Source organism: Chamaea fasciata, unplaced genomic scaffold, assembly GCF_029207755.1.
Source record: "Chamaea fasciata isolate MVZ Bird 193981 ecotype frontalis unplaced genomic scaffold, bChaFas1.0.hap1 SCAF_2, whole genome shotgun sequence".
Classification (NCBI taxonomy): domain Eukaryota; kingdom Metazoa; phylum Chordata; class Aves; order Passeriformes; family Sylviidae; genus Chamaea; species Chamaea fasciata.
In genome coordinates this window covers 28,616,333-28,688,421 of record NW_027094087.1, presented here as the reverse complement: position 1 = coordinate 28,688,421, position 72,089 = coordinate 28,616,333, and the positions used below count along the sequence as shown (strand labels likewise).

The following is a 72,089-nucleotide window of genomic DNA, read 5'->3' as shown; positions in this document are numbered from 1 at the left end:
GGAGCCGGTTCCACCCGCGCTGAGGGAGAAGGGCGCAGCCTCCGCGCAATCCGACCCGGGCTCCGCCAGGCACGGCAGAAGCAGAGCCCGCGTCCAGCTCTCTCCTGCGCAGGCACCCGAGGAGCTTTGCAAACATCCCCACTGGGTACGACGGGCTGCCGAGAGGGCCGCTTCACACTTTGCGTGGTCTGTAGGGGTCAGCAGCCTGATGCGGGTCGGTATCTTTGGAATGGAAAAGCCAGGCAGCAGCGGCAGTGATTGCCCAGCAAGACAATCATCAGTAGCCAACGTCGCTGATTCAACATGAGCCTGTGTTTTCAGTGGGAGAGTGATGGGCTCAGTGTCTCCCGGGTCCACCACAAAAACACACGCCCCTTACCCTTCCTCCCATTTGATTTTCCTTAGCAAAATAAACTCCTGACCTCCGCACGGGTGGGTATCTCCCGGAGTCAAGCCATTAGGCAGGTGGCTGTGCTCGGTCAGGGAGGGGGAAGCCCGAGGGAGGCAGCTGTCAGCCTGCTGTTTCCGTCCGGCCGATCTTAGCACTGTCCCTGCCATCACCACGGGCCGGTGGCGGCCGTGACCCTGGGGACAGGGATGCCGGTCCAGGCTTCCCCGGGCAAGGAGGGAGCAGACGAGAGAGTGCAGCCCTGGCGGGCTCAGGCAACGGGTCGGGCTGGCTTTGGTAACTCTAGCCTGTGCATCGTATCCCTGAGCTGGGAGCGTTGCAATAGACACGAGGCTCCTGGGTTTATATGGGGCAACTAATTTTTGAGAAACGCTCAAAGAGGGTTGGCCATGCACCAGTGAAAGCAGAGGGCTCTCTGCCTCAGAGAGGCAGACACTTATCTCTTCTCTGTGGTGACCAGTGACAGGACCCGAGGGAACGGCCTGAAGCTGTGTCAGGGTATGTTTAGGTTGGGTATCAGGAAAAGGTTCTTCACCCAGAGGGTGGTTGGGCACCGACTGGAACGGTCTACCCAGGGAAATGATCACACCACCAAGCCTGACAGAGCTCAAGATGCGTTTGGACAACGTTCTCAGGCACACGGTGTGATTCATGGGGCTGCCGTGTGAAGGGCCAGGAATTGGACTTCGGTGATCCTTGCGGGTCCCTTCCAACTCAGTATATTATATGGTTCCATGATTTCCCTCCTGCTCTGACGAAAGGGTCGGGACCATTTGCCAAGCCGTGTCCTGGCCCTCGCCACGGCTCCAGCCGCGGTTTTTAATAGCTCCTGGGCTCCTTGCAACTCGACGTGTGCGCGCCTCTCTCCGCCAGCCCCGGGCAGGCGCATAAAAGGGAGGGTCCCACCGCACGCTCAGTCAGCCCCTTGTGCGCTGGCAGACTTCTCCCTTGTGAACGAGCGGGGATGTAAGATTAGCCCTGAGCATATGTTCCGGCAACCAGGCCCGTCCGGAGAGAAAGCACCGTCCTTCCCCGCCGCCTTATTCCTGCGCTCTCGGCGCTCGCTCGCTCCCGCCTCCCGGGCCTCCCCGCGCGGCCCGATGACCTCATCCCCGGCATGTTTGCCATTACGCTTTGTGTTACCCAATCATTTTTTTAAAAATTAAAAAATATAAATTGCTGCTTTGCGAGATCAAAGTAACGATTTCTGGTGCATCTGGAAACTGGAGAAAAAAATTGGAGCAGCAACAGTTGCACAACTTCAAAGTGTTTTTTAACAATGATTTTTCTTCTTCCTCTCCTCCCCAATCTTTCAAGCATCAGATAAAGACAATGGGCTCCATGGCTGTTTTCCAAAGAAATAACCTGCCTAAAGTGCCGCACAAAATCTCAAGTAGACAGGAAACACCTTACACGGCTTTATTCTCTCGATCAAATGGAAATAGTGGGAGACTCGTCTTTCTACAAGCCCAGATCTCGTCGCTTCTAAATACGGTGCCTGCGGACTGTGTTATAACGTGTAGGTAAACGAGTTTCAGGCGCGGGCTCCACTAAGTCTTTATTCTTTTATAGAGGTTTCTAACAACCCAGCACATGCCCCGTATAACACAGCAGCCGAGTGTAACCCAGTAACTTTCAGGGAAGGAGTAGAGGGCAGCGGCAAGGGAAGATTTCACTAGCAGACACCCTCGGGCTGACAGGGGATGTAGTGGACGGAGAGAAGCAGGTACCGGGAGCGCCAGAGAAATTATTGTTCCGTTTAGTAGTGGGATATGCCTGTCCCAGTACCCCAGTGAGCGTGGATCCCAAGAAGGCAGCAGAGAGGGTGGGAAAACCGCGCTCCCCTCAAATCCCGTTCCCTGCCGGGGTCACTACTTTGGGCTCGGTGACCCTCAGTGCCATCTCTTTAGTGTTCTCAAAGAGAAGCAACAGGATATTTCCCTTCCCCAGCCGGTATCCCTCAAGCCCCTCGGTCCTATGAGTGGGGATGGTGCCCGCAGCAAAATGCTGAGGCCGTAAAGGGCAAGCCCGCAGAGGTGGAGGCTCTAATGGCTTCGACCCTGCGCTCCTGACCCTCTGCCTCCCCCACACTTGTCCCTTTTGCCCCCTTAACTACTTCAGGACTGTGCCTTTGAACTTGGAGCAGAGAAGAAACCCCCTTTGGCAGGGCAGTTTCCTGCGAAAGGGAAAGAGCCGACCTCGACTCTTGGGTGTCAGGAGACGTATCTGGAGTGCCGGGAACAGAAACCTTCGTCAAGTTTTTAAAGTTAACGGACAAGCGTAACAAAGAAAAGAGGGAAAAGGAATCACCCAAAGAGCCGCGGAAGAGGAATCGCAGCTCTTAGTCGTCTGCTCGGAGAAGCAAGAGAAAACAGGCGTCTCCCGTCTGCCAGCTAAAAAGGCTGAGCTGGGTCAGCAGAAGCCAAAAAGCAGAGCACGGCCGGGGTAGGGGCTCTGGGGCTTTAGCTGCAGGTCTGCGGGCGATCCTTTCCCTCGCAGTGCCTGCTGCACCCGCGGTGGAGCTGAGCGAGTCTCAGCTCCGCTTCGTGGCCGCGGCCTCGCCCGCCGCCTCCCCTGCCCGGGGGACCCCGGCGAAGGCCCCACCGGCAGATGTGACACCTCGGGGTCACACCTTCCCCCTCCGCCCTGACACCGGGCATGCGGGTCGGCCTGCGCACTGTAGGCTTTACTGACCCTTTTTTATTGTAGCTGCATCTTCTCTGGTTTTCGCATCGGGTTTTTTACTCTCTCTTTTGATTTTTAAACTCACGGCTCGGGCGGACGCCGTCTAGCCGGTGTTATGCGATTAATTCTCTTTGCGGCTGCAAAGATTTGCAGGCTCCCCATTCCCTCTTTAGGTTTCACGACTGATCCCCGGCGAATTGGTTTCCAGGTCTGCACGGCGCGGCTTAAAAGCGACTCTTCAAAGGCCGCCTTTTCTTTTTAACGTCGGCATTGGAAAACAAATTCAGCGAACACTTTCCCCGAGAGACCATCACAGCGCACAAGCCCCAAAACCTCGCTGGAGAGAAGACACCTCGGCGGTAGCACACGAAGCGTGAAAATCTAGTGTGTCACCAGCCCTCGGGAGCTTTACAGCACCGTCCCTTACGGTTTGCGGCTGTAAACCCCTGAGGAAATACAATAAGAGCTCGATCCCTCCAGTCTTCTCGTACTCTCTATAAATAATCATTGTAAAGAGACATAGAGCAAACTTTTCGGGGTCGGGATCTCCGCAGCTGCAGTTTCCCTCGTACACTGTTTCCCGGCTGAAGAAACGAGCCGAGAGACTCGTCCTTTCGGAGAACACCTTTTCGTCAGCGTCTCGCCATATTCCAAAACATGTGTGTCTAGAAACAGAACTAGGTTTGCGGCATTAACTCTTCTGGTCCTCTAATCCTGACTACAGATTTAGAAATTGCTCATCTCCCGTTTGCAATGGCAGATAAATCACAGAATAGAGGGAAATCCCAGGGGGCAAAACGATTTCAGAAACCAGTTCATGTTTATTTCCGGAGAAAAAGATCCCAAACAACAAACCAACCAACAAAAAACCGGCAACCTATTTCAAATATTCTTAGGAGATCAATGTTACCTCTTTTCACATAATCGGGGTTGACACCTCGTTTACACGCCGGCACAGCTCGAAAGCTGTTTATGGGTGTGTTCGTGTGTATAAATACAAATATATTTTCTTGAGAGAAACCCTCTGAATTCTGAGTACTTTGATTGAGTTTTGGTTTGGGAGCCCTAGGTGCTCAGGAGGGTACTGAGATTTTCCTTGTCTAATTATTCAAATAACGAAGTCGGGGGAGAGGGAGGGTTGAGGGCAAACTCACCCCTAACAAACTGGACAGGACTGGACACATACTTGCCAATCCGACCTGGGTTGCCTCTCCCAGAAAGGTCGACCCCAAAGGAAGATAGGCGGACAGATAGCTGGACAGACTGTCAGGCAGGGACACGAACAGATTTTGCAAGTTAGAAAACGAGCTTGAGTTCAGCCTGGAAAGGGGTTGTACAGCTCTGAGAGTGGAGTTCACTGGGATTTATTTGTTTGGATGGAAGTATACATCGCCTATGCAGCCATTGCTTTGACCGAAACAAAACTGCACCCACACTTCCCTGTCAAGTTCAGAGGAAGAAGCAGAACGCGGAGTAAACTGTTCTTTCTCAGCTGAAGATAAAGATTACGCTCCAGACTAGGCGGTCTGGCAGCTCAGACACAGCAGAAAGAGGGGTCACAACCAGGGGCTCGTACTCACCCCCTCTGCTTTGCCAGCGGGTCCTGTGGACACCAGAGACAACACTTCTAGATGCCTTCAAACAGAAAGCAGGCACGGACACGGCAGCCCAGCGCTTACACACACACACAGAGGACGCTCCCCCACACCCAGACACACTCCCACCCCCCCCCCCCCCACACACACACACGCAGCGTGAGAAGCAGGCGAGCCCCTGGGTGCAGGCTCCAAGCTGGGATAAGTTTTTCGGGAGCGGCGCGGGCAACCCAGGCTCCCCAGCTGCTTTCCCGGGGCCGGGAAAGAGGAGGAGGTTGCAGGGACCCGGAGACGCCAATTTGTGTCGGCCGCAGGGTTCCCAAAAACGCCTCCCCAGGCGGGGAGTCGGCGGCTCCACCAGGGCTCCGAGGAGGCCGTACCTGGGGGTGGCTGCGGGCAGGCTGCCAGACAATTTCCCCCCTCGCTTGCCCTCTGCCTTCACCCCTGCAGGGTACGCGCTGCACACCAGACCCACGCCCACAGCGCTCCCGGCTCTGCACGCATCCTCCCGTGTAAGAGGCTCTGCATGTACCTTCCTTCTATCTTTTTTTTCTACCATTACATATATATGTATATATATGTAAAGGTAGAAAAAAAATTATATATATTTCCCCCCTCACACGTGATCTTAACTCTTATTCTTGATCCGTTTGCCATGGCAATTGATCGCTCCGTGTTATCCTATTTCCAGCAACAGCAACAAAAATGTCTAGGGCATTTTTAGCTCTGTCTTAAGGACAGACTCCTTCGGAATCGGCTTTAACAGTGCATTTGCCTAGACTTAGTTTAATCTCCCTCTGCCCAAACATATCTCCCAAATCATCCTGTACCGTTTCAGTGTATTAGAATGTGCAAGGAGTCAAATGTGTGTAAACACGCCTTTCCCGGCTGAAAGCTGCCCAGCTCGCAAGAATCAGGGGAGAAAAAACTAAACCATATGTGTACAACGCCACACTCTGCATTGCACTATAAGATAAAGAGCTTTGCCGCATAGATTCAATGGAAATCATTAAAAAGAAAGCCAGTGAAGATCATCCGTATTTGGGAGGCAAATGCTTGTTTAGAAAAATTATTTGGGATACAACAACGCCAGGTGAGAGTTTGCGAGGCACTGGCAGAATCGGTGATGTATGAACCTCAGTCGCCTGGAATAAAAGAGGTTGAAAAGATACTCGGCGAGGCTGATCCCTGGGACCTCGGGAGAAGACAGGAGCGGAGACTCCCCGTTAGGGGTGAGCACCATGGGGGCAGGGAGAGGGACCCGCTGCTCCGAGTCGCAGAAGTGATGCGCTACCAGCCCACGGGCTGCAGCAAACGGAGCCTCCGACGAAAACGCGAGGGATCGGCTGGACTCGTCAGGCTTTGCCGAGACAAGAATGAAAATGAGCAGCGGGATTTATCTACGGCAGCCAACGCTGCACCCTTCACGGAACGGTGCCGAACGCGCAAGGCTTCATTTCTCGAAACGTACTAACTCACTCACTAAATGTTTCTATTCTCTTTTCCCTCCTAACGTGGTTTTCGTTATATGGAAATTGCAGCAATTTTCCCCGCGGAGACGCTTGAAAAGAGCGAGCACTGCAGCCCGCCACTGTTGCTTCCCCCGCTTGCCCCACGCACGTTGTCTCCGGGGCACTTCCACGTGAACCTGGAGTTTTGCCTCTAACTAATCCCAAAGTGCTCAAACTGTGGGCAATAATACATGACGGGGTGCTCGGGAACTCACAGGCTTATTATTCCCTGCCTCAGCAAAACACGCTCGCTTTGCCCGTAACAGGATGAAGGCAATCATTGCCTTGCTTTAAGCTCTCCCCGAAAGCCCGTGGATGGGAACAGAGGCGTGTAATTCTGCCCAGCCACAGGCTTGGAGCCCAATGAGGACAGCACATGCGAGAGGCTCCGGACTCGCCCCTCTCGTCCATCACCTCTCTTGCCTCGTCGGGGTTTTGAGACTTGCGGAGGCGAGGGGATGCAGGGCCAAGGAGAGCTTTAACACCGCACTGCAAGTCTGAAAGAGGCTCAAGGTTGGGGTGCACGGCCAGGATCAGACGTGGCTTTCCAAACCCCGCTTTTATTTCGGAGGTAGCCCCAGCAGAGGTAGAGGGGAACGAATAAAGGAAAGAAAGAGGAAAAGGTCGGGTATCGGAGCTCGTAGTGCAACAAAAGACGGAGGGCAGACCTTTTTATCTGCCGGTGCGTTCATTCTGTTCTCTCTCCAGTTAGCAGTATCAGGTGTATTTTGCCCTGTGGCTCCTATTGCCGACTCTTGAAAACAAAATAACAAAAGTTTTCCCGGGCGTCGTTAGCACGCTTCACCCTCTTTCCCCACGTTACGGAGGAGACGGCTCGGGCCAGCCTTCAGCTCGTCTAGTATATTCCACGTTAAGGGAAGTGGGGAGCACTTAACAATTAACTCCCGATGAGTAGATCTGATCGCCCCTGCACAGTCCCCTCACGTATCCTTTTAAACCACTCGGCCACTGAAATCATCCCCAGCTCGCCTGAAGGAAAGCGCTGGGGAATTACCGTTGGGAAAGGGAGGGACCGAGTCAGCTTCCTTTTCCCTGCAGGGCTTCACTACTCCGAAAGTGGAGCAGGGACAGCCTCTGTTTCTGCTCTAAAATGCGCTTGAAGGAAAGAACCCTTCGGGATGCGGAGATGTCAGGATAGCCTTCAGTGCTGGGGCTGCATTCCGTGCAGTAGGCAAGCATCGTTCCAGAGCGAGAGAGAGAGAGGTTAAGGGGCTCAGAAAGGCCCTTGCTGCGCCTCCTGCTCGCTTTTAACCTTTGAGAGGATGCTGTGAGGGCTCAGAGTCCTTCGAGGGGACACAGCCCGGCCCCTGTGCAGAGTCGCGCAGTGTCGCGGCACCGGGCTCATGCGATACTCCCGCGCTAGCCCCGCAATATAGGCTGAGCCGGGTTCCCTTCCCGGGAGGACTGGTTTGAAAGTCTCCTTGAACCCGCGGAGCTCGGAGTCCGCTCCCTCGTCCAGGTCAGGGCAGCGGGACACAGGCAAAAGCAGTTTTCGGCCCCGTGCCATGAGGAAGCAGGGCGTTGTGCGAGGCCGGGGAGCCTGAGGGCGCTGTGCGGGGCCGGGGAGCGCAGTGCACCGGGCCGGGATGGGGAACGCGGACACCGGGCCGGGATGGGGACCGCAGGCACCGGGCCGGGCCCCGGAGCGGGGTTTGATGCGGGTGCGGGCGCCCCCCGGCCCGCCGCTGCCCCCTGGCGCCCGCCGCCGCGCACTGCGGCCCCGCCCGCAGGGACCCCACGGCTCCCCCCGCGCTGGGGAAGCTCCTTCCCGCACACGGAGCCCGAGCCGCGCTCCCCTACAGCCGCTTGACTCCTGCGGCACCTTCCCAGCTCTCTCCACTGGCCGCTAAGTTTCAAGGTGGGGAGGGGGACAGGCCCGCAACAAAAGCAGGCAGGGATGTGCCATGCTCGAGATACCCACCAGCAGTGAGACGGCCAAGAACGGAGGGACCAGTTCCCTAAAAAAAACCCAAATGCCAACCCAAACTGTTTCCTATGCAGGAAATTTAGTAATTATTTTTCCCCCTCCCTGTAGTAGAATTACCTTCCTTTTGATATTAGATCCTTGGAGAGGCCCTTGCTTTCACACTGTAAGCAGGAGACAAAGATTAAGAAACATTTTCAAGTCTTTTGCAGCACAACAGAGTATCAAGGTAGAAATCAACAGCCTACAGGTTTCTTCGAAGCACACAGCTTGGATGCTTTCACTAAATGCATTATTTAGTACTCTATACTGAACTGTCTGCCCTTCAGCACTTTTCACTGTTTACTTACACCACAAGCATCACCAAAAGAGCACTTCAGGAAGAAATACTATAACTCAGTGCCAAGTGAGAGCATCTTGAACTAGAAGGCTCAAAATGCTTGGTAAATATTAGTTTAGCCTCCCAATACATGTGTAATGAAGTCTCCTATGCCTCATTTATAGTGAGGAAACTGAGGCAAAGCATCTCGCTCGAAGTTAAACATCCTGTTCAAATGCAACAAAGAAATAAAAAATAAAACATGTTTTTAGATTTTCTTTGCTTAACTAAAGAGCAAAAGTCATTTTGCAGAGAAAGCAGTAAAGGAACAGAAAACTGCAAGGCAGACAACAAAGGCTCAAATCATATTAAAAACAACACACCAAAATGGCCTTGATGATGCATAATTTGCTGTTTTCTATGAAACTGTAGCAAAACATTCAATGACACCAATATGGAATATTCAATATTCTCTATTTATTAAATTGTCATCTGCAACTACATTACTTTTTTTTTTTTTTTTTTTTTTTTTTTTTTTAACCTAAGAGAGGTAGAACCCCTCCCCAAAACCTTGCAGCATCCATTAAATCTCTCAGGCCACCCAGAGATCTCCCTTGACAAACCACTCATCATCTACCGAAATATCCTCATAAGCCATAAAGACAACATTCACATTCAAGCTAATCCACCTCCTCACAGGCAAGCAGAAAGCAGAGTGAAGCCCTTTGGATCAGAACTTGGTTGGCTTGAAGAAGAAAAAAAGTGGACTTTCTACTCCTGCCAGGGTGTGATGCTGGTAAGCAAAGTGGATTAAAACAGCAGCAAAGCTCATCACTTCAATTTTGTTGTTATGCTACACAAATATTTTGGAACTCTTAAATTTATTTTAACACTATCTCTGTAGGAATTAGGCCCATTAGATACAAGTCATGCAAAAAAGCACATTTCATCTTCAGGGGAGCCAGAACAACCCATATAGAGATAGCAACACATCTGAATTTACAGAATCAGAGAATGGGCCAGGTTGGTAGGGACCAGAGTGGATCAGCTCCTCCAACCTCCTTACTCAAGCAAGGTCCTCCAGAGCCCATGGCACAGGACTGTGTCCAGATGGTTCTGGAATATCTCCAGTGAGAGAGACTCTACAACATCTCTGGGAGATCTGTTCTGGTGCACCTGCACAGTAAAGTTCTTTCTTGTGTTCAGGTGGAATTCCCTGTGCATCAGTTTGTTCATTGCCTCTTGTGCCAGTGCTTGGCACCACCAAGAATGGTGTGACTGGATGCCCGGCTCCATCCTCTTGATGGCCTCCCTGCAGACACTCATAAACACTGATGAGCCCCCTCTCAGACATCTCTTCTCAAGGCTGAACAGGCCCAACTGTCTCAGCCTTTCCTCATAAGAGATTTGAGAACTCCAGAATCCCAGCACATCCTTGGGCCATTTTGGCAATGGTTATTAAACACCAAAATGACACTTTCCCAACAGGTCACACCAACACTACAGAACCTGCAGCACTCATGCAGCGTACACAGTAAATTCATCCACTTCACAGCTTCCTTCTAGGGGGGTTCATGTTGCTGAACTTAAGGTGGGAGTGTCACAGTTTGGAACAGTTGTCTCAATGGTGACAACAATAATCCTCTCCCAAGCAGCAAGGTCCTTCTTCCTCATGTGCCAATGTGCGTGCATAGCAAAGACCCTAGCTCTGAGACAGAAATGAGTTTAGTCATTCACATCCAGTGCTTTTTCCCCCTGAATATCCACATAATTTCAACTTTGGGGGCGTGCAAACAGTTATATCACTATAATAAAGTTAATGAGGACTGTCTAAAAATAATGGATGCTACACTGCCCCTCACAATTTACATTTGGCCTACAACCCTAAGGAGAAAATTTCTTTTTTTCCCCGTTTTTCCTATAGGAACATCTGCCAGACAGGTCATGAAGGAGTAAGTGTGGGCAAAGCAAACCCCAACCCACTCACAGATATTTCTAGGCCTAAATACTCAGGAGGCACTTATTGAAATCTTTATTATTCATTCAGCAAATACCATGAAGAGACTCTTCAAATATATTTGACGAACTGTTTCTAGTCACAATAAAAAAAAACCAGTCTCACAACATTCAACATATAGGTTTTACTTTACTCACAGAGGGATGTGGCTTAGGGGAGGAAGCATGAAGGTAAAGAGGGTGAATGAAGCCAGAAACCACCTACACCAGAAACTCTGGATAATGCCAGAGTAGCCTTGTTTTGATAAGTTTCTTCTTATTTGGCTTAATGATCTCTTTATATAAATCCTGGGGCATCAGAAAAAAACTTTTCCCCAAAGATAGTAGAGAACATACACCCAGTGTTTAAAACCAAAGTTCCATCAATTTTATCAGCATGTGACCATCATTTCACATTGATGGATGACAGTAGTCATGCCAAACTGAAATTGGAGGAATTGCAGTCATAAATACAACAGCACATGGGACAAGTCACACTGTTCATGCATCATCTTCTCTGTGCTTTGCATCCACACGTGAACTGTGAGAATCTGGTTTCAGAATGGTTTAGGACATAAGAGAGATGTGGTACTACCTTGCTCTGCCATAAACTATGATTTCCCACCTGTGAGGGTTAATCCAGTAACCTCTCAAATTAGACTCACACTGTCTTTACATTATTGTACTGAGGAAGCAGATGGCTTACCTTATGCCACTATCACACTCAGCTGTGTGACTGCTCCTGTCAGCTGTATTAGTGAGGCTAAGACCATGCTATCACAGGCTTTATAAGCCAAGCTTTACAAGCATGCTGTGACTTCCAAACATTTCATAACTTCTAAGGATTTTTGTTCTGCAACTCTTGTCTTGACATTTCATCTTGCAGATACAGCAAATGTAGCACATCTGGAACTGATTGAGCCTTCTGTTGTGGCACAGATTTGCTCTATTCCCGTCTCACAGCCATTTGGAATGCTGAGAGCATGACAGCACAACAGACGTTAAGCTCAGTGCTTAACTTTATGTCCACAGGCAGCACGAGAGCACTCCTGTAGGGGATAATCTCATCTTCAGTCATGGTGTTCTGTGACACCAATTCACAGCAGTGGTAGAATATCTTCCCAGGTGTTAAACTGTTTACTTCATCTGTGCAGGAAGTTGGCCTTTGGTTTTATATAAAATAACTGTGACACCAAGGCTGCTGCCTACAAGTGTAATGATTAGTGAATCTTCCATTTCTGTAATAATATGGGACTGTTGCAGGTAAAATAATTTCTTATTGACACAGAATAAATACTTACCTGTCAAATCTTCCACAATATGACCACTAGCACAACCAATAGGATAACAGAAAAGACAGTGAGAATCAGAGTAGAATCTTCTGTGATAACAAAGAGAATTTTTCATTACTTCAGATGTCATGTGGACAGGACTATGTTATAAAAAACTTGGTCAGGAATTCAGTATTTAACAAGTCTTCTTTCACAGCCTAGTGAGTAAAAAGAAAAAAAAAATCCAAACCAAAACACAAAAGCTTTAAGCAGATAAATTAATGTCATATATGACTACAGGTTTGCTGCAGCATTTTTCCCAAAACTGCCTGATGCTAACAGTAAAGTCCCACTAAGTAAGAGACTTTAGAAAAGATGAGAGATGTTTGGGTCCTTCCAAGGCTTTTGACTACACAATACATTGACATTCTTCTTGCAGCTACTGGCAAAGATACCTAGAAAGAATGAACAGATCAAATAATTTAAAAGGAATTTAGACAGTCCAATACAGCAGAAAGAGGGGTTTTGTTTTTCTGTCAAGAACAGACAATATATTTCCTGAACAAAACCCCTTTTTCACTAGACTTTCTACACCAGTCTGCTAGACTATTTCTCTCTGCAGCAGTCCATCAGCCATAAAAAAAACAGGTAGGCAGCATCCAGGAACTCAAATGCACAGATCAAAATGGTGAAAGATCCATCTTTTGTGCTGAATGTGAATCTAACCAAGCTGGACTGCTGAAAGAACACTTTCATCACAGTATTTACTGCTACACTGTTGTCAGGATCATGATGGCCCTAACCAAGGATAAGAAAACATTTGCTTTGATAACCTATGGTTCCCAGAACATTAGATGCAGGTCAGTCCCCAAGGATCCCATTTCACTGTCCTTCCTTAGACTTTCAGCTCACTTTTATGAACTCCCTAGCCTTTAGTGGATGCAGCCATAATCCTGAAAAGGAGCTTTGCTTGAACTGGTTGTAGATAAACATACGCTGAATCAGAACTATGCAGAAAGCCTTCTGGGGAATCTGAGAAGCCAGGTCACGGTGTTTGAAAACTTCAACCACATCTTTACGAGTTACAACTACATTCCAGTATAATGTACAGTATCCATGCACTCCAGCTATTTGAGGCAGGGATGTATGCTGGGGCAGTCCCTGAGTTAATTTAAGGAGCCAACCATCATTTGGAATCTCTGCTGCAGAAAGCATTGTTCCTGAATCTAAAATTCTCAGTAAACTCTATGCTTTAAACTGAAAGCACAGAGCTGAGACTCACTATGTGATGTCATGACTTCCTAGGAAGAACTAGCTAGAAAAATAAATTTCTCTAGTGTATAAATGTCATATATAAATGTTTTCATTAGATTTTTGCAAGTAATTCACTGTGGAGTTGATGTTTTATCTCTAAAGGTAAGTCTTACCAGGAGATGTTATGTCTGATACATACGTAGTGGTTGGGATCTACAATAGGTCAGGTGCACTAACATATAGGAATGGCAAAAGAGGAGATTTTGAGTCTAAGGCACAAATTACCAACACATTCTAAATAAAGAATCACTTTTTCTGTTTCCTTTTCTTCAGTGAGCAACACAGCAAGAGGTAAAGGATACCTCCCCACCTTCTGACTATTTTTACTTCAGTTAGGAAAGGTATATTTGGACCTTTTTCCCAACCCGTCCTGGAAGAACACCTTACAGTGACTTCCACAATACCACAGGGCATGTCTATACCACAGGGCATGTCTATGCCAAACTGCAGCTGGGATAAGGAGTGTGCTCCTGCAGAAACTCCCCACCAACTACACTTCAGCTGACATCACAGAGAAGTCTTAGAGAACATGATTTGGATAAAAACAAACATGAAAATGAGTTTCAGGCGTGCACCTACTTTGTTGCAAACAAACATTAAATGCCTAGCACTAGAGTTAGTGTGAAATAAATAATCAAGAAACACAAAGCATCAAGTCTTCTGCAACAATTTTTCTCCAAACAGCTGTTCTAACTCAACTGCACTACTCAGCAAACGTTGCCACAGAACCCTCTATAGAATGGGTGCTTATAAAACATTCCCAAGAGGAAACAGGGATGTAGAAGAGGAGAGAGCAGCTTGGAATCAACTCACTGCTTCAAGCTCAGCTACATCACCTGAATGCCAAGATGGTTAACTTTGCAGGAAAAAAATGGTCTAAGAAAACTGAAATAGGCACCAGATGCCTGAAAACACCTACATTTCTTGTCTCCTCTCAAGGGATTCTAAAGATCATGGTTAACGGAATCAGGATTGTTTCACTGGGCAAATACATATTGAGAATTCCTCCACAGGAGCAACTAAAATGAAAAGCTAACTCAACAATCAGTAGGTTAATATACTCATTTTACATAAGTTTAACTTTTCTGAAGATGAAAAACCATATATATTTCCTTACTTGAAGTTAATAGGTCAGGCAAATAAGACTTGTTTGGCTGACGGAAAAGGGAAGGGAAAACTCCCAATGTATTATTGAATTCAAAATTAGTGAATTTGATTGAAACACAGTTAAACATGTAATGCCTTAAACCCCCATCCCAAAGAAAAGGTTCATTTGAAGTTTTTTTTCCCTGCTTTACTTACGTGATTTTCTGAAAAGGAATCTAACAGTATTGGAAAGATTGCTCAGAACAGTTTAAGCAACAAACCAAAATTACCTATTGGTGTCAACCCCTCCCATGAATGCTCCTATTTTCCTTCCACTGCAGAGAATGTGTGTTGAATGGCAACTCTATATACGAGGTGATTTGAGTATCAGAAGTGTAAAGAGACCTTGAAACTCCAATGTGTCTTTTGAATATATGCTTCTATCTTTGCTAGTGAAAAAGAGGTATGGGTAGAAACTAGCAACACTAGTATTAAAGATTTTCAGAGTCTTCATGAGGACCGTGTTAGCTCCTCTCAAGGTACATACTGTGGGACCTTTGCAGAAATCAGTCTATATCAAAAAGCACCCCAGCAAACATTTATGCCAACTCAGGAAGCAGCAGTAATTGTGTGCCTTGATTTTTCATCTTGGTGCCCTAACACAGCTATTAAACACTGACAAAAGTTTTGTAAAACTACGTAAATATGTACAGTTATAATGTGTCCTTTCCTTATCCACTATACCTTATTGAAAACCAGGGACAATTTTTGAATATACTTATTCTTTCCAGAGGACATTATCTTAGGCTTGTCTATACTGAGTTTGGTTCAAATCAGTCTGGCTCCATCCACTCTGCTTCTCTAGTCTTGACTAATTTTAGAAAATCTGTCATTATCAAGTTTTTGCATGGCAGTTCTCTTCTTCAGATCCCTAACAAATAAATACAGGTCTCAGCACAGATCTGGAGATGCTCAGTCCTCAGCTTTAAGTTTTGAAAAATTAAATATTTCTTTCTGAATCAACTCACTATAATTAACTAAATTCTGCTTTTTAGAAAAACCCCAAAACAACCAACCAATCAACTGCACTATGTAGCAATCAACTGCCCCCCATGTTTTATTAACTCAGTCATGTAAGACTGCAATCCTTCGTTACAAATGCCACAGGCATAGAGCGGTTATGAGCTGCCAGAGTACAGGATTAACTCAATTTACATCACAGTACAGCAATTTCAAACACAGCACCATGAAGTGTAACGACACAGTTAAATGTGCTGGCACAGGACTAGTAGGGCTTTCGTTACCTTTTAACATGTACTACTACCCCTCTTCAGAACATGGTGTTTCCTTTTGGCAGTTCCCCTTTGCCACACACTTCCCAACAAGTGTCACAATCCAAGTCTGAAGATCTTGGGAGGCCCAAGATCAGGGCAGGCTAACACTGTTCTCCCATCACTACACTTTCTCAAGGCTCAGTGGTGAAGAGTCCATAAAGATCTATTTAACTCTATTCTGGCTCTGACCTTCTGACCTTGGCACAATTTTCTAGAGAAGCAATTTTGTAAACGTTGCAGAAAGTTCTCTGATTCTCAACCCGAGATTTCTTTGATTCAGGATTATGTCTTCTCTTCTATACCTTTTTAAAAGCAATCCTAGACTTGACAATGAACTGAAAACCCTGGAGCTTCCTGCTAAACAGAACAGCAGGTGAAATAGAAGCAGCTGAAGCACGTGTCATTTCTCATTGAAGTACCTAAGACCTGACCTGCAGGATGGCACAAATGGCAGAAGTGAAATTCACTTCACACAAGCTACATAAATACAAAAAAAAAAAAAAAAACAACCCAAAAAAACCCCACACTGAATTTGAAGTCACTATAGGGAGAAAAAGGAAGTTCTCCATCACCCTAAGCATTTATTTTTAAGTCTCTGCTTTTATTCTTGTAATCCAAGAACACGTTCAATCACCATATCAAAGCTGAATAACCCCCCAATAGGATAAATTGTCCATCTGTAACAAGATCACATACACAGCTAAGTATGTTCTTGAGAGGATAACAAATCTTTCTGCTAGCTTCTGATCACCTTGCCTACACTTCAGCTTCCCACAGCAGTCAATGGAAAAATCCAAAAACCCACACAGGCAACCTGATAATCTGTTTTTGCACAATTTCTTTGTGAATTGTGATTTTCTTTGTGAATTGTGATTGCTTCTGTCCTCCCTCTTTGACAATCCAGGCAAGCTTAATGCTGGTCCCACTGGAAATACCTGGCTTCATGCACATTTTTTAATGCAATCACCTTCAGTGTTCTCCTTGGATCTTCCAGGAAAAAAAAAAAGGCTTTTTTCAAAGCAAAATGATTAGTAATTAATAAATGATTTTGTTACAAAGAACAAAATCTCTGTCTCATGATACAAAAGTCCTTGCAACTACTCAGCAGCTTCTATTGAAATCCCACCAGTCTCCTTATTTCTTGATAGACAGGAGCAGCCAGTTCTTTGGCTTTTTCTGCTCCATCCTCTAAAACCTTTATCAGATGGGACTTGTCTTCCTGGAGTTTCTTGATTTCATTCCTGATAGGTGCAAATTTTTGGATAACTGACTCTGCTACCACCATTTTGTAGTGAGCAGTGTCGAGACCAGTGGCTTGGTGCAGCACTTCTTTGATGCTAAGGCCGGTTACGGCAGCGTGAATGGACACCAGATTGGAGACACCGGGGCGAGCGGCGGGGTCGTAGGTCACCTCCGAGGTAAAGTCAGTCACAGCTTTGCGAAATTTCAGCACTATTTCATCAGGGCTGTCTGCTATGTTAACAGTAGCTAACTTCTGTGGGTCTGACTTGGACATCTTCACTGATGGATCTCTGAGGGATTTTATTTTCTTTGTTGTACCTTTAAAAAAAGAAAAGTTATGAGCATAGACAATGGTTTCTTCCGACAATTGCTAAGAACAATGTACAGCTGTATGATGCAGCTGTTTATCCTTGCTCAAAAATGAATTGTGAGCACAATCACGTATGCTCTGTTTAGTCCTTGCACCCTTCCTGTCCTTCTCAGATGCCACCTTTCTTCTCTCATAAACTGAATGAAGCCTGTTCCATCTCTCCCATCCTCACTAAGCAGGAACTTCTGCTGGGTGTACTCCTAACATTTTATGTGGCTTACATGATGATTTCTCCCCCAAATTTCCCCTCCCTTCTATTACTGCACATTACTGAAAGGTTCTGAGCAGTGGAGAAACAGGTTAAGCCCACCAGTAAAAAAAAAAAAAAAAACAAACAAAAAAAAACACTCAAAGAAACCATAGCAGTTAATCTCCTTATTTCAGGAAACTCTTCCACTCAAAACCTCTTGGCAATTCTCCCAAATCTCAGTAAAAACAGTTCTTAAAATTCTCTAACTCAACACTGAGCAGCTCTGCTAGACGTAAAGCACTGTTTAGATAAGAAAAGAGTGGGTATTACACAAACTGCTAAGATAGATGCATGTACATGAAATAGATTAGTAGCATTAGGAGGATATTACAAAGTACTTTGACAGCATCAACCCACACTGTTTCAGTTTTTCACCAAGAAATAGCATTCATGCTACATAAAGTATCACTTATCTACAGAGTACTCACAGCAATTGTTTTTAGACACCTAATACAGCCAACTAAATTACCCGCATACTACTTATAGATGGCCTATGTACTCAGGGAAAGGATAAGGGTTCTTCCAGCATACAATTCAGATTGCCCCAGAAGCTGTTTTGCTCTGAAATCACCTTTTGGAAGAGTCTGTCCCTTTTCTGCAAATTTGAAAGAGTCCAGGTAATTCAATTGTCTACAGCTAGTGAGTCTGAATAAGTCCCTACCTTCTCCATTCATCTAGGATATTTTGTTGTTTTGCATATACCCATGAACTTAGGAAGGAGTGCTTTTTGGGAACAAAATGAAATGTTCTTTTTTTTTCTTTTATTTTTTCAAATGAAGCTTTTTATTTAACGGTAAACAGTCTCATCTGCATCACAGGCTACACTCAGCTCCTCTTTATAGTGCTTAGTACTCAATTAGAAACTGCAGAGTTTGCAACCCCTAATATTCTCAAAACTCCACTCTAGGTCTAACTCCATTTTTGTCACTGAGGCTTGAAAATTGAGGAAGGTTTACTACTGCCTGTCTTTTCTAAGGTGAGAGCTCCTTGCCCTTTTGGGGGCGAAGGTCTCTGCTGTGCATTCCTCTACATTACTTACAACAAAGATGCAACGCTTCATCCTTGCCCAATTCTTCACGTTTCTTAACAAACATGCCATTTGCGCCATCTGACTCCTCCTCACCCCCCGGCCTATGACCTTATTGCTCAAAAATGGCTGAGAAGATTTTCCTTATAAGTCTTCCTGAGTCTAAGATCAAAACCGTAAAGTCTTCAGCTCTGTGACTGACACATATTGAAATATTCAAGCATATATTAAACACCCTTAAAAAATTTGGAGCACTGTACATAGAAACCGATAGGCTGTTCAGCATGCTTAAAGTAAACATCTCCCACTCCGATACAGAAGAATTCTGCTTGCTAGAGGCCTCTTGCCTTGTTGCTTACATGTCTCCTAAAGGAGCAACATGGAATAGAGACCCTACTCTTAAAAAGTCCAGTACTTAAAGAGCAAGGCTGACTGGCAGCAGTAGAGTGCATCTGGCCCCCTGGACTAGAATACCAGATGTCACGTACCTTCCTCAATCATGGATTTCTAAAGCCTTGTATCTATCTTGGGAGTTCATTTTCACAGTCTCTAGTCTCTTGTTGCCAGTTTTTAATTTTCCACTCCCACAATATCAGTTTGCTCCCTTTCCTTGGTCCCTGAAACTATTTCCATAATATTTAAATCCATCCTCAACTTCTAAGTGCAGTTAAGGGAAAAAGAATAACCAAGACCAGCTCACTTAAAATGGCTTTGGGCACAGGAAAGAATTCTCCATACTTCTTGTTGAAATGTTGTGCTATATCTTGGGCTAGTTCCAGGTGCAGGACTTGATCTTCTCCAACAGGAACACGTGTTGACCTTTTAATAAAACACAGATACAGGAAACTCAGCAAAGCTCTCTGGTTCTGCTGAAACGTTACTCAAGACCGTCACAGCTTCTGCCATGAGGGCCAGACTGAACCAAACACTCAGTCCCAGCTAGATAATAGGTGCTGTGGGAACAGCATCCCAAACGATACATATTCGAATATGACTCAGCTTTTTGTGCTGAACTGAAAGCAAAATAGCCCCTTGTGAAGACATACATGGCAAAGATACCTGTAAGAGCAAGTCATTAAACTCAGCTCAAAGAAAGGTTTCTGTAGTATCTCCTGGTGCCTCTTTAGAGATCAAAGAACACGTTATAGTGTGCGAACAAAGTAAGAAAGATCTGCAAGGCACAAAGTGCATGCACCTTGTCATGTCAAGTCACAGGAAAATGTAACTGTTGTTGAGGAGTTAGTACTGAGGCTGTATCAAGGGAAGGAAAGAAGAGAGTGTTTCTTCCTCATCACAATTGTATAAATCATATGGTCCAGTGCTTCTATTGTCACAAGTGTTACTAGAGGATTAGAACTGCTAGATTCAAAGGATAATTTGATCTTCTGTATTGAACTCAATGGCCTGAATACACTTCTGGAGGGAAACACAGTCTGCATCAGAGGACATGAGGAGGTGAAGAATCCATTACTCCCCTGGTGATTCTTTCCCACAGTTAATCATACTTGCTAAAAATGTATGATTCTTTTAGATGAGGCAGACTTGAAATCTTGCCAGCTTTTGATTACTCTCCCATCCCCCAGCAGATTTTTTTTCTAAGGCTTATGGGGTATTCAGCTATGAATACTGGACATGTTCCAAAGTCAGGAAGTTCACTATGCATCTTTTAAGTTCCCAGAAAATTTCAGACCAACACAGTACTCTTTCCTTCCGATTCTGAATTACTGGGCTGACATCCAGGAATCAATTTGTCCACCTTTATTCCCAACCAGTCAGCAAGGCAACCTAAAAACAGTTACAGTAGTCAACAGGAAATCACAGTGCCCTATAACTGAGAGAAAATCAGTTACCATAATCAATATACTTTAAGCAGGTCAAAAGAAATGTTTCCATATGCCAAGATGGCTCCATATTTACAAAGCTTGCCACTAAACAGAAAACATATTATCTCCATAAAAGTCTCTGCATGATACCTTGCCTTTTTCCTTGCTGGCTTTTTAAAAAATATTTGTATTCTGGGGCTACTTTTAGTCCTTTCTGCATGTATTTACCTTCTGCCTTCTTTCCTGTCTCTTTGATATTTGGTTCATCTGAGCTAGTACTGTTCCTTCCCCTGCTCCAGCTCTAAATTCTACTTCATGACTGCTGTTCTCTTCCTGTGTTTCCATTTCTCACCAATTCTTGTTTCTCATATTATTTTGTTTACATTTAAACATTTCTTATTAAAGATATTAAGTCAAATTTCTTCAAAGAGATATTGTTTCTCTTTCACTTCCTCGTTTTGTGCTCTGTGTGGATAGCCTGCTGTTAATACAGATAGCAGCCAACAAACCACTGGCTTTACTAAGGAAAGATGAAACACCTGATCTTTTTAGAGATGGAAGAGACAGACATGGTTGAGCTCAAGCGAAACAATGTGATTTCTGATAAAGCTGTATAAATTTCAGCCTTAAATACTTGACACTCAAATCACTCAAATATTTGACAATCAAATGGGACTCACTTCAAATAAAAACATTATCATATTTAAATTAGTTGTGACTTTTGCTTGCTTCCTGTTATTTTTAGTTAAAATTTAAGTAAATTAGATACCATCTCTTGATCTTCTAACAGTCCTGTTTTCCCTACTATGATCAATTAACATGAAATTTCCCTAGATACATTTTTCTGAATTCAAAACTGGTTAATCTTGATTAGTCTGACCTGACATCCTTATCCTCAGTCCTGTGTCACTTCTCTGTCCCAACCAATACTCACAACTTCCTTCAGAATAGTGCCACAAATTACATATGTCCTGAACATAAAAATAATTCATACATGGTGCACTGTCTTTAACATTTACTTACTGAGACAGTTTAAATCATATTATGAAATACAACCAGTCATGACACTACAAATTGCACTACAAATTCTATCAGCCAGGCTACAGGCTTAGGCATGCTGAGTCCCCAGTTCCTCACTAGGGGCTATTTCCACTGCAGCACACAGTACAACACTGAGAAAACTGATCCAGCCCAGGTACTACAAGCTGCAGTCAATAACTTCCTCTTTTTCACCAGTGTGAACTGGCCTACACAGAATCCCCCACTAATATCGGTATACTCCACACAGACAATTTAAGTACTTCTACAGCACACTGCATAAAATAAAGCATAACTACTTTAAAAAAAGCATATATGTGTGAACATATGCATAATTAAACATCAGTCTGTTATAATTCCCAAAGAATTATTCTCATGTGACCAGCTTTTGCTCTTTACTGCCCTGTCAATAGCTTTTTAACCAGGCTAAATTTCAACCAGCCACTTGAGAGTCTGTCATCCATTTCCAATCTTCTGATCAAATCACACCCAGCTCCCCTGCCCAACAAGTTAGCATGTTGACCTGACAAGAACTCATTCCAATGTAGCTGAACAGACATGGCGCATGGGCTTGCGTTCTGCCTCTTACCTGTATAGCAAAATATCTGCTGCTTGTAGCACAGGGTATGTCAACAAACCAACAGTTCCTTCGCTATTCTGGCTGGCACGCTTCATCTGTTTAGGAAAGAAAAACAGAGAAGAATCACACTATTGACTAATGGTATCAAAGTCTGTGATTTTAAATAATTAGAATTCTGAATAATTGAGTAGTTTATTATGTAGCTCTACAGAAGACAGTGTCATGTAAAATCCACTCCTTATGAATACATTCTGATATACACTTCCATATTACACATGAATCCTACTTTTTAAATAGTGTCTTTAGCAATAAATTTTTGAAACACTTCAAAATGGAGGTATGAATTAATGTCTGTGTTAGAGATCAAGACACAGTGATCACACACAGTCACCAGGACAGCCAGTGACAGCTGGGAGAACTGAGAACTACAGAGGCAGAGTCCAGTGTTGTCTCCATCAGTTCACACAATCCACCTAGTGCATTCAAGTCCTCTACTGCTCCTGATATGGATCAACTAGATCAAGACAGTCAGGCTACAAACACTAATTCTGTTCTAGCACTGGCATATCTATGTTTTCCTTTTAGAAATAGTTAAATATACTAACACCTTTGAAATATGAATTATTTCATTAAGACTGTTCAAATATATTTAGACTTGTCTTACACTCTCCAGCAGATCCTGTACTCTGTCTAATCTCTAAGTTCCTAGGGTTCAGGGAACCTAACTTGCAAAGTCTAGCACCTGTAACACCTATCTGTAGGTCTGAAAAGTCAATCCAGTCAAAGTAGGATTTAAGAGCTTAACTTTAGAACCTCAGGTTTGAAAAGGGTTGCTTTAATCTATGCCATGCATTAACACTGGTTGCTGTATTTCAGTTTTACTGGTTTTATTTAATTAAGAAGGAAAACAGGAAAAAAGAAAACATCTGGAGGTATTTAAGACTGCTCTGAACTCTGCAAGCCAAACTGCTCTTAAGCTGTTGGGTTTTTTTTCTTCTTTTTCAGATACTTCTCTCTCCTTTCTTTTTCTGCTTACTAAATGTCAAAATAAAATACAAGGAAATGCAACGCAAGAACTCTGTTGATGCAGTCACGCTGATGCAACACCAAGATTAAGAAGATGAACATTTTAAACTTGTAAAAGCAAATATTTAAGATACAATATCACTTAGCACATTTTTAATATTTTTAATTTCTATACTCCCCCTTCAAACATATGCCTCTTTTCAACACTTTTCCATGAAATCTACAGAGCAGCCACTCTTTATAGTGGAAAAAGAAAAGCTGTTCATGGAGCTCCTTAATCAGGAAGGCCCAAGATTTCCCCTGCAATATCTTGTATTACTTTTGCATTATTAAATAAGCATTGAAATAACACTGAATGTTCTAGCAAAATCAGTTGAACAACAGTAAACAAACATCTTATTTAGTACAGTTTTTCTGCAAGTCTCTGCCAAAACCAAAATTCTGTAGCTTCCAGCAGGAAAATGTTCACTAAGAGGAACAGACCTGGAAAGGTATGTTTTCCCCCTACCACCACAAGACTACAGAATTGCTTAAACCCAAAGCAAGAATAACCAAGGAATAGTTGGTACTTCATAGATAACAAGTATTTCCAGGGCAACATTTCTACTGAATTCCCATAAATTTCTTTTAAATTTACCGAACTGTCCATACCTTCCACTGGGGCAAACGCAGCAGACGTGGCACATTAGTTAAGCATCCAAGAATCCAGGCAAGTTCTGCATGCTCAGGAACCTGAAAGCAGGAAGTCAGAATCTACTTAAATCTTCTTTTATATGCATATTTTCTCAGAGTCAAGAGAATAAATTGCATCTAAGACCAGAAACCATTTATTTCTGTATATTAATTTTTCAGTAAGGTCAAGGGACAAGTTAATGGAAAGTTTTGGACACTGCCAGGATTGAATGCTCTACATTAAAATAGTATAGCAAGGTTCTTGATCCTATCCACTCGTATTCTAAAAATGAAAGAAAATGCTTTAGCAACAGCAAAGTTGAACACACATGTAAACTCCTTTGCTTGCATACTTGATTCACTCTTTGCAATACTGGCAGGTTTAAATCTTGAAGAGCATACTAACTGTCTCAACGATGTTCAAAGCTTCATGCCTGCAATATGATAAAACAACCCAGACAGAAGGCAGTTAAAAAGTGTCTGGTAACAAGTAAGAATTACGAGGATTATTAATTGCAATTCCTTTGTTGTCACATTTTAAATATAGTAATTTCCTAGCTAGCAGTCATTGGGCTACTTTGGTCACTGATGTGTGAAAGTATCCAATATCCAGACCACAGCTCAGTGGTGAGAAATATTTCAGGTTGATTGTTTCCCTTCTTTCTGCCTTTCCCACAGATTCAGGGTTTTCATTAATTCCCTCATGCTTATTTGACCTGCAATCTTCTGTGCACAAGACAAAGTGCAACAAAATACCGGAGTAAAATGAACTTCATGGAAAACACTAAGCACAGGACTCCTATTTCATCTAGAAGGAATCACCATCTGGTTCAAAGTGGTTTCTCATTTCTTTCTTCCAGTCACGGATGGAGAGGAGATGGTGCTCTGTTGCACTTGTGTTGACAAGAACTCTCTTTAAAAGCTATGCAGTCATTGATTCAACTCTGTCAGATGTTGCTTTCACAGCCAAGAATACACGTGTGTTTCACTGGATCAGTGGATTTGACATTACATCAGTTACCAAAACACCAAGTGATCTACACAGCATTTGTTGGGTTGAATACACAGTTCTGGGTCCTACCAAGTTATGCTCATTTTCCACCTTGAAACACAGAGTCTTTTCCTAAGTAAGACTGAAGTGCTGAATATGCAGAAGAAAAAGTCTGATAAAATGGGGACAAAATACATAAAAGTATACCAAAGGGTAGGGATTTCAGTTGGAGGTTAATGAGTCAGCATTCACCATCCAAATTGCAGTAACTGACTGTATATTGGTGTGTGAATCAGGAGGTTCTAGGCTTAAACCACAAATCATTTGTCAGACTAAATCATGGTTTAAGCTACTGTGTTTTACTTGGCAAGAGGGGCATGAAATTGCTGCGTTCAGTTGGTTATGGTGCATCTGCTCAAATGCTACTCATCTAGCTACAGTATGCCATCAAATTGATTGCATCAATTTGATACAAAAAAAAAAATAAATGGAAGACTTGATGGTGTATATGCCACCAGAAGAATAAAGGCTCAGTCTACTCTTCTTTTCACTGAGCAATGCCCATGGATCACAATCAGGAGAAGCCATTCCCCCAGACAAACTCCATCAGCTTCTTGCTGCAGGTCCATTTAAAACTGCAAGCAAATGTCTTCATTAAACAACCAAAACACAAGAATGTAAGAAATAACACTGTGCTGGATCACAACTAAGGCAATGCAGCCTCGTGCTCTGTTTCCAGGAGTAGCACTTGGGGCAAACACGAGCCTACTGCTTCCTACAGTATCATCCCCTCATCCTTCAGCATCCATAATCATTGCACTAGGGAATATCAGAAGGTATCATCCCTGGCCCAGTCCTGATAATGTATCCAGATTTTCAAGGAATGTGTCTAATCCCTTTTTGAACCAGCTGATACTGCCCACTTCACAACCCCATGGAGCAGCAAGCTCCAGAAGCTTAAACCTGATGTGTAAAGAAATAATTTAGCCACTAATGTACCTATGTTTGTTTACTGGTTTTGAATACCACCACACTTCTTGTATTGCACAATTTGGTGAACAATTCCACATCCAGCCTATTCAGTGTTTTCCTGATTTTGCAAACTTCGATTGCCTATACACCTCAGCCTTCTCCTCTTCAAACTGAAGGAATCCTGACTTCTGATATTTTCCTTCTTAAGGCAGGAACTTCCTTCTGCTGCATGAATATATTTCCTTTGTATCGTATCTAATTCATTAGCTCATTCTGGAGATGTAGGTTCTAATACTTTACCCAATATTCAAAAAAATGGGGACACTAAGGTTTTCTATGGTGGTAAACATAATCTCTATTCATAATACCCTTTCTAGTGATGTGGTGATGATGACATATAATTGGCATTTTTAAAATTGCTTGTGCTGAGCCAATGATTTCAGAGAACTGCCAATGATGACTCCAGGACTTTCTTTCCTACACTGTGTGAAGAAGGTTTAGAATACTTTTACCCAGATGTTTTAAAGTATTTAAAACTCTTCTACCCCTTATTTGCATGTCCACTCTGTTTTATGAGTTCTTTTGGAATTCCTTGCCTTGGCATAGCATTTGGCTACCCATGAGGACTTAGCATTGTCCATGAACTTCCTTCTACCTTCTTCAGGTCGTGAAGGAACATGTTGACCAGAACTGCTCCCAGCAAGAATCCCTGAGGAACATGAATGACCCTACAAAACAATTTTCAGTTGATTCCTATTGTGTTAGGTAGTGTTTATTATGCCATCATAAGGAAAACCTTCGTCAAAGAAGCATCACTTTTCACATAATTTTCATTAAAAAGAGTAGGACTGTTAGAGTGGTATTCTGCTTTCTTTTTTGGTTTATTTTTTTAAGAAGGTTACCCAATAATCTAACTAGGATTTCAAGAAGTAGAAGTATAAAGAGTTCCAATTAATTCAGGCCATTCCGTGCATCCTTTAACCAGTAAAGAACTCAATTTCTTTTGTATTTTAAAATCTGACAACAAACTACTGTCCGGAGCTATGATGTACTTCAGGAATTACCCAATTTTTCAAAAGAGAACAGATAATAATAAAATTAACTCTTTTCCAATGAAGACATAATTTTCTCAGCATGCCCTCTCCCCCAAACACATCAGAATAAAAAAAAATACAAATGGTAGAAAAGCAGAATTACATCTCCAATTAACAAAACTTACAACCACTGACAGTTCCTGAACTGTATGTCAAACCAAATTCCAAGAATGTCACGATCATTGGTAATTTTGAAAATCATCTATCTAATCAATTAAATCCTTCAGGCCATCTTCAGCTACTTTTGTGTCCTGAAAAAAATATAATAGCCTGTTTTCAGTATAAACATTATTTTCTTGGGAAATATTTCTTGCAGCCTTGTTGAAAATGTTTCCAGGAATAACAGTCTTTTAAGTGCTCTATTTATTGTTTCCCTTTACCAAGTCAACTATTTCCCATTAAAAATTTTCTAAAAGATCTTAACCAGATCTATACAGCAATCCCCCCTTTTCAGACAGCCCAAATCCTACCCTTTGCTCTTCTCAGTAAATACAATTTTCTCTCATTTTTCCTGCTCTGTGCTCTTATTCTTTTTAACGGTTTTCTTTCCTAATCTCATACAAGTCTGTAAAAACCATCAACATTTCTCAAAGGGTTGTGATGGTCATCTCTGTGCTACTACCAGGGACACATTTCCTCCTTCAATCCCCATTTCATTAAGCATCCCCCACAACCTGGCTTATTAATCAGTAATCAAAAGAGTTATTTCCAGAGCAAACTACTTATACTCCTTCCTTGTGGCCTGACAAGGCCAAGGCTGCATAGCCAGATTCCTTTTACTTTTTAAAAGCACATGTATTTAACAGAGGTGACCAATTCCAAATGATAATGAGCAGTTATCTAAAAGGCACAAACATTTCTGTTTCTTCACCTGAGTGCCCCGCTCCTCCCTTTTTAAAGACAAATAGCTTCTTCATTATTTACTTGTGTAGCCATCTGAAGTTAGTGAACTCAGGTCACAATTTATACTTGGATCATCTCTGGAGCTTTATATGCTAAAGTACAATCTCAGGGCTTCTTCCTGCAGATCTATTTTTTCGTCCTTGATCCTAGCCATTCCTTACGAAATTATTGCTGATATTCCCTGGCCACAGCCAGTGATATATAGATGGAAAATCAGTAGCTACTTTTAGTCCAAATAATTCTAGATGACTTTTTGTGGTGAGACATAGGGCTGAGGAAGACAACAAGCCATGAGATTCAAGAACAGTGACAGAAGCATGAATACTGGAGGCAAATCAGCAACACTGGGCTTCAGCCTTCTGAGCTTATAATATAAAGTTGTGTGTTGGCAGCTGAAGTGGCTTTCTGCAAAAAGAGAAGCAGTGTTTTATTTTCAAGATGGACTTCCTCAAGTTGCAACCTATAGCCCTTCTCTGTAAGGCACTGCAAATGTGCTGCATATCCATCATGTGGAAACTGCTTCCCCTCAGCAGTGTAACCCCACTAAGGGCTACATTTTAAAGGGGCAGTAAATTTATAAGATTTAATTTTGATAGAGTAGACTACAAATGTATAGTCTCAGGAGGCAATTCAGATACCTGTGTACTAAAAGAAATTGGAACAGAGAAGAGAAAGAGTCCTACATTTAAAAAGAAATTAAACCTTTTTTTAGGACTTTTGTCTCTTCTAGAAGTACCTCTAAGAGCTCCTGCAAAATCCAAGAGGCCCTTTTTAAAAGCAAATGATGCTCACATTTTTCTTGAATAAGAGGTAAGGTTTTATTAATGCCTAACGTTGCAGGCAATATGTTCAAGATACTTATCAACATGTCTCTATATTATACAGCTAAAGAAAGAAAAGGCCATTAACAAGACAAAAAAAAACAGACTACTCTTGAATCAAATGCACACAGTGCACGTACTCTTATGACAGAAAATTTGTCACAGTATCACAAATTCCTGTTCAAAGAAATAATTGATTGAGTAGAATAAATTTATGGCTACAAAGGCAATATCAGATTTAAAGAACATGCTAAGCAATGTACTGAATTGGGGGGTGGTTATCTAGTTATTGTTGGTAAACGTGTCAGTATCTACAGCTTTCACCTTTACCTTGGAACAATTTAGTCACCTAACCTTGTTTATATTTGGCTAAAACATACAGAAATAAGATCTGTCTCTCCTTTCTGAAGAACCTGACCAAGAATATTCATACTGGAATCAAGCTTTACTGATTATAAACCCCGATAAATCACAGCAATTTGCCCAAAGCACCCTTTCCTCTCCTTTATTCATTATGAAATTAACTTATTCTCTGAAACATTCTCCTAGTATAACCCATAATAGTGTTTGAATAATTAGTTTGGTGTGTCCAGAAGACAGGTGAAGAGAGGAAAATATAACAGCTACATAATAGTATGAGATGAAGAAGGTAAATTAAGGCAGAAAAGAAAAAAAAAAAAAGAGAAATCCTAGTGAACCATGACTTTCCTTCCCACTGAGCTCTAGTTATGTCTAGTCCAGTCCATGAGGGAGAAAACAGAGGAATGAGAGAAGCAGAATAATTTTCTAAATTAAACAGTCACATACTTCCTCTTATGACAGGAAGTTTTCAATGGACCATGTTAAATTAATGTACTTTAATGAATTTATAAGCTATGATGCAATGGAAGCTTTTCAGCCTCTCTTAAAATTGGACAAGGGGTAGCATGAATCTATTCAAACTCTGCCCACAAAACAAAGCAGATGGATACTTCTGGAAAATAACAGCAGTGAAACAGAGCATACATTTATATTGTTGTATTTTGGCTTTTGTAGTTAAGGCTAAGACAAATTTGCAAATTCCCACTTCCTAGAGTTACTGCTTCAATCTGCTTGCACACTGCAAGAATACTGCAGCTGATTATACTCAGAAAATAAATCACCCTATCCAGAAGGATGAAAACTGCAATTTTCCGCCCAGAAACTGAACATTATGTTGTCCAGAAACTCACAGGACTCCTCAGAGAAGTGTTCATGCAGCGTATCAAGCACTGCCTGCTGAATCAACTCTGATGGAATTTTAGTTTCTCTTGGGACATTTAGCATGTGTCTACTACAATAGATAGGTGGACAGGAAGAACAGCCTGAGACCACATAAAAGCAAAATCAGTTTCTAATATTGTTTTGACTGTGAAGCAGATGAGATACAAGATGGTTACGGGTAAGAACTGAATTGTGTAGTGTACCCACCACGATTCAGAGCAAATGGATTATATCATATAAGTTTACCATGTGTGCAGATTGCATACTGTCTTCCTTATTTACCCCCTCATAGTCCTTTTTGGTTTTAATAAAAGATCTAAGTTTTATGAAAGATGACTGTTACAGCTTTTATCAGTTATGGTACAATTTAAGGAATATATTTTCTGTTTTTTCTAATAGTCCCACAATATGCTGTATAAGTCATTATTCTATAACTTCCTTTTTATGCCCAGTAGGCAAAGGCAGCCAATTAAAGCATATCTTGACACTATTTTCTCTAAGAGGGTTTCATACATCTTGCAGCTGTACTCCAAATAAAAATGCACTATTTCGAAATACGCATTTGTTTTTTATTTTTTATTTTCACAATTTTTAGTGTATTTTCACTAAAAATTGTCACTTTTCTATAACTTCCTACTTGAGAAAATATAATTAAATAAGCTGTAATGAAAGAAGAGCTTCTCTCACTGGGAGGCCGTTTTACTGTCCAACATACACCACAATTGTTTTTCTAGATATTCTAATTAAATGTGCTTGTTTAGAACCCTTCACAGACAATGTGGTTCCAAACACTACCCTAATTATTCATCGCCATCCTTCTTGCTTCTAAATATTTTCAAGTTATCATCACTTGTTCTTTGTAGCCACTACTTCCCTAGGCTGGAATTCAAGTTTTTATATGGCAATGTAAGTATGGGAGGTATTTGTTCAACTGCAATGTATTAAGACCAAATATACAGCCAGTCATTAACTTACTGTTTGTACATGTTTTAAAACAATGTAATCTATAAATGGCAAATTCTGAAGCATACAAAACTAATTTTCATCCAAATAACACTTGCCATTTATACGTAATTTAGCTGTATATCCAGTACATAAGAACATAGGCCATATGCTCTCTAAACAATACAATAAAAATTTTACTATGCAAAATTTCTGTCACATTTGTTTAATTTTAGTTGAAAGGTGAGGACATCACAGAAATCTTTTCTGGGATTCCAAGTCAACTTCACCTGTATTCTTAACATAACAGCACCTTTTGGATCTAGTATAAGCACGAGAGGTATCTGTTCTCATGACACTTTCTCCCAGCAGTCAGTCTGCGATTCCTATTGTTCAGCTTTTTGTCTCTTGCTTGTATTGAAAAGGATGATAAAGTGTGTGAAAACTCTGGAGGCAGGTATTCCAGATATCTCTGGATTAGAGATTTGAAAAAAGTCTAAGTAAGTAAAATAAGCGAAACCCTTACCAGAAGGCACAGACCTTTTGAGAAACCAAGCAGCATTATTTTTTGTCACATATGGCAAACATATTCCAGAGAAGCAACACAAGCAGCAAAATACAGAAAGTGTAAGCCAAATGAACAAATAAAGAACAAAACACCCCCAACAAAACCCTTTTCAGCAATTCTAGACCATTCTTCTCCAGTGTAATCCAAAGAAAGTGAGAGGACACAATAGCATTTACATGAATGGCTGCATGGGCAATTCCCTCAGTGGGGCTTACCATTACTAGCACACTTCTGTAGTGCAAGAATTTCATTCTGCCTTTACTGTTACAGAATCAGGATACAAAAAAAGTCATTAGTTGTGGTGGGTTTTGGTGATTAAAACTAAAAGTTCATAAACAATAATTTTGTTGCATGATATTTGTTTAAAAATGAACAGAAATGTCACAGGAGTAATTAAAGAAACATTTCTGTGATCTACAGATTTGGTAATTTTCTAGATAGAACTCAAAATGCAACAATAATTACAGCATGCTAAGCTACTGAGAATTCTCTCATTTAGCAGTTTGATCTGCTATTGAAAAAACCCACTCTGTACATATCTAAATACATAATCCAGTTCTCTATTTGTGGCTGGATTTTCAGTGCTTTCCAGCTGACCTTTGGAAGTACACACCCAGTTTCAGTATACAATCAGTTCTGGTCACTTTGCTTTACACCTCAGCCAAATGTTTGTAAACAAAAGTGGGGCTTTTTTAGACCACCCTTGAAGACTGCTACAGTGGCTGAAAAGGAGGCCAGCTCCTATTTTTTTGAAATCTGAGAAATTTCCAATCAAAATCAAGCAATAAACTTTCTTGATTAGCAATAGCTGCAATCCATCTCACACCTTCATTTTTAAGAACAATCATCTCGATATTATGACATTCCATAACGTACTATTTCATTATCATACTAAAACAATAATCACATTAGCAAGGTTCCTGTCTCCTTTCCTCACATCAAGAGCTACACACAGATACTCCTTTTAATTGCTTCCAGAGAAACATCTGGTGCTGCCTATGTAAATGTAACAGATCACAGTGCATCTCTGGGTATACCTGACCACTTCATACAGCTTGTACAGACTTGGTTTGGGGAAGCTGACAAACCACTTCAGCCTGAACCAGTGCTGAAACAGTCTATATTCACAAACAACTGAAATTGTTCTTATGACTGCAGTGTGACAATGAGCTTTCAAAAATATGCTAGAATCAGCCACTTCTGAAAGTTGTATGGGTACTAGTGTGGAAAGTACTGGTAAGAATAACATTCAAGGCATCAGACACGACTCAAACATTTAATCTAATGGCTTAGATTTAATAAGAACAATGACCATTAGATTTGGACACATAAGGACACAGAAACATTGAGGTAAAAAGGCAGTCTATTTAACTGAGGCCAGCCTAACCACCATAAGGAAAATCAGAATCGTATTTGGTGGAAACTTTCATCTGATAAAGCTGAACATGTTTACGTTTAGCTATCTTAGGTTTTCATTGGTTTTTGACTGTATTGTTACTGTAGAAGCACTGCACAAAGAGCCATCATTTCCTGAGTCTGACACTTTCTCTTTGGGGGCTCAAAGATACAATCTCTGCATTATTATATTGTGAAAGATACAACATACTTTCTGTGGCTGAGAGCAATGCAAGATCCTCATTGATAATCTGCTGGCTTCAAGGGAAGCCTGAGTGTTGGTTTCAGCAAGACCTGGAATAGCACTAGTTTAGCTTTTAGACCAGTAGGAACATAAGAAAAGCAACACTGGACGTGATCAAATATCCATCTCTGACAGCAATCAACAACAACAAAAAAAAGAACGTAAATGCAGAAAAGAATGGATACTCTCCCATCTGTGGTTTCCCCACTTCCTGTAGAGGTGACTGCTCAGATCTCAACAGTCCCAAAGCAATTTTTCAGATTAATTTGTCAAGTCCCTTTCTGAATTCATATAAATTTCAGCATGCACTGTATCCTGTGTCAAGGGGCTTTGTAGCCCAACTGTGGATTTTGTGAAATGCAGCATTGTTATGCTTGTGTTGAATCTTCCAGGTGTTAACGTGTTTTGATATTTGTCAGTTCACATTCTTCAGTGGAAAAAACAATTTCTTGATATCACTTGCAGTTTTATAAACCTTCACTTTATTCCCCTCTAACCATAACCTGCAAAGCATTTATCCTTCATGCTGAAGAGTCCTGTGTATCTAGTCACTGATCCTGTGTTGTAACTAATTGAATTGTTCAGTTGCTTGAAAACAAGGGAAAAACCCCTCTAGACTGGGTTTTACTGCATCATTGGCTTGTAACTCACCTTGTGATTATTCCAGCTAATGACTTTATCATTTTGAGGCTGAGAAGTCAGAGTAGAGGAAAATTAAAATCCAAGCCGGTAACATATTTAAAATGATAAACAGATTTGACAAAAACGAACTGAATTTATTTAAACATATTTCCACTAGAATTCTGAGCTCATCTATTTAGACTGGTTTTTTAATACAGAGGAAAAGTGAAGCAGGAAGTATATCTGTCTTCATCAATTCATTATTCACCAGGGATATAGAGCAATGATTGCCATTTGCAGTTTAACAACTCCAGGAAACTCTGCCTGTAAAGAATCGTGTTGAAAGGGAGAATGCAACACCACTTCAGCCTGCACTGATAAAATTCAGATTCTGTTTGCACATCACCTTTGCAGTTCTGTTGGAAGGTGGACACCCACTTATGGGTGTCTTCACATGAGCAGAAGCTATGACACATCTGTGTCTGTGGAAATTACAGAAGTTTGCCAGTTTAGAGTCAATAACAGAAAGTTAATTGAGCAAGAAACCAAGTTGTGTTCCAGGAAAATATAACACGTGGTAGCTATATGCCAAGTGGGAAGGTAAGCCCAGTACCCCTTGGGGTAGTCAAGAGAAGCACCTGGTTTACATATGAACTACCAGATCAGATGGAAAAGCATGCACATGAAAAGGTTATAGCAAATAAGGGAAAATACGACCCAGGGAAGATGTAACCCCTGGATGATGGAGGTGGAACTGATACAAAACTTACGACGTTAATCACCTGTTACTTTGTGATTACTATGCAGCTGGCAGAATAAGTGGCAAGAGCTGATACAAAAGCATAGAAACATGTTTTCCTTACCTTTATGGTTACAAAGGCCACGTTTATGCATTTATGAGTTAACCTTTTGTGACTAAAGTAAGACTTACAGAGACAAATTAGCGGTCTTCTAAGAGGCCTTTGAAGCATTTTGCTCATAACCTGCACAACCTCCTAGCTCTGCTTCAGAAATTTACAGTGTACTTATCCCTAAATGGGCTTCTTAGTCATAGTTGCAGCCTTCAAAATTTCAAAACTGCAGCAAGGGATAAGTTTAAAATCCAACACTGCTAACACTGCTAGGACCACCAACACAAACATGATAAACAAGTTCAGCAATGCTATGCTCACTCATTAAGATGTGTGGAAAGCCACTTAAATCAGTTAAAAATCCAACATAACAGGAGCACTCACCAGTGACTGCCGGAACAGGAAACACTTCTTTGGGTCAATCCCACAGGCAAGGATGGCAGCAGTGGTGTCCAGGATGTTCTGGCGCAGGACAGCTGGCTCCTTGGGCATGGTGAGAGAATGCATGTCCATAATGCTGTAGAGCACTGAGCTGCATTTTTCCTGCAGACTCACCCAGTTCTGAATGGCTCCAAGGTAGTTACCCAGATGAGGGGTCCCAGTTGGCTGGATACCAGAGAAAATCCGATCCACTGCCACATTCTGTGACAAAGCATTGGCAAAATTAACACACACTCTTTTTTTTTTTTTTTGACAGATTCTTTTATATTTTGAAGTAATTTAAAAAGCCTCATTTATGCCTGTTTCTTCTCCCCTCCTGTCAGCATATTAATGTATAAATGACCTCAGAATGGATAATTGCAATAAGTCAGTTAAAATACTCTATATTACAGCAGCGAGACTGACAACTACCATAACTTTAGGCTGTCAGACGTGGCATATGCAAAAAAATACAGCTGTAAACAAGATCAGCGAAAAGTTGGTCTCAGAAACCAAGTGGTAGATTCTTTCATCTTCTTTTGTACCAAAGCTGTATGTTTCTCTTTAGTTTCTATATCCACACTTCAGTTTCTATATCCACTCTGATATAGAAACTTAGGGTCACAGAGAGAAATCCAAATATTTTTGTTGCAAACTCACGCAATGTCCCAGTAGACTGCCATCTTAACTCCCATGAACATTGAAGTCTTATTTTTGCTAGCTGCAATGAACATTTTGAGTAGTTCCTGAAAGAAACCTACTTCTTGACCCAAAGGTCAAAGAATAATGAAAGAGATCATCAAAGTCCTGAAACTCCCCATTTTGGCAGCAATAGAATTTCTAGAAGAGCTCTACAAAGAAATACAGCTATAGCTCAAGATCACACCTGGAATACTGTCCATTCATCAGGAACAGTAAAATGTCAACATCAGAAAAGAGTTCACAGAGAAACAGCAAAACCAAAAAAAGACTAAGAAGCTGAGGTTGTGAGCAAAGATTAAAAAGCTTGAAACATGTATAGCTTGGCTAAGTGACAGTTACCATCTTAGAAAGTTTGTTTTCCTGCATCCCAGCCCTCCATCTGACCATTTTCTCAGAGCTCGGAACTGTCAGCATATGATCAATTACCTCCCTGAGCTTCCCAAAGAATTCCACCATATTCAGAAGTAGCTCAGCAATGTTTTATGTGAAAATGCCTGTTACATGCCAAGTTGTAAGAGCATGCAAGACCACTCAACTTACAAATGAGGGTCCTTCCACCACAGCAAGCTGTACAGTACAAATCCTCAGACTCAGTTGTGCAGCAGGATCATCAACTTCATTATGCCTGTGGCTGCACGATTTTTTTTTCTGCTAACTTTTATGAGCAACATCTATAACTTAGCAGGAAGACTTTATTTACTGATGTAGTCTGTTTTCTTTTCTGCGAATCTCTCACAAATGTGTGTGGGAGAAAAAAAAAGTCATACAACTATTAAACCACACAAAACAGCTGTAAAAGTCAAGGCCAAGTACCATTATTTTAACTATTAAAAAAAGGACTTCAAATTGACTTAATTCATTTTGACTCAGACTTGAGAAAAATCATTGACAAAGTGTTTCCAAGTGGAATAGGTGGGTTTTTTTACTTTTAACCATGATCCATAGTTCAGAAAAGCCTAGACTATTTCTTTCTAAATTTGCTGAAAAATTCTCCTTTCTTTTAAAGTAACTTTGTTTTCCAGATCACGACAATTTTCTTACCCAACTTTAAAGCGTTTGTGCTGACAGACAAGAGCAGCTTTGGGCTAGCTGCCATGCTAATTTCTCCTGCTCACATTAATGCCTACACATTTAAGCCTTGATGGTAACCCCTTCACCCCATCCCAAACATCTTCTTGACTTCTAGTATATTCTTGAGTCAGTTTCTTAGTGCTCTTGGAAAACCTCCAGCACAAGGCTTCAAGGTAGTCACTTGAAGCAATGAAAAGCACACCACTTCTTCCAACGGCAATTCCAGCTTCCAGTCCTTGTGTTCCAGTCCTCGACCACCCATGTGCCTCTTTTCTTCATTACACAAAAATGGAGTCATGATACTCAATCTCTCACTCAGCATTTGATTCCTTGTTTTCCTAGGAACCTACATCAGAGCATTTCTCACCACTCACAGAATCCACTCACCTCCCACTAAGCTACTACCTGGCCCAGGACTGCAGCCAGCTTCCTGTTAACACTGAGAAGGGCCAGGTTCTCTCCTACAGAAGGAGGCATTCAACATTCCAATGTGTATAAATTGGATGAAGTCTTATAGAAACTTGGGATTCACGAGTCTTCACAGCTGTATTTCTATTACCACAGGCCTAGAGCAGCTGCTAGGCAATGCAACAGGTACTTTACAGGCATAACATTTGTCTTTTGTGTCCTATGTTTCTTAACCAAGACAACAAGAAGTCTGGAAGGATATAGTTGACCAGTAATATGGTGTTCGACTCGTATTGGGATCCCAGAACAGTTGGTTGTTTGTCAAATCACATAACCTTTTTTCATGTCCATGTCTCCCCTCACTAAGTTCAAATAATGATGCTCCTTCCCACAATTACTTCTCCCCACAGTACTGCTTTCTTTCTGGTGCCCATTTATATGCCTGTTAAACAACACTTTTCTTCACAGACCGTACTTCTTATAGCCCTACTCTCCAATTTCTTAAAAGACAATTTCATCCCTCCTGTATTCTTTTCTTCCTCCACTTGTGCTTTGCACCCCTTGCTTCCTCAAAGAGCTCTTACATACAGCTCTTGATATACAGCTCTTACTGTGTATCAAGACAGTAAGAAGGCACAGATAATGCCACGTTAAGGTTATTACTATTATTACTAATAAAGTTATTACTGCCTTGACTCCAGGGACTTTATGTAAAATGTGTTTTCTACCTGCAGTTACAAAAGCTAAGGAACTTTATCACCTGCCAGAAATCCACTGTGGACCACATCAATTAAAATATGTTAGGATGACCAAGTTAAAGCATAGTGCAGAACTTGCACATCTCCCAACTTCAGTCTAGTAAAAGACAGCATCACCTGACCTGTCTCCTGATGTTACTGCTTCTTTTCCCTAGGACCCTGAAGCTGGTGCTACTTCAGCGCAGGAGCAGCTCTACCTCCTGGGGTACCTGTGTGTTATACCAGGGCACAAGAATTTCTGCGCAGTCAGCACAGATCAGCTCATGTGCCACTACTTTGACCCAAAAACCGCTGACACCCTGAGCCTGTGGAGAACAGTTCCATCTAGAAACTTTGTTGGTCCCCAAGTCAGGCATACTCTATTCCCTTGCAGCTGCAGTCCTTGCTTTGTATGTTTCCCATAACATGTTCATTATCTGCCTTTTCAACTTCTGCGATCACTGACCAGTCTGTAGACAATGCTATTGTGAACATTTGGATGTATTGGCAAAATTGTGTTCCTTAATGTGAGTACAATACACTCAATACGTAAAAATGCAATAGTGACATTTAAACAGGCAGTTTGAGAATGCCTTTCACCAAGAAAATACAAGACATCATTGTCTCAGCACAAACTGTATGTTCAAATACTGTATGAACTCCAAATACTCAAAGGCTAACAATGAGCTAATGAAAGGTAGGTCTGTTGTAATACTACACAAGTTAGCATCTGGTGACACACTACATGTTGAAAAGAAAAGACACAATGTACAATGTCAAATGGACCCAGTTTTATAGAAAGAAAGAACCAAGCTCTCTAACCATTAAAGAGAATACCTGTGAAGGCAGGCATGACATCTTTAATAGTGCTTTGTATGTTCAAATGGTAAACAAACACTTACAAAAGGTTTGTTCAGTAAAAGGGCAATAAATACCAAGTGAAACATTAGAAACAAACAGTAGCAGTATTATATTCAGTCTAAGCTCAGCAATTACTTAACCTGAAGTAGAGAATTCACAGAAATAAGTAAATCCAATAATGAAAACTGAGCTAGGCTGAACCTGAGTGAAGCATTAGCAAATCCGTTACAAAGAACAAACCCATACTGGCTCCCAGCTGAGGGACCAGTTGACCAGAAGTCTTTCATCTTTAACTCCTTTGATTCCATTTAACAACATAAAGCATGAGAAGTTACAGCAAACAGGGTGGCATGAAATATTCCATTGTGTTAGCAGAAATCTATATTAAAAAAAGCCCACACAAAACACCCTCAAATGAATCTTGGATTTCTTGCACTAAAAATATACAGAGAACATTGCTCCTTTGGAGGGAGTTTATGTTCCCTGTTTGTTCACTCCGTGAGAAGCAGCGGGCAGCATAGCAGCGTGGCAGGGGACTTCTGCCTGGTACCATGAAATCATGGGGCTGGAATGCACTTCAATGGAGCTGTTAGGTCAGGGGATGGGAGCTGTGTGCTCCAAAGTACTGGAGCTGGAAAAGGATAAAAACAAAAGGAGCGAAGACTTCCCAATGGAGCAGAGTGAAAGCCACAAGACATGCAGCTCCAGCCCACAGGCACTCACTCATTCAGACATCTGTAGTGAGCACAGTGTGAGCCTGCTGTTCGCATGTTTAACTCTGTGTGGTGTGTGCACCTACACCAGCAGTGCTGCACGTTAATCCTCACGCCTGTTAAGAGCGCAGTATCTGACAGACGACTTACCATCCACTACTTGTTTTCTCTCTGAAAGACCTCTGCATGGCAATTCTAAACACCACAGTGCATTTCTCAGCTGCATTACTGAATGAAGCTTGGCCCCAAACCCATTAAGATTCAGGTGTTCTCTCACCTAACCTCTCTTTTGTCATGACATAAACAACTGCCACTCCTTATACTGAAAAAAGTATCAACATCCAAATGCTCTCAAATAATCAGGAATAAGCATTAGATCCTTATCCCAGAGGAGGATGGCTGAAGTCTGGTCCTACCATCCTGTAGCATGGCCATATCCATTTTCAATGTAAATCAGAATAGATGACAGCTTCCAAAAATTCAATTCTGCTCTCTTGGACCAAAGCAAACTTATCTCTGTATGGAGGGAGAGCTACAACTGTCGAGGCCTCAATTCAGCAGTCAAAACCACAATCATTCCCTCTCATGAGATAGATGAGCCAGAACTAGAAGACACACCAAAGCTGATAAAGGAAAAGATCCATGTAGATCCAAGCATCCCATGTTATAGCCAATTCTTGGTATCCTGGTTATACATTTCATGTTTGGCTTTATGAATTCTGTGGCTGCTGAACACAAGAAATTATTTACCTGTTGAATACACGTATTTGCCTAGTACAGTCAAGAAAAAACATCTCAAATATGTAGTAAAATCAGTCATAAAACAGTTCCCCTTTCATAAAGAGTTACAGAAATACAATCAAGTGAAAGCATTCACAAGACTTAAGTTTTCAGAATCTCTCTTCTTTACAACTCCACATAAATATTGCCATCATACACTGAAATGACAGCAGACAAGCTACAATTATACGGTAACCTTATGCCTACACTTTCATCTCTTTCGGGTTTTAAAAACAGAGAAATGTAGCACCCATTCAAGGAGGTAGGAGAGAGTTGCCAGTAGACAAACAATTCTCAGACTGTTTTTTCCTTTTATTTTGGCATAGGCATGTTATAAAATTACATAAAAGTATACATAAATATGTGGCTTGTTAGAGTCCAGTTAAGACCTATTGTTTAACACAACAAACCATTAAATGATCACATTAATCCTGCCCTAGAAGCACAGAGGCGGTGCCTGTCAGCTTCTCAATCTACCCAATCATGGGGGGGGGAGACATCTTCACATCTTCAAAATCAAGTTCCAAGGAGGCTTTTGCTAATTATAATCTTGGACTGACTGAAGGTAAGGACAAAGCTTTAGACTAACTAGTTTATTTGGACTTTGTTCATGACTTTAGCCCAGCAGCATAACAGATGAAAGATAGGTTTATGTCTCCATCTATAATATATCTTATAAATATTTTAATTTCTAAATAATAAAAAGACTGACTCATAATCTCACCCTGGGCTGAAACAAAATCAAGAGATTTTAGACCCAAACCCCACAATGTTACAGAAAATTATGAGAGTATTACAAGAGCAGCTGCAACAGAAATCACCTCCCAAGCCACAGCGGTGGTTACTATTCACATGCTATAGCATTTAGCTGCCCTGCTTTATTTTAACAGCCATTTACTCGGGGCAGAACAGGTGAAGAGCCAAGTGAGATCCGCAGCATCGGAGCTAATTCTAAACACAGGTGGTGGGCACAACAGAGAGAGCAGGAAGTCAACAGGAGAATCACTGCTGACATGTAGGACAGGGAAGATTGATGGCTTCCCTCTCTAGTTTTCCCCACTGTGTAGGCACGCAGGGGGTGGGGGAAAGGGACGGAGAAGCTGCTGTGCTGGCGACATAACACACCACAAGCCTCCACAGCACCAGCGCTGATTAATGACACTGGAATGACTCAGGAAACAGCAAAGGATCATTCACAGACTTTGCTCTTCTTGTTATAATTTTATTCGTGGGGATTCATTTTGCCCCAGCTGTCCCAAGCTGAAGCAAATTCAAATTTGCCAGACGAAAAGAAAATGTGAAAGTCAAAGGGAAGAAAGAGCAGCATAAGCAAACACAGACATGCATAAAACACAAAATTTGGAAAATTTGAAATTTCAAACATGAAGATCCTCTCAACAGGGATCAAAAAAGGGAAGAAAAATAAAACTAGAACAACACAACCAAAAACTTGCTCCAACTTCAGAGACAAAAGAAATTCTTTGGCTGACAAAAGTCACCAACTACTGCATCTTTTGCATCTGTCCACAATTTTTTATTTCCCTTATTAATACTTTGCAACTTCAAAGCTCTGGTTGCTAAAACAATATGCTCGTCTGTTAACACTGGCTTAGCAAAACCTGTCTTGAGACAGTTATTAAGCTGCAAAATGAAGCGAAGCCAGACTAGTCAGATTTTACTAGCTGAAGCATAAATTTTAAAGCCTAATTGGGACAATTTAAGTAATGTTGTTACAGAAAGAAAAAAAATGAAGGAAAAGGGAAACTTAGGAGCAGTGTATGCATTACATACTTTGTTTCATTTATTGTTTTTAATGCAATTACTTCTCTGCAAACTTACTGTAGAAACTTTTAAACATGTTTATTTTAATCTGATAATTCAATATGTCCAATTCATCTGGTACAAATGCTACTTCAACATGCTTAATTCTTAAAATGAGAGGCGAAAGATCTAATACTAAATTAGAAAGAAACACATTTATACCAACGCACATTTTCAGGTAAATCACTTCTGAGAAAAGATTAACCCATTGCCCAGAAGCTGAACTAAATTAAGATTTAAACAGCACTGCCTAGGATCCCTTTCTTGACTGGCAAATGCACTCCTATTTAAACTTCAGTAGGACTTTAATATTTATATTTCAAATGAGAAACACATTTAAAGGAGGAACATTTACAGCACATACTAACCCCACCCTATAAATTTAACTCTGCCCTCTAGGGCTAGCAGCAGAACTCAGTGGAACTGCGGCTGGGTTAGGCTGCCCTCTCACGCTGCCTTGGTACAGATGACTCAGCAAATGGCTCCTTTCATGTGGCTCGCTGCATCCCGCAAGTGGATTCTCTCATTTGCTTTATGAGCCCCACGTGCCACTCGGGGTGCTAATGACAGCTGCACTGACAGAGCCGAGCATTATCTACAGCAGGCTGCCACACACCACAAGGTTCCTCTGGACCTGAGGCAGGCACAGACCCTTCCCTCCCGTCTGGAGTGGAATGGGGGATAAAACCTCTGGTGAGGGACCTGGAGGCAGCCAGCAGCAGCCCGGCTCAGAAGAGCTGGCTCCAGTTCTCTGCAGAGGCCCTGGACAAGAACCTGTGCTAACATTTGTGCAGAGCCGATGAAGGAACCAAGCACTGGGTCTGCATGCAGCCAACAGCAGTCAGCAATCCTACCCTAAACCGCAATGCCTTCCTTAGCAAGGACACAGCCTGGTGGTTTTTATTTTTTGTGCTGTGCTCCTTACAGCTCTCTATGGCAACTTGAAGGACAGCATGTTAGAGCTCCTGGTTAAAGCTAAGCCATAACCCAGCTACAGAGCAGGTGCAATGGACACTGAAACATCCACTACTTCTGCACCTCCTGGGTTTCAAAGGTGTGCACAGAACTGCAATTAATGGCCTCAGATGTTGCTTGATGCAACCTTAACCCTGATTAATGATTCTCAGACCATTTACTTGCCTTTTTAAAGCTAGGGCAATAAAGTTTCTCCAGTCAAACTATCTAACCATAGACATTAACTGAAGGTCTTATCAGTCCATTCCACCCAGGGTAGGTGAAAGGCTAAAGGAATTTATAACAGTATTTTTAAAGAATTACCACATAAGGAAGGTAATTAGAGCCTCACTGACAAGAAGCTGCAGCTGGAGCTAAGCCTGAACTATCAGCAGGAACGTTCTGGCCAGACAGACAAGGCAGGAAGGTAAAGTCATATTGGTATATGCTGCTTCCAAAACCATCAGATGATGCACTCAATGCCCAAAAGCTGAAAATTTGACAGTTCCAGTACTGCAGGCATTGCTTGGACGAGGTGGCACCAGGGAAAAGGAGAGGGAGAAGCAGGACAACCTTTGTTACACTGTGAGGGACACCCTTAAGATACAAATCCATATAAAAAGTAGTTTACTGTCCATTGAACAATGTGGTTGAACCAGCAACAACTAAAGTTTTCAGGCACAGGTGCCTCCTGGAAACAGCTCCCCAAAGCACCCATCAGGTCTGGCTTCTTTCTCATCCATATGCAGCCCCACAAAGCACACTAGCATGGAAGGACTGGGCCAGGGAGCTCACAGAGAACCTCTTGCTCCACTCTGTGACCTCATGCAGTTACTCTGTATCAGTCAGCTCAACTTCAGCTCCTGGAAAAAGACAGGAACAAGTAACAACCTTGGAGGAAATTACAGAAATAACAGGAGACAGCAGTATTTCTCAAAAACTAATGCCTCTCAAAAACTCTGATTGCCTCTAGCACATGAGATGCTAGAATGGAGAAGAAATGCTACAGGTTATATGCTGGTTTTCATTAAGTTCCAATACTATCTCAGTTACCAACAAGCTAGAGAAATAAAATCTCAAATACACTATTATATGCTGGGGGTGAAACTGGAGAGAAAAAAAAAAATTCCTGAAAACAGCACTTATTGATGGCTTACAATGGTTGGGGAAAGATACATCAAATACAGTTTTCCAGGGTTTTGTGCTGGGTATGATATTGTTTGATAATTTTTTTATCTCCAAATAGGAAATCTAGATGATGAAATGGAGTATTCATTAAATCTGCAGACAAAACAAAGTTGGAAGGATGATATGGGCTCAAAATAGTCTTGACAAAGCAAAGAAATGGTCTGAAAAAACAGAATGCTATTTACCAGGCAAAAGTACACAGGTTCGTACAGAGAAGTCTACTCAACCACACAAACACAGGAAGGAGAGCAGCTGTCCAGGCGACAACTACAGAACAGGGTCTGGGGGGGTTGTAATATTTTAAAAGGTGAGCATGAATCAATATCATGCAGCTGCAAAACCACCACATTTATGAACTACACAAAAAAAAAAATGTACAGGAATATATGAATAGGATGAAAAACCAGTAGATAGAAAACAATTTGCTCATTTTATTCAGGATGAGGATGGCCTCCAGCCACAGAAGTGGAATAGTTTTAGGTCCTGTATTTCAAAACAGTGGTAGAAAGAGGCCATAGAAGTTCAACCAAGTCCAATGCGTGACCTGAATAAAAAAAGACTACAGAGGAAAACCCAAAGTGCTTTTAGTCCAGTGGAAAGAAGACTGTGAAAGTAAAAGGTGTTAAACAATGAGCTCAAGATGAAGTAAGAAAGATTCAGATCAGCTGTAAAGAAAAGTTTACAAGAATAAGGAAAAAAACCCACATTTCAGAAGAGTGCTTAGAGAGGTTTTTTATTAGAAATAAATAAATATGTAATGTGTTGACAAAGATGTAAAGGCACTTAATTTTTATTTTGGGCCAGAGGAAATACCAGATCACCCCAAACAGGGTCTGTTGTAGTCCTCTGAACCCATGATGTTACATAAGTATGATTAAAGTCCAAGTGAGATGACCAAAGAGGATGGAAAAGGAATCAGAATTCTGTTAAGGTAGATTAGATCTCATGGCATTCCAAAATTCAAGTCCTTCTACCTGCATTCAACAAAAATGTAAGAATTGAGGCCTTTACACTGATAGCAGCTGAACACTGACAAGCTTTGAAAAACCATTCCGTGTTGTTGAAAAATGGGAAATACAAGTTAACATTTAACACTTGTAAACTGTACACTTGTACATGCCCACATTTAGAAATGCACATTGCTCAACAGAATAAATGTAATATCAACAAGTGAACAATTAGCATTTATTTTGCTACAAGATACATGTGGAACTGTCAAAATGCAGAGAAAAGCATAATATATTCCTAAATTATAGACTATTTGATATATGAAAGATTGCTGTGATTTTAATATATTACACTATTCCGAGTACCAAAACCTTAACAACCTCGAAGCAAAACAAAACAGAAGGCTAAAGAATGCCCCCACATTAAATACTTCCCTCACAGAGAAATTAGAGTTTTATGTTTTTGATCACAGTGATCCAAATCTCTTAAAACCATCTGATTGCTCTTGCTCTTTCTCTGACCTCTAGCTGAAAGAGATTTTATTGTATTATTTAATAAATCCTCTTCAAGTGAGGAGTCAGCTTGCTACTAAGATTGCCCTATGGGATATAAACAAAGAATGTCAACTAACATCTAGAGGGATGTTTTTTAAAAAACACTTTTTCTTTGGAATTACTATGTTTCTTCAGAATATTGTCCTAGAAACTGAAAGAGTAGTTCATTTCCTCTCCATTATTTTATTTGGCAATTTCCTGAAGCAAGGAAAAGTTGGCTTCATTTCACATGGGGCCAAAATTAACACAGCTGTTCAAAAACTTTCACCTTGTGGTCACAGCATGAAATTCATCTCAGGTGAATAGAAAAGTTTTAAAACCACCTGATGGATGTTGAGAGGCCTTAGAATGTGGAAATCCCAGTAAATTCCCTAATGATGCACACATGCAAAAAGAAAATGCTACAGCTGGTCCTTCTTGTCTATGCTGGAGAGAGTTCTATGAATTCAAGTATTTTAGACATAATGATCACACTTGTATAAAGGACTTCTAGAAAATTTAAAAAACTTTTTCTAGAGTTAGACAATACTTACAGACTACATTTAAACTGTTGTTACCAGTGCAGGCTGGTCCTGAAATCACCAGGCTGGGCTGTTTCCACCGAAAGGACAAACAACAGATGAGCAATGGATGAGGGGGACAAACACAAGTGTTTGTGCTCAGGTCAAGAGGATGTAGCCAAATGAGATGGTGACAGCAAACTGTGACTTGCTTCTTAGACAGCTTGAGCCCAGAAACATCAAATGAAAAGTTCCTTAGTTTGTGTGTGACACTCACTGCTTTGGTTGTCCTAAAGAGGAGATGCTCCTCACTAACTTACCTGTATTATGCAAACTGGCCCTCAGAAAGCCAGGCAAATCAACAACTCTCAGTTTGGATGTATCCCATGAAGCGTATCAGTGTAAAAAAAGCCGTGTTTTTACTGTTAGTATCCCAGAGATGTACAGTAGTCCATTGTCTTTGGCTACTGGCAAGTATTCTGGATACTGGAGACTTACAATGTTCCACCGTCAACTGTGAATGTGGCTGTGGAGGGAGTGACAGCACCTCTGGCTGTTGTGACCTGGCTTGATGCCTGATGAAGCAGAGTCAGAGCACTGACATTGCTTTAACTTTGCAAAGATCTAAAATGTAGATATCGCAAAAAAAAAAAAAAATACCCAACAAAACACTCCAGTGGAAGTGCTTGAAGAGCAGAAGAACGTGAGCTCGACTGGAGAAATTACGTGGGCTAGTTTGTTGCCAGCAGAGATGCAAAATGAGATTCAGTCAGGAATTCAGAGGGCTGGACCCCTCATTCCCTTTACATAAGCAACAAAGAGGCTTTGAAATGTTTGAAACTCTTTTGTTCTTCCATGCAAAAGGAAAGCACCCTATGGATGCCTATTAAGTAAAGTCTTTCCACATCTTGGCAAGTATGTGATTTCAAGAAAAATATTTTCAAATGGATAACCCAATTCAAGAAGAAGTCAAAGACCACCTTTGAAAGAAACTTTGATGTTGTTATAAAAAGATTATATTTAGGAAGGATAGCATAACGTGGTCCTGTTGTTAAAAGTTTGTACCTCCCCATATTTCCTTGGTGTTTTTCATGTAAAAAGCAATGCTGGTAAGCAGAGGAGTGAATGCCCATGAGACACAGGATTAAGGGAGAATCCCTGAAAAGAACTACTCCTGACTGTTGGATAAAGACAAAACAAGCCGTTTAGCAATCTCACTGCCAAAGGGCAGGGATATTGGAGCATCAACAAGTGTGAAAGCAAGTGACAAAAATAGTTGCTATGTGAATCTTAGGTGAGATCATCAGGAAGCCTGGAGTCTTTTATTGACATGGAAACACTGCTAAATCTTTCCCAAGGTACAGCTATCACACACAGATTTCAAAGACAGAACTATGCATCTGGCAAAAGGAAAAGATGATGGTGAGACTAGAAGTTGTGAAGACATTTGCAATTCACTTTCTTTTTTACTGCTGTCCAACAACCTGCAAATGAGATTAACTGGTCAGCCAGACTCGACACTATGCAGCCCAACATACAATAATTGATTGTCACTGAGTGTATGTGATTAGAAACAACAATGATGGGATTCAGAACAACACATGTTCCATCTGTCAGAATGGAGAATGTATACAATTTCATCTCCTTTCAGCTTCTGAATCCTTCTGGGAATTGGAAGAATCTTACAGAAGCTCTGAGCTTCAAAAGTGGAAACATAGCACTATCCAACTCTAGGATCTTTCTACACAGGAATGTAAATATTGACACCCACCTACATAAGTGAATGAGATGGGTTTACCACACTTTGAAATGTCAACAAGAAGCATTTAATTTACCTTCTAATCTGTAATGTAAGGCTCCAAACCACTTATCTATAAACAATACAGGTAGTCTAAACAAAAAGAAATTCCTAGTCCGAACAGTTATGGAAGTGTCATCTAAACAGAAATGAAGCATAGAAGGGTTTTATCTGCCTGCTACAAAGAAAACATCCTTGCAGTAGTTTATAACATGAACTACGTGCAACACCATGAAAACTGAGGAAACCCCTGTTTTTAAACTTCACACAACACTTATTCTTCATACAGTTATTGTGCAGAAATCACTGAAGCAACTGGGTCAACTTCACCACTCTACTGCTTTGGCCAGCTCCAAGGAGCAGATGCATGCCCTAGCACAATTCAAAGAACTTGAAGCTAAAAGTAAAAGCACATATTTCATTTCTGGTAGCAATCATCATATTTCAGCACAAGAATGAGGGAAATGAAAAAGTAACTATATAGCTTTCGTTGTCTATTTTTGTGTGCATACATATATACAAATATGTACCTATTTCCTCTCATATCCAGCAAGAACTTCAGTGCACTCTCAAGGTGGACTTCTATTTCAGGAGGCAAAAATATATTTAATCCTGTCCAGTGGATATATAGCTTTGCCTGATACAGCAGAAAATTATAAAATCTGCTATGTGATCTGTCTGAGTTGGGGACCCTAAGAATGATACTGTTAGTCAAGGGCTCAAATAAAGGGAAATTGAAATTTCAATTCACTGATTACAAACATAGCAAAACTCAAAAAATATAGGATCTAAGTCAACTTAACTGCCTTGGGGTTTTTTCTTCACTTCAATTTCTTATCCTGCTGCAATTTGAATCAATTCCACAAAATGTTCATCTAACCCTAGAGTAGCATCATAAACCACAACTTGTGTCATGGAAAAAGTAATCGTCAAGAATAGCACTGGCTGTACTAGTAAATAGAAATTCTATCTGCCAATGAACCAGCATTAAAATGGGACCCCGGTCTGCTGTCTAGAGACAGAGGTGATCTGTTACAGACTGACCCACAATGCTTGTTCAGCATAAGCACCGGAGAAGTTCACACAAAACTTCAACATCCACAAGGGCCAGAGTAGCATCTTTCATTAAACACTGTACAAAAACATGTTAATAAAAACAGAAGTCCCTCAAGAGAAAGAACAGGCTTAGTCAAGACACCGAAAGCAAGGGCCAGAGGGGGAAAGAATGGTGGGACTCTACCCAAGCCCTGCCAAGATGCCAGAATAAAGGGCTGTTTCCTGCTAAAACAATCTATGTTTGCCAGATGTTATTGTTAGAAGTCATTATGGAAATGAATAGGACACATTCAGCCTCAAAGATCCTTCATTTCTGTCTACAGTGGGGGCTCTCTCTGTGCAGCTACAACAGTGGTCAAAATCCACTAGAGACAAGGCACTAAGCAAAGCAGATTACAAGGAATCTCTCTACAACTGGAAGTCTAATAAATCTGTGTGGAAACCTGAGATCTCCCAAATCCAGTGAAAACCCGAGAAATGTGTATTCTCACTGTGTACTAACTTGCCTTCCGCTCTGAAAATGATACAAAAGCTATTGACTTCATTCTTGCATAAAGAACTATTCCACTGCTTTATCTGAAAGATAAGGCAGTTTCCCTAGAGGATTAAATATGTTATTTAGTTATAATTTTACCTATTTACCTATTTATTTAGCTACTTAGTGATTAGAATAAAAACAAGTGACTGATTAGGAAAAACTTCCATTCTAGCCTGAACAGAAGACACCAGAGGTTTAATCCAAAGGCTGGAATATGTAGCTAAATCTAGTTGATTTCATAAGGATCTGGGTAACTGAATAACTTTCAGTGCCCAATTACAAGAGTAAAAAGTGTTAAAATTCAGGAAAACAGGAAATTAAAAAAAAAAAAAAAAAAGAAGAAGGCAAGAATTTCTACATATGAATCCACATAGAGGCTACCTTAATTGGAAAGAATTTCTCAAATCACTTGTATCTTTCCTGAAGGTCCTGTATATCACAATATATTGAACCAGCCCATACTGGTCACCAGAAAACATCGGGGTCTTGGCTGCCTAACATGTATTTGCATTTCCAGACTTTTTTCCTCAATCAAAAGCACTTTGCTACTTCCAACCTTCATGCTCTCTAGAAGAAAGAGATGCAACACAGGGGACTGTCACAATCATAAATCCAGGGCAAGCACTTAAAAATCTGCCTGTTCATCCATCAATTTCAGCACACAAGTGTCTGTACAGGCATTCTGAAGTTGACCTGCTGCAGTAACCTGTGTATGTGTGCAGCTTGTTACATGCACCTGGGGACTCATTTCATTAATGGTTAACAAAGTGACCCCTATGTGACAGCAACAAATTCAAGATGGGAACATGGATGCTTTCAAATTGTTTGCATTTCATTCATAACACATCTGAATGATACTGAAAATTGAGCTCTCTCCCCCACTGTAGTTTTAACTACAATCTTTGAAATCCTTAAGGACTAGCGTCTGGTAGTTTCAGTTACTTCCTTTCTCTGGAGCCCATATGGTAACTATAGCTAAAAATTTTGAAGATTTTATTTGCAATCTGGGAAAAAGCATTTTAATGGTCTTCTCCAAAACAACCCTTCAATTTTTATCTAACTGTGACTTTTTCACAGCCATCTTTGTTAAAAAATATGAAACATGACCAGTCATTAACATGACTAGCACAGTAACAATAGAGTGTTCAGGTGGCCTGAATATAGAAGGAACAATACTTCCTCAAAAAAAAAAATAAATCAAATTTCATCAGGCCCAAACAATCTGAAGATCTCCTCTTAAAGTACTGACAATACTGGCCACAATCACTGAGGTTTGTTCACAGAGGTCCAGCAAAGTATCAGAAGACCAAAAAAGGAAAAATGGCATTCCCATCTTCAAAAACACAGGAAAAGAGGAGCAGTCTGGGAGGTAGTCTGCTTAGCATCAATACTCAGTGAACAAAACCATCTTTTGCAATTCCTTAGAAGATAACTAGAGGAAAACAACAGCAAATGTGGATTTGTTAAGAGCAAAGAAAGCCAGATTAGTCTAACTGGCCTTGAGACTCATTAGGCTGCCACAGTAGAGGAAGATGCAGTAAATGCCTCTTGATTTTAGCACCACCTTTGGTCATGAACTGTAAAGCACACAGAGAAACTACATTCAGGGATTTATTCTGTAGTATTTTTTAAAGATATTGACTCAGGTAAAGAAACAGACACATTCCTAAATGAGCTGCTAAGATTATCACAATATTGGCTAAGATTCCTTGGATTTCAAGATCCTGTCTCCTGACTAAAAATTCACCAGAGGTATTTTCTGTGCAACACTCACCAAAAGGTAGAAAAAACATCCTTGGAACAGTGGGACTTGAACAAATTTTCTCTCTGTATGACCTGAACATTATGCACTAGAGTGAGTGGCTTGAGTTTCATTACAGCAAATCTAACTTGGAGTGCCAAAAAAAAAAAAAAAAAAAAAAAAAAAGAAGAAGACTAAATTCTAGCACCAAAGAGGAAAGGATTTTGTATTAAAAAAACATCAACTCTTATGGCTGGAAGATGCAGTTCTGTACCACATAAAGCTAAAAGGGAATCCACTTTCTTGATGCATCACTCCTGTGAAAGTTGACAAGAGATGAAGGTTGTAGGACACCAAAATGTACAGCTTGGCAACAATAACACAGCCACTGTATTATTGTTGAAGGCTATGATCATGTGTGAAGGCCAGGCAATGCTTTCCTACTAAAGAGGAAGACTAGGGTAGGAGAAAAAGCAGCAAAATGAGAAATTCTCATTTTCTTTAAAAGATATTTTCAGGAAGAAAAGCAATACAGGTATTAGAGTATCTTTATAGTAATTATAATAGTGATAGCTACTTTGATACTAGAAAAGAAAAATGATGCCAAAGACTCCTGACTTCTTGAAGGCAAATAACATCTAGATGTATTCTTCCAGCTGAGTGTCTGGAAAGCCATCTAGTGATGCACGAGACCATTAGAAGCAAGACCTTGCCATTCTGCTACTTCCCCTTTGCAGCCAAGACTAAGCCTAATCCGTGTTTTGTCAGGACATATACCAACAACCGAGTGACTCACCTTAGATTAAATTTTCCCACTGACAGGTTATGCCATAGTTGCATTTCTCATGATTTTATCAGTAATTCCATGGAGTGCCTGTAGCTGCAATTTTTAAGAGTGTCTCATCAAAAAAAAAAAAAAACGATTTGATGAAATGACTTTCTATAACCCTGGCTTAGAGAGCACTGAAGAACAGTAAATCAGGAAATTTGAAAATGAGCTCATAAAAGTCAAGATACTCCAAATGTAATTAATCTCTCCAACAAACAATTACTTTCTTCTTAACCACATTCATTATGCCTACAAATTTTAGTTGTGTACTAGAAATATGTACAACGAAATGTACAGAGCAACTTTTCCACAGCATGGTAAATCCAGCACAGTGACGAAGTGTGCACTACAGTGAAACAAAGCTGAAACCACATAAAATGACAAAATCCCACAACATACTGGACTTGCAAATTTAAAACCAGAGGAACACCTTCAATTACTGCTGTTACTTGAGGGTGGGTGATCTGAAGCTACACAAAGGTGGTCAGAGCATGGTGCTAATAACACCATGGTTGTGGGTTCAACCCCCATAGGCGGTTTTACTTAAGAGTTGAACTGGATGATCTTTGGGGGTCCCTTCCAACTCAGAATATTCTGTGAATCTGTGAACCAAGACTAACTTTGTGGTTGGTTTTTTTGGTGGTTGGTTTGGTTTTTTTTTTTAAACATTTAAAGAATAACAGGAAGGAAGCACATTCTCTGACCTATCACACCTTTACGATATCATGGCAACAGCAACCAGGAGATAAAGCACCTGGCAAGTAATCTTGACCTGACAGGTGACTCAGAGGTGGCAGAGAAATGCACATCAGAGTAAATATTAAACTACAGCATGAGCAATGTTCACTCAGAGCAGATTTCTATACTATGCAAGATAAACCAGATTTCTTTGCTGGAGGAATGAAAGCAGGGGAGGGCATCTGTTGTGATACTGAACAGAGCCAAAAGAGTCACCATGTGCATCAGGAAAGACAAGCATATCCAAATCCTTTCAATATTTTTCAAGGAACTTTTGAATGTTAAAATAATGAGTGGTTTGAGGTATCTTTGCAAGAACTGCTTTGGCAACCTATTACAGGGACAGTGTAACTGTTCAAATTTTAATTGTTAGAATCCTAGGAAGATTTAGGCACACGTAAATGAAATTAAATCAAAGCACCTCAAGACATGGAGGCATCTGACAAGCTTATTGAGTATGCCATTTTATGATTCTTTAGCTCTTCTATATTGTTACAATTCAATGCACTTATACATAAATGAATTCTGAAACAAAATTATAAGCAGAAACCTTACTCTGCCTCACGCTAACAACTAGTAGGAAGAACACAGTTACTAAGTAAAATACCAGTTATCAAAGCTTCATATGGCATAACAGGTTCTTCCGCTTTTGCTTTCACTCTACCTCCTCAATAGAAAGGGCAGAATCAAGGTCATCAGCACAGTATTAGCTGCTTTAGAACATAAAGAAATATGCCTTGACTTTGTAATTTTAAGAATCCTGGTTCTGAAATAGTCCTGCAGTGTGTAGTTTACCCAGATTCACCAACAAATACACCAGCTTTTTGTGCATTAATGTGTTACAGCTTGATGTGCTCAAAATATCAACTGCATGGCTGAGGGTAACAGAACTCACTCGCTGCAAAATCACAGCCAATACAGATTACACCAGGAAACTGAAAGGAATCTTTGATCTTCTACTTACCCTATTTCTTTTTACAAGTAACACGAGACATATCTGTGCTGGCAACCATTCTGAATAACGTGTTCCATTATTGAAACATACCATACCATTCAGGATGCGGACGACATGCGAAAAGCAAGATTTTCACGAAAAAGCCAATTGTCCAGCTAGGGGAAACATCCTCTAAAACGATGCAATGTTAGTATTACTGTCGTCAAATTCCACTCATTTTAAAAACAAGGCTACAAGTTCTAAGGCAAGCCATTCATAGACAAAAAACTTGACGAAGGAGGCTGCCTAAAAACACAAGGTCACTGAATATATACCTACCTGACTTGGCTCATTGCTTAGGGCTATCTTCCAAAATACAATCAAAGCAATCAGTTGCTCCTTTATTTCAATTTTCTAATGGAGTGGAGAGGAATGAGAGGGGGGAAGGCTCCTGATGGTTACAATGAAAATCCCAAATGTATTAAAGTAATTTAAACACTACACCCCACTGAGGCCGCGTAAGTACCAACGGGAGGGGCTGACACACATCCATTCAGACACTTATGAGGTTCATTTTGTTCCTTCCCGCTGGAGAAGACGGGTGATTGTAGCCAGTAGGTGCACTGAAAATCGAAAGGGAAAAAGCAAAGACTAACGCTGAAACCTCGTACAACCCCAGCGGTATCTCAGCGCTTGAACGACCGCCAGGACGCCGGCACTTGCCGGCTCAGGCCTCCCTCTCCCCGCTGCCCGAGCGCCCCGCGGAGTCAAAGCCCCTGCGGCTGAGCGGAGCCAGCGAGAACCAGCGGGGAAGCGGGAGGGACGGGCCGGGAAGCGGGAGGGACGGGCCGGGAAGCGGGAGGCACGGGCCGGGAAGCGGGAGGCACGGGCCGGGAAGCGGGAGGCACGGGCGGAGCAGCGGGAAGGACGGGCCAGGAGCGCCGCTCCCCGAAGGGCGGCAGGAGCCGGCCCGGCCCGGCCCCGCCCCTCCAGCCCGGCGCATGCGCGGAGCCGGCCCGCGGCACGGGGCGCGATGGCGGCCGCGCGGCCGCAGCCGGAGCGCGGGGCCCGTCCCAGACCGGGCACACCGGGAAGCGACGGGGGAGATGCCCCAGGCCGGTTACCTGGCCGAGGGTCCCGCGGTGTAGGGCCCGGATCAGGCCACTCGGTGTCGCCATGGCAAAGGCGGGAAGGAAGAGGCGGGGGGGAGGGAAACAGGGCGGGAGGCCGGCAGGGTCCGCGCATGTCCCGCAGGCGCGGTGCCGGAGCGGCCGCCGGTGGGGCGCGGTCACCGGGAAGGGGCGGTGCTGGCTTCGGCAGTGGCGCAGGCCCTTGTCGGCGTGGAGGGAGTCTCTTCCCTCCGTTCCTGCTTCACCTGTGGGGTGTCCGTGAAACGGCGCCTCTCAGCAGCGCGTCCCATCCGTGGCCTCCTCCATCTCTGCATCCTTCCCGGCCGCCTGGTCTTGCCCACGGCAGCTCTTCCATGAAGAGATTCACAGCGTGGCCGCTGCTGGAAAGTGTGTACGTTTCCCCGTCCTCTCTTAACTAAAGTCAGCCCTCTCAGAAACCCCCCAGAAGCTGCTTTCTGCTCTCGGGTTGCTGTGCTCTGCCCGAAGGCTAAGGCAGAAGCAACTTTCGTTGTCCAGCACCTCAGACACAGCGTTTCACCTAATCCAGTCTTTGTTCCCATGTCTCTTCCATTGCACCAGGTAACAGAACCAAAGCAAGAAACGCCGAAGTTACTAGTAAGGTTTGACAAGCCCCTGAATGAGTTATACATCAACCCCTCCTGTCAGCTCCTCTGCAAAAGGTGCCTGGTTTCTCCCCAATTCGTTTCTCCCCAGTTCAGTCCCCAGACTGGGAAGCCACGAAATGCTTGTTACCGGTGTTCAGTGATGTAAACCCAAGCTCATCTGCAGGTCTGCAAACATCTGGGACAGTGACTCTGGGAATCTGCTATTGCAGGCTCCAGGGAAACAAACCAGCGATCAGGAAAGGAGGGGCCCTTGTAGGTCTGTTACCAGTGGACCTGTGCATTGGACCAGTGACTATTGCCAGTAGCCCACTCCAACCCTGTCATGGTGGTACTATGGAATGTTCTCAACTCTAAAATCTGGTTTTAGTAGTTAAACCCAGTGTAAATTTACATAGTTGTTTGTTTATTTTCACTTTGATGCATTGGTTAGTGCCAATTCTTACATTTTAAAACCATGTATGAAAAGTGCTTAGTACATAAGAACACAATATACTTTCCCAGGCACTGCTCTGATACAAATTGTAAAAAATTTACTTTGATTTTTTAAGAACTTTAACTTGAACCCAGAAATCATACATACAATTTTTTTTCACCATTTGCATCATCACTGTAAATATTTTTCATAATTCAAGCTGAAAAGTTCTATGTGTGATGTTCATCTTTGATGTTTTTATTCAGTTTTTGCTGAAAAGCAAAAGTGTGTCAGCCATTTTTGAGAACATAACTAGGCAAAAATGACATGGAGCTTGATGTGGGAAACATCAGGGAAGAAGCTGAAAAAATTGAATATGTTTTGAGATTTTCTAGTTCTAAGACCAAAAAATGATTGGACAAAAGCCTATGGCTGCTCCACTAATGGGAGAGTGAAGATAGGATCTAAGTGGAGCATCAGGCAATACCCCCGATGGTTGGAGGGATGGGCAGTTGCCCTACCCCCTGCCTCCCAACCAGAACTGTTCTCTTTTGGAGACTGAATGGAGCAGGTGGAGCTGTCTTAATCTAATGCCATGAAGAGTGGGATGCTGGAGAGAAATGGAATATAAACTTACCTTCAAAAAGTTGTGAAGAAAGTTGATGTAATGTGATGTGATGTGATAAGAAAACATTAAGACAATGGTTCTGTTGCAAGTAATTTAAACCGAAAAATCTTTTCCAGGATGTTTACCAGGGAAGAGGTTTCAGCATCTAATAAATGTCAATATTATAATGTGGTTATACATCGGTAAGTTAAGCATTGGTTTGCTTCAAAATGATGAAGAAAAAAGCTATGTAGAATTTAGCAATAAAAAACTAAAGAATGAAGTTAATACCACTGAAAAAGCATTAGTGCTCATTTTCAAGGTTATTAGAATTTGAGTTAATAAATGGAACAGTAAAACGTGATGCTTTTTAGACTTTTGTAATACCTTTGACTTAGTATCACAGAGAATTCTGATAAACATACATGAAATGGCTAAGGGCTGATCAGATGACAGGTCTTCAAGAGTTCCTGTTATAGTAGAGTTTTATGGTGGCTTATGCTTTTTCCTGCTCAATACCACTGCTGGTAATCTGGAAACAGATCCTGAATAATTTATTTTGAAATGTGCTGTTGACACAAATATTGACAGACTTGTAAATAACACTAAAAGTATCATGATCACAGATCATAGGAATGTATTAAATCAAAGCGTGTTTTAAAATCAAATTGAAACTGAAGTAAAAAGTTGAATTAAAGTTGGATTTTTTCCTTAAGCAGAACTGAGCCTGTGTTATTACTTTTGTATCTTTATTTAACCCAAATTTAAGCTGAACAAAAAAAAAAAAAAGAAAAAGAAAAAAATCAGTACTATATTTAACAGCTCTTTAACAGAAGAAGAGCTCAATGCCATGGCAGAAATCTAACAGGGGCAGAAGGATAAGCATGGGATGTTCTTGGTGCAGGCAGAGAGGGAGCATGGTGTGAATGTGTAAGGCAGGTGAGATGAGGAAGAGGTTGGCTTGAGAATCCCAGAATAGATGACACGGCTTGCATCCTGAGAGACAGCCAAGTTAAGAGAGGAGAAGGATTCACTGCTAATACTTACTGTCCTCTGAAATCTCCCACTGCTGCCAAAACACCCCAGCCTCTCTCATGTATTGTTCCTAGACACTTTCCCTCTACCCTTATTATTCCAATGTACATTATGAATCCATTCATGACTGTTGAGATATGAGGAATTTGCTACAGAGCCTAAATTGGGAAAATTTGATAAACCAGAACTCAGTCAAAATACCATAGTGCAATTTGCTGGTTTTAATACCACCAAACTGACTGTGGACTTAAAAACAAGAGTTTTAAACCATGTCTTTCAGATCAGCATGTGTCCCATGGGGCATGGTGATTTTGCAAGAGATCTAGAGGTTGTGTTGGACAAGGAAATCTATTTGCTAATGCTGTCCTGTAGCTCATATAGTCAAGTTTTCACTACTGGGTACCAGTCAGAAATTGCTAAGTCCACTTTGGGTTTCCATGCTTAAAAATCAGGGAAATAACTACACATGATAGCTGTAAAATTATTTAAGAAAAGACTGGGCATATGCACAGTTAAGTAATTAGTGAAGATGCAGGAAGTCCTAGAAGCAGAACAGAAAGCTTGTGATTCTTTTTGTCCAGGTAGGAAGACATCTGTAGCTGGGCTACAGCCCACAAAGTTTTTATTTTCATGAAGTCTTCAGGAGACAGTGCTTTACATAGGAGCTTATAACATTCTATGATGTGAACAAGATTCTGGGGATCAGTTAGGGATATGTAGAAAATTTTTATGCACAGGCTGCCTTACCTAACATAGAAATTAGAAGTTTGGGGTTTGGCCGCAGAGTGTAAAATGGAGGAATTGTTTAAGAAGCTGAATAAATTTTAAAAACCTGGCTTTATTCCTTGCCACTGTGAAAAATCATGTGCGCTAAAATATTTTTTGTTCCTCACCTGAAAAAAATCAGAAATTCTGTGCACTCCTAGCTAAAAGGTATTTTTTTTTGTTACTGTGCTTCCAATGTACTATATGCTAAAAACATGAAGCAGTCTAAAATATTAGAACCTGTTTGTTAATTTAACATGCAAGACTTACATTTTATGCTTAATTTGCACTTTATCTCCCTTCTTTAAGATAGAGTAACAGCTATTCAAGTCAGTATTGTCAAAATAATTTCACTAATACTCTTGAATCATTCACATCCTCTGATAAAAGTAACAAAAAAAATGTAGAAGGAAATTAGTAACTTTATACTCAATGAAGGGATTATGACAGGAAATCTTATGGAAAGAAAGATTTGGACACCATTTTGGATAAAAGAATTTTTTTAAAAAAATTAACAATACTCAACAAGGCAAGACTTTCGCAGAAAAAGTAGTATACTATGATATAGCTAGAGTCAGTATCATTATACAGAAGAAACGACGGAAATTAAATCTCATCACAGGGTTAATACTGTCATTTCTCAGTTTCTGAGTGATCAGTATTTTAATGTAGCTTGTGGGAAGGGTAATTATAACTATAATTGTTTTTATTGTTTCCAACGCATTGCTCAGATACTGTCTAAAATAGGATGCCTTTGTGCTGTGCATTACTCAAGCACGCACCAGATGACAGCTCCTGTTCCAAATGGCTCACAGTTAAAAAAAAAAAGAGTGAACACAGATCAAAGACACATGAGACACAGGATGGTAAATGAATTTGCAGAAATCAATATGCAAATATTGTTGTTTTTCAAATGAAGATTGATATTATCAAGGTACTGCTTGAATGAAAGAGCAAGGAAAAGGGATTTAGGCAAACTGGAGAAGGCAGAGGAGGGAGACCAGGGAGGTTGTGATGTGAAGAAGAGTGTGAGGAGAAGTTTGAACAGGCAACCAAGCAGCACAGGAAAGAGCCCAGTCAAACCCTTCACATATAAAGAACTTCACTTGAGATGTGTAGGTTGGTGTAGTTTAAAAAGCACGTCTTCAAAATTCCTGAGAGCCTAGAGTTTAGCAGCAAGACTGGCTGAAGAGGATGAATCAATTACTCTTACCTGTTCATTTTGTATTTTACACATGCTATGGAAGAATCTTTTGGCCATTTTTATACATCTGTCTGTTCAGTGAAGCTTTAGCAGGGTAGTCATTTGGAAGTGCTGAAGATATGGCAAGGAGCAGGAAGAGGAGTTGTACTCTTCTTGTCTCTTGTATGCTGAAACTGTTGGTAGTATCAAAGCATTGCTGAGAGCTATATCCTCTGAAGTTACTGGAAAAACACTGTGTTGGTAGCCACTGAGAAATAAAAACACCTAGAATCTTCTGAAATCTGTAAACCTTTTCTCCCTATAATATGTTTGGAAAAAGAAATCTTTCCTACGTGTTCTTTTGTATTATCATCAGTTATGGTGACTGTGTTCTTTACATTCATTTTGAATCTGTGTTTCCTGTCATGAGCAGATTAAAAACAGAAGAGAGTGGAGTGAAAGTTTTCTATTGCAAACATCTGTTTCTGAAAAAGGATTGTATTTCCATGTCCTGGAACATCAAGGGGAAAAGCTTGCCCTCCCCAGACACACACCTTTGGTTTGCAGCAATAAGGAGTTTATAGACAAGATTGCTTTACTACAGTAAATAGAAAACCCATTTCTGCTATTATTTCCGGTGAGTAATACAGCCTGGATGTCTGAGGAGACCTTCAATTGTTCCCAGCAGAGAGCTATCTTATTCTGCATCTCTAAAATGCTTAACAAATTTTTGGGTGTAACATAAGCAATGCTTTTAAAAACTCCTGTCTTTTGTATCTGAAATTGCATTTTATATGCAAATATTGCTGTCCAAATAAGTGTTCCTAGGGAGTGTCATTAGAATTGGTGAATGTATTACCCCGTGTAAGTCAAATGAAATCCACAGAAGAAAGCCCAAAACTACAGTGTCAACAGACTTCACAAGAAAAAGAAAATATGCGGGTGTATTGTCCTTATCTGTCTCCTTTTAAATAACACAAAGCTGGAAAAGGAGAGAAAAGATGTAAGAAGCACTTGGGGCCAGATATCCAGTACTTTTTCATACTTCTTGGTATTCTTAAAGGAATTTAGCCCTCGAAAGGAGGAAATGTATTTGTTTGGAAGCTGCCCTGAGACCTTTCTATCTCCTACATAAATGCTCTCCTTTTAAAACTTACTGTTATGCATCAGTGCAAATATCACCCAAAATATATTGCACTGGATTCATGTACGCCCTCACCCCATTGAACCCAGAAATCTGTTGGCAAAACTGGAACAAATTTGGGAAACAGTTTGATAGAATCATCATCTGGGCTGGTTCTTCATTTGTAATTGTCTTGGGCACTGGGGAGGCTTTTGCTGGTATGCAGCAGTGATTTTTTTCCTTTCCAAAGTGGAAGCACATCTTCAAGTAACAGTTTTTCTTTGGGGAACATTGTTAGTGAAGACGGTCTTCTGTCTCCTAATAATTTCCCTCATCTGCCAAATCTCCTTCATGTACACACAACTGATGTTGATATTTCCATATCTGTGGACATATTAAAAACTCAAGGCTTCAAATATTAATACTAGAATTAATAGAATAAAATGAAACCATGAAGCTTTAAAATTTCCAAACAAGCTTGGCAAAATGAAGAACTTGCTTGTTAGGAAAATCCTCGTAAGCGAACAGATTTGGAAAATTCAGGAATAGGTAGGAATTCACAGTCTGAACCTGTGCTTTGTAACTCTGTTCAGTTTGGTAAGGGAACTCACAGTTGGCTTTTTACAGTGGCAATTAATATGACATCTCTCTCACTTTCTCTTGAGGATATATTACAGTGTGAACATCTGCCTGTGACTTACATGGCTGTCCAAGATACTCAGAAGACAAGCTAGAAAGAATAAAAAAGTGAATCCTTCATCCTGCTTGTTGGAATAAGGACCCTGAAGATGTGAGAGTAGGGTACAGAGAGATCTGCTTGTCTAATTTGCATTTAAATTTGGGGTTATTAGGCACCAGACACTTATGTAAAGACATTGATGTAAACCCTATTATTTATTTTCATAAATAGTCCCAGTTTCTATTAAGTGTACCCTATTTCCAATATAAATTAGTCTAATATTACTTTCCAGTTTTAGATTGTGTAGCCTCACTACCTTTTAAGCTAAAACACATTTTAGTTTAAGAAATCATCTCTTCTTATAATCAAAGAATGGTTTTATTTTTGTTTTTTAAAGAAACAGCATGGACTTCTTTCCCCCTAACACTGTTGTAAAATAGGCTTTACACATTTTAAATTACCATTGTGACTCCTTAATCTTTTCAGCTTTTCAAGCTCTTCTGTTCAGGGCAAGCACCAAAATGTGCTGCAATATGATTGCTATTCTCATTATCATTCATCTGCTTCTACTCAACCATTTGCTAAAAAAAAAATTTAGAAACTTTACTGGAAAAGTTTGCAGATGATGCACAGATTGATAGAACAATAAATAGCATTTATGAATTTGAGAATAGGGTTAGCTGCTGCACCAAACTGAACTCAATTTTTTTAATCTAATCTCTATCAATTTCAGTGTCAGTGTTTTCCACAGTGCCACAATTTGTAAGGGTGACAGGTATTTTAGTCTCCAGGTGTGTGACCTTGTCCATTTATGTGAGTTCAGACTCATTGCTTGAATGAGTTCCCCTTCCTACCAAATAACCCAGCTGTGGATAACTAGCTCAATGCAGTTTATCATTCCACTAATCTGCGTATCATCTGCAAACTTTATTAGCAGCACTTTTCTATTTTCTTCCTTGTGGTTAATAAAAATGGTAATTGCTAAAATGAGATCAGGGGCTTAACACCAGTTGAACTGGTAATGATTTAACATCTAATGTACAATTCAATATACACTTTACTGATTATTTTATGTTAATCTAAAAATAAGACTATCATGAAGCACCAAAATAAACTCTTCTCAATAAAAATGTAGCTATGGCACAGCCAAGTGTATTTCTAGAAAGAACGAAGTACATAAAATTAGGGGGTTTTATGATTATCTCTAAAAAGATCACTCTCACATGATTATTTAATAACATTCCTAGGCAAAGTTTTTTGAAGTTTTTTTTTATTTTTTTATTTTACCTTTTATATACACTTTTGTGGCTATTCTCTGACTATTGTGTTCCCATCTGGGAAAAGCAAACCACCTATGGTTTATGGGACACTTTGTATGCAGCTGCTTTGTTTCATCAGAGCAATGAAAAGCTGCTGAAACAGATTCTAGCACCCTTTGCTTTCTGCACTCCAAATTCCTCCTGATTTGTCACCCCCCACCATCAATTATTCTTCATACCCCCTTGTTTGCATTCCCTTAGCTTGTCTTTATCCTGGGAATATGAGGAATACCCCTGGCTCACACGATTCTTCTCCCCTTGTGTTCCAAACTGATTCTTAATTCTGGTGGAGTGACCAGCTGCTGAGAGCACCAGGTGTGTTGGGGGTCACAGCAAAGCCTCCCGGCTCTGCCACCTTCTTATCTTGTGCCCTAGACTCAGGGAGTGCTTATGTCCGCTTTCCTCTTCGTCATTCCTTCAGGGAGAGGGCTCCTGGTTTGTTTCCCCATTGGTGCAGAAGACAAGCATGGTGCCTCCCACCTTCTTCTCAGTTTGTCTGAAAAGAGGGCCTGGCACAATAGGTGCTTTCCTCCCAGAGGCTTCATGTGAATGACCATACTTGCTGTTGGTTTTTGTAACTAAAAGTTGTTGTTGTTGTTGCTGTTGTTGTTTTTCCCCCCATGCAGAGTTGTTCCCTTTTGGACTGGCCACCATCATCCATTGTTCTCCATGAAACAGAAACTGCTATTGCCCTCGGGGGAGATAGTGGCTGCCTATACTGTGAGGCATCATAAAACACAGACCCCGTTGGGAACAATGGGGAAAAGCCTTCTCAACGTGGCCACCAGCTGAGGCCCACACCGAGCACTGGGGAGCAGCAGCCACGCTGAGGGGAGGCCATGGTCCACCAAGGAGCCTCTTGGCCCTGCCTGAGGGGAAACGAGGTTACTTGCAACAGGAAAAATGTCCAAACCAAACCAGCTTAATTACAAGAAGCAAGTGAAATAAAGTCTTTGTGCAAGGTTACAAAGAGTTCTACTTCTGTGTGAGCTAGCACAGCTCTTAGCCAGTTTTGTAGGGGAGATTGAAGTTCTTTTTGCCGCTTTCTCGTTTGGTTGCCTTGACTCCCCCTTAAAATGAAGTGAACAAATTTCTTATTAGGCAACAATTTTTGTCACAGAATAATAAGCATTTTTTCTATGAAAATATGATACTTTTCCAACCTCTCTCTCTTTTTCCTGGGTAGCCTTCTTCCTCATAAACTCTTGGCTCTATGGAGTATGTATTACTTTTTAACACGATCAGAGATAAAGAAAGGTCTCAATAGGTGGTTCCTTTTCAATCTTGAAGTAAATCACTATATTCAAATACATCTTTCAAGTTACTGTAAAATTTGTAATCAAATCATATAAGGTGTGCTGCTAAGGAGCGTACACTGTATTTTTTCATGGAGGGTAAGGAATCAACAAAGTATGCCTGAGTTTGAAGATTCTGCCTAATTCTAGAGTATTTTATTGCCTCTGAAACATGCTTTTGGTGACAAAATATTTTAAAAGATGAAAAATTTGAGGGCAAACATCATCAACAAATTTGCACAAGCCATAGGGTAGGAATGTTGTGATTATTTTTGAAAAGAAGCATTGCGAGTCAGGGAAATAAATTGGCAAGACCTCTCTTAACAGGAATGCAAACTGTTCAGGTAATTAAAATCACAGCATACTCAACCAAATCGAACTGTAATATGTTAAAATGTCTTGTACAGAAGCCTGCAGATCTCCATTCTTGTACATTTACAGTTCCTTAGGATGAACAATCATTTGCTGGTCACCTTCCACACTAAGAGAGTGTTTAGGAATAGCTTAAACGATGGAGTCCTCTGTCCCAACTTAAGCACTGAATGCAGGGTCGGAGGATTGATTAGAGTGATTGAAACAATGGAAAGCAGGAGGAAGCAGGAAGGGAGCAAACCCAAAAATCATGATACAAGAAATGAAGTGAATACACAATGGTCTTGAAAGAAAGCCAGGGAAAGGAGTTTTTTGAGCAGAGCACTGACGGCAAGCAGATCTGGGATCATGAGCAAAGCAATGCATTCTTGTTCAATCTTACTGTTATTTCAAGAAGTGAGACTTTTTTTGTAGTAAAACAAGATTACTTCAAAGAAATACCTAGTTCTTGTAACCAGTTTCTCATTCTAATGGAAACAGCCTGCGATATCATGCATACAGTGTAACTGCTCAGGCCATGGTGGAGTTAGACACTAAAACCAGAGAGGGCAAACAATGAAGAAAAACAAGGAAAGAGACTGAGGGAGATTTTAGAAAAAGACATGGCAAAGTGGGCAAAAAATGAAAACTTGCAGGAAATTAACCTAAGGCACAGAGATATAAAAGAATGTAGTCAAGGTGTAATCTTCAGCATGATAATCAGTCAACCAAGAGATGCTAATGTCTGGGGGAAAGAGTGAAGGAAAGAGTAAATCCTAAAGTGTACCCATGTTCAAATTTCTGATAAAAAGAGCCTGTCCCTCCCACCCCTTTGTCATTTCAGAAAAGCAGCCCTCTCTGACAGGCAGCCAGGCATGATGGAGGGCTAAAACACATGAAGCTGCTGCCCATTTGGAACACACTCTGTCTCCTTTCACATCTGCAGAGCATTTAGCTGCTTGCATCTGGTTGTGTTTGCGCAAATATAATTCCATATTCACTAATAATTCCCGAGGCTAAAGGCCCCTCTCCTGTAACCTTGTTAATATTCTCACAAGGCCTGGTGTGAACGCCTCACAGCATTTGGATTAGAATTCAGTCTGGTGGGTTCCCCCCCCCCCCCCCCGCCTCGTCTCTTACTCTTTCTCTCGCTCGTACTTCTCTGGCCTCCAGTTTCCTGGCCACCCACATGACGAGACACTCTCCCTCCCGCTCTCTCCCCATTCTCAGTTTCAAGGAATTTCCTTTTGTCAAAGGCAAAGTGTGATTGACATATTTTCCCCCTCTTAAGTGCAGTCTTCTTAATACTTGATTTAACTATGTCCTTATGGGGCTCGTATAATCATTACCTAGGTGAGAAAGAGACCCCCTGCTCCCTCACTAGCATCCAATCTTGGCCTTCAAGCGCCAGACAACTGGCTACTTAGCGCTTTTTACATGGTTCTTATTCACTTTTTAAAGACATTTTTATTAATTTGGTGGTGATGAGGTGTTCCAGATTGACAGCATTGGAAACTGAAGTAATTTGTTTGTCTACAAAACAGCTACACCAAAGCAGCAAAATGGCTGGCTCCCCTACCAGTGTTCATGGGGATCCCCTTTCAAAGCACCTCACCAAAGCCAGAAAACTTGCCTTCTCCTTTGGCCTTTGTGGAAAGAAGGCAATTCAATTTTCTAATCAGTACTCAACCCTGATGCAAAGACTGATAAAAAACTGAGCTGGAGCTCACCCTGGCCATAGTGTCACAGGAATGAGGGATGTAAACCTTTTGCTGGTCCACTTCTAGTTTCTGTTCTCTAGCACGAGAAACGGTTTCCTGTTGTTCTCCAGACTATTTTCCATGTTACCTGCATAGCACGGGCCGTGAACAAATGTCCACCCCAAGCGGAGTCCAAGGTATGTTAGGGTGGGGATAAAGGGTTGAAGGAGAATGGCTGTGAGATTTGGGAACATAGATGGGCTGCTGGCAGAAAATAAGGAAGGTGAGTCCCCAGGCTGGTAGTTTGGAGTCTTTAATGTTTCCCTGATTAATGTGTGTTGGGCTTCCTGCTGCAGTGCTCTGTTTTCATCCATGTCTTGTATACAGGAAAGTAAAACTCTGCATTATGATGTCTGTGGGTTTGTTGTGGGAATGGAGTTGAAGAGGTTGCTCAGACTGATCCAAAAATTTTCAATACAATGTAGGAAGGGTTATTAATGAGTTTTTGAATTAAGATTTGTAAGACCTTAACACACCTTTTAGTCTGTATGAGAACCAATCAGAGTTTTGTATTGAATTTAACAGTAATAGTCCTGAAAACTGATTGTTATAACTAACATATAAGGAAATATTTATAGTAATGTATGTTGAAAAATCATGCCACATCATTTTAACACCTTGTTTTCAGTTGTGTATGGACTTTGCTACATTTGAAATAACTACAATGAAATTTCCCATATCAGGGATTAATCTCTGTATCTTGTATCATTCTTTTCCATCTTCTGTGAAAAATGGAGGAAAAAATAAATAACTGAGTTTTCAGAAAAGGTTTTGAGAGACTATTGTCACATATGCTAAAAAAAGCTGAAAGGGATGCCAGTAACAATTAATAATCCCTACCTAATTTGGATGAAAGAGTTGTCTTTTGATTAGGAGATGGTGTGGAAGGTCCCTTTGATGTCAGGAATGTATTCTTGCCCATTTGCACAAAACATTTCCTGCATTTAGTCAAGTTGTGAGCCTCAGGAAGTCCCACTTCACACAAAGACATTAGAAATGCATGTTCTCTGAAGGATTTCTGCCCACTCTCAACCCCAGAGGTGGATGGCAATCTTCTCTTCCAGCAGAGCAGTGGGGTACGTGTTGTGCCCTCACTGTCTCAAGGCAGAGGAGATGAACAGTGCTGCTCCCTCCGTTGTGGTTTCAGTGTTTGTCTGACAGACCATGGGAGAGGAGAAGGAACCTTTCTGCCAAGACTGCAAAAGGTAGGGACCTGGGACGGAAGTACCGTGAATGAAGGCGTTGGGACAATTGAGCTCAGTATCTTGATGTTCTGAGAAAAGGGTGGGGGCATTACAGGTAGGACTGCAAGCATGATGAGGGAGAGGCATGGACCTCAGATACTTGTCTCCAGAAACAGATCAGGAATTTCCACACATTGGAATTTCATAAATTAAATATAAGAGGGAAAACTCACCCAAAACTAGAACTAGAAAAGTAATGATTCAGGCTTCAGAGCAGTTTTTGGATGATATGCAGTTTAAGACATGAGGCACCTACTGAACAATGAGTATAAAAGAAGACCTTGAATACGCCGAATCTTCAACAGAGAATCAATGGAAAATTGTTGTGTGGTCATGTAATTGAACATGATAAGGAAGTTCACAGATAGAGCTGAAATAAGGTCAGGCTTATTACTGATGATCCTTGACATCTGAGTGTTTCACTTTACAATACTAATAGTTTTTCAACATATTCGTACAGTACATTGACCTGGTTTAGCCTGTAGGCCAGGAACTCACTGCTGCAAAGCGAGTTAGGTTCTTTATCTTGTTAATGGCTTAAATTGAATTAAATAACAACTCTTTACCTTAGCCCTGGCTTCAAGCCATATGAATTCAAAAGAACGCCTCCGTTGCAAAGCCAGATTCTGTGTATTCTGCAATGAGATGGGACCAAATGGTAATGATATAAAAAAATCCTTTCATTCTTGTCTTCCTTTCTTCACACAAACATGTGCAGCTGTGGCCCATATCTGCTGAAAATAGTCATCACCACAATATGGCAATGAATATTTTCAACCATTCTTTTAAGAAAGCTTTTATCTTTTCTTGGCCTCACAGTGTCTCCAGGCAATCTATCTCCATTGTCAGGGCCTTGTTTTGTGAAGTATTGTTTCCAAGAAGCCTAGCCCAGGACTTTTTTTTCTGGTATGTGCCTGGGAAGGAGTTAATTTGTAGATGGCTTAGGCATTGTATCAGATCACAGTCCTCAGCCTTTCTGAAGCCAACTGCTTCCCTTGTCACAAAGACCTGTGATCTGTTTTGCCCTGGCTTTGCATGCATTTGGTTTGCAAACTGGCCAGAAACTCACCTTGGGTACCTGACTACACATATTGGTAAAATACTATGTTTATGAGTTAGGGGAATGTGCCAGATTCCGTTGCTGTGGAATAAATGTGTCAATGCTTCCAGAAGGTGATGTGAGAACTGTTGTTTCCAACTCCAAGGCAGCTCTGGATTGCTGCAATGGTTTGTCCCTGCTTCAGGTTCTCACAGTTATTTACATAACTGCAATAGTCAGAAGTGCTTTTAAAATCAAAGCTACAATTTCTAGAGTATGGTTTACAGTAAGTGAGTTGTTCATGGGGTGCAGAGCTTGGGAAGCAGTCTCTGAGTGTGCAAGAGAGCAGGCTTACACCACACAGGATTGCTGTTCTGCCTTTTCTTGTGAGACGTTTCTGTTGAACATCATATGCCACATATTGTTGTGCACGCCACCTGTGAGAGGAATTCTCCACCCTTGTGTCCTGTTGGGCCATGCTGTTTTCTAACATTAGGGGAAACATGACTCACCTTCCTACCCACTCAGCCTCAAGGTTGTGGTGTGGTGTTTGAGGGGTTCTCAGGCTTACAGGACTGCATTGTTAAGAGCAGTGCTCTAGGTAAAAAACCAGAAAGCAACTTCTGCAAACTCAACCAGATTTGGCTTTCAGAATGACCCAATAACTCAGGAGACAAGTGACCTGAAACCTGCTAGAATATTTACATATTCTGGTTTTGCTGAAGAATATCCCCTCTGTTCTCTGTTGTCAAAAACTGACAATAATATCACCTCTTCTTTTTAATTCTAAGTAACAAATAATCCTGCATCTTACTAGCCAGATTAAAATATCTTTAAATCTTTTTCTTTTCTGACTGTTTGAATTGCTGATGGAGTGTCTTGATGTGTCAGGTGTGTTCCAGGTATATGTGCAATATAAGTTACAGCTATATGTAAAATAGTGCTCTTAGAGTGTCAAAGAAAGGGTACAGAAATTCTGGAACTGGAAATTGGGAATGGGATGAGGCTAGGGGCAAGTAGCATCATGGTCCTGGAGAACAGGCCTGGAGGGACCTATCAGCACCAGGGTTTAGTTTGGAGTATGGGGAACATAGTGCAGAAAGCATTTGAATCACTCCATTGTCATCAGGTAACCGTGAAGACCACAGGTGAAATACCTTCACTTCCTTTAATGGCCAGGCCAAATATGAATTGGCAGGCTGCTGCTTCTGCTTTGCAAATTGAGAAAAAAGACATTTCTGTCGCGTCATTCATCCTCAAACAAAGAGAAAACATGAGGGATTCTGGGCCTTCTGGTTTTGAATCTATAGTTTGACAACTACACTGTGAACATTGACTAATAGCGGGGACAATTAAGATGTGGAATAAGAGAACAAGAGAATCCCAAATTCAGGGTATCCCCTAGGAAGAGGAAAAACTGGGATATGGCAACTGTTTTTCTGTTGAGATGTGAGTGATCAGGAGCTCCCTTCTGCATCTGATTTTGAGCTGCCTGCAGACGTGTAAGGTGCTGCTGTGGGCTGAGGTGTGAGACAGGGTGCCTCCTTTAGGCTTTCCAGAGGCAGCCCCTGTTCCCATGGATGTTTTGGACAGTGAATGGCATTGTTCTGGGGGGCTGCAGCTTGCATCGAGAGGATTTACACAACATGTCAAATCCCTCCAGTCTTGACCCCTCCTGACTCCTGGACATCTGTAAGGGAACACCCCTGAGAGGGTATCTGTAAAGAACTGTTTATTTTGCAGTGAAGGGTAATCTCATAATAACCAGGGAGTTCCTCCAAGTTCCTGGGAGTACCAAGTGAACCTTCCACAGTGTTGCTGCCTGAAATGCTGCAAACACAAGTACAATGGAGGCTCTGAAGAAAACAGAGGAGCTCAGCACCCAGAGCCCATGTTTATTTTCTCCAGAGATGAAGGGAGGACTGCAGGTCAGCCAGACTTGTGCATTTTGGCTGGTATTTATTGACTCAGAAGTCCTTGCTGACAGACAGACAGACAGTCAGGCAGGGAAGGGTTCCATTACAGTGACGTCGTTTCTTTCCCTGTTCTCCCTCGAGGCTTTCATTGCTGGCACTCTTTACACATTGCTGTGGCTTCTCCAGCTGGTGCTGGGACGAATGGCAGCTGCCTTTCACCTCGCTGCTGCTGGAAGCCTGGCTGCCCCTAGGGAACGTGACTGCCGGATTCTCAGCGACACCCGGCAGAACATCTATCAGAGATGTGACAACAGCACAGGGATTGGTGCTCAGCCTTCCCTCTGAGACCTGGGTGAAGGCTGGAGGTCTGGGTCAGATGCTGAAGGTGATCCCTGGGTGGCTACAGGGCGTCAGTGGGTCTGTCTGAAAGAGAAATATATCCCTGAGCTGTGTTCAGCCCTATTGCCATCTTCCATTCCCTGATGCCGTCGCTGCTAATTAGGTCTCTGATTGCCCATCTCTAATATTGTGCTTGAGGAGAGATTTGAGTCCTTTCTGTAAGTGACAGTAAGGCAGATCTACTGACAGCTATATGCAGGGATGCTGCAACACTGAGCAGCCTCTGTTCCTGCCAAGGGCCATGGCTTTCATACTTTTGATTCCTAGCATGGATCCTCTAGTATGTCTCTTTGGATTTAAGACTGTGCTGGAGACTCTTATCTATTTCAAGCAGTACAGTTACCTATGCTTTTAGCCAGCAAGAGCAACTGTTTTTTGTTGAGTCCTCACTGGAAGTGTAAAGTACCTTATTCTTCATCCTTTGTCAGAATTGAGAGGCAAAAAGTGCATGTTTAAATAGCATTAATTGTTTCTCTTGTCCCCACACTCTCCATGGTTTCTTTTTAAGATGACTTACCTCATTTTGAGTCCATTAAACCAAAGGGTGCAGCAGGCTGGGACAGGAATGGTTTGGGTTGGAAGGGACCTTTAAGATCATGTAATTTCAAACCCCCTGCCATGGGCAGGGGCACTACACCAGGTTGCTCAGAGCCCCATCCAACCTGGCCTTGAGCACTTCCAGGGACGGGATACCCACAGCTTCTCTGGGCAACCTGGGCCAGTGTTTCATCAACCTCACAGTACAGAATTTTTTGCAGTGTCTAATCTAAGCAAACTCTCTTGAAGCTGTTTCCCCTTGTCCTGTCACTCCATGCCTTTCTAAAAAGTCCTTCTTCAGCTCTCTCATAGCACCTTCAAGTACTGGAAGGTGCTATAAGATCTCCCTGGAGCCTTCCCTTCTCCAGGCTGAACAACACCAACTCCATCAGGAGTGTTTGCAGCAAAGCAGTACCAGATAGATCTGGTCAGAAGCTTTTTATTTGCTTCACAAACATCCTATCAGCAGCATGGACAAATGAATCACACTGATCTCTTGCTGAGTGAAACTTACATTAGGGATGCCACAAAGTGAAAATGAGGGTCCCCTTTCAGATTCAATCTCTATGAATATGCTGTGTCTGCAAATACAGATGCATATTAATGAGAACCCAAGCACCAGATAATTCAGTCCACTTTTTGATTGCCAATGCACAATTATATGCAATAGTACAAGTTTTGTTTTAACAGTTTTTAATGATGAGGTATCTTCCGTGTTTGGATCCTGGCTGTTTTTCCTGTAATTTGATTTGTACAGTGAGGCATGGTTGCAACACTTTCTGTTCTGTGACAGAATGCTTCTTACATCACCTAACATATATGGAATCCTTTTCAGGCTCTGCTTCATTAAAACCTGATGCTTACATCTCCTGCCTCTCTAATGTACAGGGGCAGATCTAGGCATATTTTCACTTTGAAAAGATTTCCTCTCCTTTTCATTAATGACAGCTGTACAGCTGTCTAAAGACTGTGGAGATTTCCCTCTACACTGCTGTGTTTACTGTCTTTGTAATCTGTTTTGGAGACCCACATGCTTTTGTTCCCCATGTAAAGCTCCTTTAAGTAGAACTTGTTTTCCCTAGTGTGGCCTTCCCTAATGTGGCCCTCCCAGGAAACAGGAATAAAGAGGGTGAGGGAGTTCAGTGTGTATGTGTTGGATGCCAATGACGGGATGGTACTGCAAGGAAAAGGCTTTCCTGGCTATGTCTTAGCTGCTGAGAATGTCTCATGTGAAGGGGCTGA

General features: G+C 41.5%; 1 protein-coding gene across 1 annotated transcript; it reads right to left on the bottom strand.

Moving 5' to 3' along the window:
• Nucleotides 1-15,971: 15,971 nt before the first annotated feature.
• Nucleotides 15,972-54,847, bottom strand: WARS2 (tryptophanyl tRNA synthetase 2, mitochondrial). Its single transcript, XM_066175522.1, is given in 7 exon segments — nucleotides 15,972-17,024; nucleotides 19,054-19,172; nucleotides 21,804-21,889; nucleotides 23,472-23,552; nucleotides 34,521-34,778; nucleotides 54,552-54,790; nucleotides 54,793-54,847. Coding segments are annotated over 7 exon segments (1,287 nt in total). The 3' UTR covers nucleotides 15,972-16,575.
• Nucleotides 54,848-72,089: the final 17,242 nt, after the last annotated feature.